At 34.3% G+C, this 72,089-nt stretch overlaps 4 protein-coding genes and 1 pseudogene across 4 annotated transcripts; 3 read left to right on the plus strand and 2 right to left on the minus strand.

Annotated features, from left to right (window-relative positions):
• Nucleotides 1-4,450: 4,450 nt before the first annotated feature.
• Nucleotides 4,451-5,389, plus strand: LOC123236058 (olfactory receptor 4K13-like). Its single transcript, XM_044662320.1, has one exon. The coding sequence runs from the start codon at nt 4,451-4,453 to the stop codon at nt 5,387-5,389; it is 939 nt and encodes a 312-aa protein (XP_044518255.1).
• An 11,301-nt stretch (nt 5,390-16,690) lies between these two features.
• Nucleotides 16,691-17,632, plus strand: LOC123236059 (olfactory receptor 4K13-like). The gene has a single exon (XM_044662321.1). It carries the CDS (start codon nt 16,691-16,693, stop codon nt 17,630-17,632), a length of 942 nt encoding a protein of 313 aa, XP_044518256.1.
• Nucleotides 17,633-29,985: 12,353 nt separating this feature from the next.
• On the minus strand, nt 29,986-30,915 carry LOC123236060 (olfactory receptor 4L1-like). Its single transcript, XM_044662322.1, has one exon. The coding sequence runs from the start codon at nt 30,913-30,915 to the stop codon at nt 29,986-29,988; it is 930 nt and encodes a 309-aa protein (XP_044518257.1).
• A 9,059-nt stretch (nt 30,916-39,974) lies between these two features.
• Nucleotides 39,975-40,574, plus strand: LOC123236061 (annotated as a pseudogene).
• Nucleotides 40,575-67,273: 26,699 nt separating this feature from the next.
• LOC123234133 (olfactory receptor 4K13-like) lies at nt 67,274-68,215 on the minus strand. Its single transcript, XM_044660076.1, has one exon. The coding sequence runs from the start codon at nt 68,210-68,212 to the stop codon at nt 67,274-67,276; it is 939 nt and encodes a 312-aa protein (XP_044516011.1). The 5' UTR covers nt 68,213-68,215.
• Nucleotides 68,216-72,089: the final 3,874 nt, after the last annotated feature.

Below are 72,089 nucleotides of genomic sequence, written 5' to 3' on the forward strand. Positions count from 1 at the left end.
TCTCTCTCTCTCTCTCTCTCTCTCTCTCTCTCTCTCTCTCTCTCTCTCTCTCTCTCTTTGTCTGTCTCTCCGTCCCTCTGAAACTTTTGGCAGCAGAGCAAAGACCCAGTGTTTAGACTTTAAAAGGATGTTGGGGAACACAAATCATGATAAAGAGATAGAAAAAAAGAAAGCCATTAGCTACATAGTCATTCAGATTAGTAAATTAATCAAGACTACTAGTAATGCGTCTTTTTCCCATGTGACTTGTAGTCTAGATGCATAAGATCAGTTCTTTAGTAAAATTAATATATCTGTAAACTAGTTTTTCTCATGAAGTTTAGGGTGGAGCTTAAGCATAGTTCTCTAATAATTCCCAAGGAGATTTGCTCTTCTGATGTTTAGTTCATGATTATATAAATGTTTCCCCCATTTTTCCCTTCTTAATAGTGTATATAAGATTACTTCCTAGGCCAGAGAAAAAGAGCCAAGAGGATCAAAATCTTGTGTTTACATCTCTTTGAAGAAGCTTTCCTTTGACAACTTTGTCTTGAATTGGTAGGTTGAATGATTAATGTTAATATACTGAAACTTCTGTATAGTAACCATGTAATTGTTTTTATAGAGATTTGGTAACTAAAATAAAAAGATATACTTTTTCCAAAAAAGGACTGAATATGATTTTACCTCCCCAAGTCTCAGTTGACTCACCTGTCTATTCCAATTCTACTTCAATGACCCTATGATTTTATGGAGAATAAATCATTCTTAGCTAGTACCTAAGTGACTCTTCTTGGATACAATAGAATCAGGAGAGAGATCTAAGGTATTTAGTATTCATTTTCCTGATCCAGGTAGAAAGTTTCTCTTCAATTCTGCAAATACTTACTAGACTCATTCTATATTCTTGATACTATCCCTGGCAGTGGCTATCCAAAGAACAAAAATTATAGAAACCAAACATTAAAAGAGTTAACAATTTAATAGGGCAGGGTAGTTGAATGGTTACTATTTTTATTGGGTTTTAGTTTGCCAAGAATTTGTAAAACTCTTGTAGTGTAATGCAATATTTATTTATTATTTTCCAAATTCTGAAATGTATTAATAACAATTATTATTCTCCCCATTTTTAGATTCAGAAAGTAGAAAACAGTTATATTGAATTATTGAATCATATTGAATTGGAAAACAGTTATATTGACCATAATCACTCAAATGTTAGGAGTACCAAAGGCAGTATTTGATTCTTTTTTCTTATTGTGGTCTCCCTACTCCAACATGCTGCTTCTCATGTGCACAAAAAAGGTGCACAAATAGAGAGCATGCAGTATGATAATGGGAATATGCAGGAGAGAAAAAATGTAAGGAGAGAGAAATCACTTTCAGTTGTGTGAATTAAGACAGTCTGTGCAAGTGGCAATGGCACTGATTCCAAAAGGCATCAATGACAAATGAGTAAGATCCAGCCTTAGATACTAATGTGAGCAAATACTCAGAAGCAAGAAAGGAAAAATGAAATCAATACAGAGATAATTGTCTCTTTTAGCTACAACATAGAATACATGAATGTTTTTTCTTGCCATGCTTCAAAACTTGCAACTTATTATACTTGTAATATGAAAAACTAGATGGCATCTGACCATCAAATGACCTGCCTAGTCCTATTATTTGGGAAGATTATTTTGACAAATGTGTGATGGCTGAATTGGAGGAGGAAATGAGCAAACTTACAAGTCTAATTAAATATCCCATTGTCATTTCTTTAAATTAACAAACGTTTTTAAAAAGAGGATGGTGTTGAGGATCTGAATTAAGGTTGGAGCTGATTGGAGAAATAATGAAAGTAAGGCTGAAAAGGTGAAGAACAGTGAAGGAGAATAAAAATTAATGCAAAATTTTTCATTCTGGGTAACGAGGGATATGGTGTGGGGGAAGAAAATAGAGGAATAGTCATATATATGGACTTTACTATGTTTCAGGCACTTTAGAAATAAGATCTTATTTGATTCTCACAACAATCCTAAAATGTAAGTGATGTTATTATGCTCAATGAATAGTTAAAGATCTTGAAACAACTAGAGGCAAAGTGATTTGCCCATGGTAACACAACTAATAAAGGTCCAAGACTAGCTTTGAACACACTTCTTCCAGACTCCATGCCCAACTCTCATTACACTGTATTATCTAGTTGCCTATTTATGACTAATAAAAGTAGAGATGTTTAGTGTAGTATATTTCAAGCATAGAAGATAATGTTAACAAAAATACAGTGGAAAACCTCTTCAGGATGAGATTAGGAAATAGAGAATTATTTTTCTATATGCTATGGACAATCACCTTGCCCTTTTCCTATAATCTAGAATTTAGACTTTGTATAGGAAGAACCTTTGTTGTTTTTCATCTTTACAATGTCACAGCCTAGTTTTGAAGGTAGTTACTAATGTATTTTTACTTGATTTGAAATTTCTCACCTTGAATAAAATGGGTGATAGAAATCAATCTTTGGCATGCCTTTGAACAAGTTGTATTTCAGATGAGCTGGTAGACTAATAGATAGGAACTAAACTACCACCAAGAGAAACCATAAAAGAAAAATTTCCTATCTATATGAGGGGGTCCAAATTATGAAAGCTTTTCTTTGTAATTAAATGCTCTATTATTAGTTTGAATCCAGACTTAACATGTAAAGTCCAGTCAATACAAAGAGAACACTATTCTCTTTGCTAGGAACACTTAATACTCTGATTCTCATTTAAGTGTTGTAGTTTTCCTTTATAATATTTCAAAACTTTTTCTGTCTGGTGTGTTACCTTAAAATATTGACTATCTCTCATTCTATCTAGTCATTTAGAAATTCCTGTTGGTTCCAACATTCTGACATGCTTCCTCTTCTCCAATCACACAACTACCTAATAATTCAGACGTGTATCATTTTTATCTTGATAAATATTTGTCTAAAGTAATTGAATTTTATGTGTATAAGCAAGATGGAATCACCTGCCAGCATCGAGAGGGAAAAAGGAAGAGAGTGAGGAAGATGTTTCATCATATAACTTAGGAAAACTTGTGTGGAAATATGTTATTACATGTAATTGGCTAAATATATATATATATAAATATAATTTTTAAAATTTAAAGTAATAAAATTTTATTATTTCATTAGTCTTCTACTATGTCATTGAAATTAATCATTCACTTATCAACTAGTAGACAATTCTGGGAGAGAGAGATTTTTCAGAGAGAAATGTGGACTTAAGCCCAGGGTAAATATAGTGGGTTAATATTTATATCTAATATACATCTTAATAAAGCAGATAACTCACATATTATACATAAAACATTTATTCCCTTTATAATAGAAAACTACTGAAGTGTGTTGAGCCAAGAAGTGACTTTGTCACTCTTCCTATTCTTAGAGAGCTCATTGTGCTTTATATTGGAAGCTTGATTGTAAGTGGGAATGATTAATTTCAATGACATTGTAGGGGACTACTAAAATAATCTAATTCAATTACTTTCAATTCAGTTCAACAAATGCTTATCAAGGTGAAATCTGCTAAGTCTGAATCGTTAGGTAGCCGTTTGAATGGAGAGGAGATAGGTGTAAGAGCTATTAGAAAGTTAGAACTAAGAAGAATTTGTAAATCATTGGATTGGATGAGAGGTAGTCAATGATTTGGGATAATATACCAGACAAAAAAGTTTTAGAATATTATAAAGGAAAACTTCAGTATTTAAATGAGACTACAAGGGATTATTTGGTGTTTCTAATGGAGAGAATAATATATTCTTTGCATTGATTAGGCTTCACATATCAAGTCTAAATTCAAACTAAGAACAGCTAAAGCATGTAAGTAGGACAAGATGCAGTGATGATTGGGAACTACTCATTAGGTCAGGATATTTTTCTTTTTTGTATACTCCTAAGGATAGTTTAATTCTGATCAGACAGAGTTTATTAAGTGCATAGTGAACTTTCTAGTGGTCTGATTTTTTAAATTCTCCAAATCACTCTGGTTATTCCTGTCCATAAAATGCTGGTTCCCATTGGTCAGTTCAACAAAATCTATCCAATGGTTTGTCATGGTTGTTGTTTTAATTGTATTAATTCTGATAGAACCCTATCCTCACCCAGCACTTATTCTCATTAGACTCAGAAACTTGCTATATGCCTGTCACACTAATGTCCTAGTGATGTTTTTAGTCATTCATTTAATGATTAGTTTTTTATGATTATTCTCTCTGTCCTTTCTATGATTATTGAGAGTGTTTCTGAGGAAATACATTGGTTGATTTGAAATTGCTTTCCCAAAAGTTTTTCAAAGAAGTTTTAGTCTTCACCATTAACTGTTTTTAATGAGTAATATTCTCTCCTTTGCCACCATCTGAAGAATACTCATCTGAAATTGTGGCTCCTTTCAGATTGTCTTCCCTACACAAAACATCTGGATAATTGAAGAATATCAACTGGATGGAGATGAATAACTCTATGGTAAATGAATTCATTTTGTTGGGACTCACCAATTCTTGGGAACTTGGGATTTTCTTTTTTGTGATCTTCTTTCTGGCCTATACATTAATCTTGACTGGGAACTTTCTCATTATACTCATGGTGATTATTGACTCCCATTTGCATTCAACCCCTATGTACTTCCTCCTGGCCAACCTCTCTCTTTTGGACATGTCTCTTTCCACTCTTACTGTCCCTAAAATGATCATAGACTTCTTCAGAGAAAGGAAAACAATCTCTCTGTGGGGCTGCATGACACAGATGTTTCTGGCTCATCTCTTTGGAGGTGGTGAGATGACTCTTCTCATAGTTATGGCTGTTGACAGATATGTTGCAATATGCAAGCCCCTCCACTATACAACTATCATGAACCATCGAATTCTGGTAAGAAGTGTGCTGCTCTCATGGACTGTTGGTTTTGTGCACACAATGAGTCAAATGGTCTTCATGGTAAATCTGCCCTTCTGTGGCCCTAATGTAATTGATGATGTTTTTTGTGACCTTCCCCTTGTCTTGAAACTAGCCTGCACTGACACCTATATCCTAGAATTGCTCGTGATTGCTGATAGTGGACTGTTTTCCCTGATCTCCTTCATTCTGTTGCTTGTCTCCTATACTGTAATATTAGTCACTGTTTGGCACCGCTCTGCTAGTGGACTCTCTAAGGCTCTGTCCACACTGACTGCGCATATCACAGTGGTAATTCTTTTCTTTGGACCAATCACCTTAATTTATGCTTGGCCAGTTAGTAGCTATACATTAGACAAATTTCTTTCAGTGTTTTATGCAATTATTACTCCCCTCCTTAATCCTATTATCTACAGCTTGAGAAATCGGGAAATGAAAGCAGCCATGATTAGACTGAGAAACAGGTATATCAGCTCCAAGCCAACTTTCTGAATGATATGATGATTATATTTCTTATTGTACTCAAGAGAATAACTCTCAGAATAACCAGCTAACATATTTATGCATATATGGACATAGACTTCATTAACAAAAATTAAAATTATTTGTCTAAATATTTCAATAATATCATAGAAAAGGTTTTTTGTATCTGTTTTGCCTACTTTTGTATACCTAAGAATCTTTTCTTAATTATGAAATGTAAAGATGGGATTGACTCTCCCTTTGCCTGCTTTTAAATTTAATCTACCAAAAAAGTTGATACCTCTTTTTAACAGTAAGTAGGGGAAAACCACAAGCCACTTGCTAAAGTGGGTAACAACTCAAAAGGACTGACAACCCCATGGGCAATGTTAAGCAAATTTAAAGACTGCAACTGGTCCCCATAAAGTGGAGGAAAAGACATAAAAAGGACTATAAATGATGATGAACTTCCTGTATAAGAGGTCTTCATCCCAAATTTTCACATTGAAGGAGCTTGGACTCGGACTGTGGCTCTTGGACTGCTTTTGGTAAGATTGCTCCTGGATCTTTTCCTTTTGATTTTCTTCTGATGAGTGAAAAGCTGACTTTCCTTTTCTGACTTCTGGAGAGCTTAGTTCCTGGAAAGGTCTCCCCTCCTGGAAGGAGGTCGAGTGGATTGAACCCTTGCTTAATTCAACAAGAATTCCTATGACTAAGGAGTTAGCAAGCCCAGAATGGGTTGAGCCAGAGACTAGAGCAACATTTAGGGTGATAAGCTAGACTGCTAGCTCTTCCCTCTCTTTCATTTATCCACTTTCATTCTCCAACTTTTTGTAAAGAAAAGCTGCTAAATGTCATTTTGACTTGGGCTGTATTAATTTTAAAATCAGCAACCACAGTATTATCTTTAAATTCTTATATGTTTAGTCCAACCATCAAATTTAATTCCTTACAGAAATCTTCATAATTCTAATTCAACCCAACTTTGGAATCATAAATTGTGTGACTACAGGAAAATATGTATAGAAAATCAGGGTTTGAACTTAATGATTTATAAAATTTCTCTCACTCTTTAGTCATCTTTGGTATCAGAGGAAACATACCTGCTTTTTATTTGATAATCCCTAGGGAGAAAGGCTTGAAAAGTAGAATGATTTTAACCTTTAGTGCAAAAATAGAGTTTACCAAATTCTCTATCAATGTCAAAAAAGATTTCAGGTTAATACCAAGGATGATTTTATGCCTTTCAAAGAGCAATTGGTTAATAACCATGCCACTAATTCATATTAAACAGTATAAGGCTGAGAATCCAGAGGGTATTTAAGCTTACTTACACAAAGGAAATAGATGGACCCCTATGAAAGTGATGCTTAAAAGAGGCTACATTGCACACAATTACAAAGTACCTATTTTCATGAAACACATACATATACATATGTGACTCTGAAAGATGCAGTAATACAAGGTAATTAAAAAATCTCTGGAGTAGGTTTTAGGCCATTTTATTTCTCCAGCTCATGATATCATTATTGTCAATTGAAAAGAGGAAAATTCAGACTAAAATATTCATTGAACATATGTGGAAAGCTAAATTTAAAAACCATCAATCAAAGAGTTTTATATTTTAAATATATTTACATACCTTTTGATTTTGTATTCCCAGATTTTTCTCTGTATCCTTCCCTCCATTCTTTTCCTAGAGATATATCACTTAAAACAAGGAATGCTTTTTAGAAGGAAGAAGAGGAAGAAAAGGGAGGAAAACACTGAAAAAAATATGATGCTATCTACAATACTCAATTCCTGTCCACTTCAACAAAACTGTCATGTGATGTGTCTTCTCATGTATTTTTCTTACAAGGTCAATCAATTTTATTTTTTAAATTTCAAAACCCTCAGTTTTTTTCCTTTGGTTGTTATTGTTACTTCCATTTTCATGGTTTTTGTCATTGTGGAATTATTTTCCTGGCTCTGTTTATTTCTCTTTGCACTCACTCCTAAAAATATTGGCAAGTTTCTATTTTTTCATTAAACTCATTTTTGTATATCAGTTATACCTATCCACCACAATTTGTTTAGTGAACCCCCAATAAGTTGGCATACTTTTTATGTTTCTTTTCTACAACATCACCAAAAGAAATACTGGTTGAAATATTTTGGAGTATGCATATATGGTCTATACATAAATATATATACCGCTAGCAAGGACATATGCCTAGCAAAGAATCTCTGGATTGGAGGGCAGGGACATATTGTTTCAATAATTCAGAAATATTTTCCATAATATTTGCACCAATACATATGTCTAACAACATATCAAGTTAAGTCAAAAAGTATTTATTAAGTAACAACTATTTAATAAGGTTTTGCTGTAATCACTACTAATGCAACGTAAGTTTAAAGCATAATGACTTGTTTGTTCAAAAATATTAGTGATGGGTTTTTTTCTGATGACTACAACTGGAAAATTATTGTTTTCTTGTTAACTGGGAAATTGATGAACAAGTTGTGGAATAAGGTTTTAATGGTCTATTATTGTATTATAAAGAATTATAAGCTTGATGAGTTCAGAAAACCCAGATATAACATCTGTGAATTCATGCAATGAAGTAAGCAAAACCAGAAAACACAGTAAACAGTAATAGCAATGTTATAACAAGGATCAACTGTGAAAGATAGGTTCTCTGATCAAAACAATGATCCAAGAAAATTTAAAAGGATTCAAAATAAAAACTGCTATCTCCTAAGAGAGAACTAATGAACTCTAAGTGCAGATTGAAGCATACTTTTTAAAACTTTTTTCTTATTTTTCTTGAATTTTTTGTTTGTATTTTCTTTTGCAATATGGCTAATATGGAATGTTATATATATTGTGTTATATATGACTATATATATATTGTATTAGATATGATTTCACATGTCAATGTCTGTGGGAGGGACTTGAGGAAGAAAAAAGAGTATCATCATTCATAAATATAATTCTGTTTTTTTCACTAGTTGGCCTCTGAGTTCTTGATCCAAATATATACTGTTATAAAGAATGAAGGGTCCTATAGGTCCTATAGTCCTCAGGGGCTATATGAATACTGGTGAAGTGGATGTATCTTTGTATTCTCCTTAGGTGCTGGTGATGGGGAAACACCAACCACAATCACCCTTGTGAGATGGTATAATTTCCTTTTTCAATAACAGTTGCCCAGAGAAGGACCCTGAAAGGTTAGGTGGATGGGTAACCCTTTCAAGTCCCACCTGGGGTTGGATCAATATTAATATTGGGCTCTGTTTAGCCTTCGATCACGTTATTCATCTGACTGCATTTGCTCCCTCCCCAAGGGTTGTGATATAAAGACCACTTAGGAAGGTACTTATTAAACACTTTATCTGGAAACTATAATAAGGGAAAGGATAATCAAGATAAGGATTGGGGATTGGAGACCCTGTCAATCTAATATCTATCATGTATAATCACTCAGGACTGGAGGCTATTGATTTAGTAAAGCTGGAGCTCTTGCTCTTCACAACCCCTCTGACTCAGCTTGGCCACTGCCAAACCACAGAAGTGTCTGCCCTTGATGCAGCTGTATTGGTAATTTTCTCTCAGCTTTCTTATTATCAGTGTTTTATGAAATGTTAGTCTTCATAGCCTTCAGGAAGTATTCAAATCCTACCACCCTCTTCTTCTTCAGACCTCCCTTCCTCCCTTCACCACCCAGGGACCCAGAGACCTAAAGATCTAGGGACCAAAGTCCAAAGTCAGAGAGAGAACCCCGTCTAGATGGCTATTAGGGGTATTTATACTCTCAGGCCGACTGACTTTTGCCCTTGGCTTACCACATCTGGGAACATTCCAATCTCTGCAAAGGCCTCCCCTGTCAATCAAGGTGAGACCAACATTTCTCAGGATTTGAATACAACAATACATAGGATCCTCTAGTCCCTTTCCCAACTCATTGATCTTGATTCAGTGAACAACAGGAAATCAATGCAATTGTGACAGACCCATGACTTTAGTCTTTAAAAGGAATTTGTGAGGGAAGACATCCTGTTCCTGATGTCAGAGAGAAATAGGTCAAGTAAAATTGGTCTTCACTTCTTCAGATCATGTTGCCTTTCAAGAGAAATATGAGCAGCAGGGAATCTCCACATGGTCTCTGGAGTTTTTTGGAGGCTGGAGGAATATTGGAATCCTGAGGATTTCCTAGAACTAGTGGAAGAGATTTTGGACTGAGCCTTCCTGGATCAAGCTCAAAAGGTACAGAATAGAGAAGATAGTGACCCATGAAAAAGAATCATATTCAGTATATTCCCTCCAAAGGCAGTGTGATCTGGAACCTGCAGGTTCAGAGAGGATGGCTTCGAGACTCTACAGAGCCTGAGCACTTTTTCCTTTCAGGGAACACCACTCCTTATTCCTCATCCACATGCACGCACCAGTACTAATTTCTTTGGTAATGGTAACATACAGGTTCCTGGGAATAGGACTTATTGGAAGGTATTTTGTTTGACTAAGAGACCAAATGTTACCCTCTTTTGAGGTCCCCATCTAGCAGTATACTATATCATTGGAAGACTGGAGAGATAAGGCTTATCAAAACATAATTACTGTCACTATTTATGATCCTGCTACAACTCCTTTGCATTTTCTGTTAGGTTAAATAAAGGCAGTCCTATATTCAGGATGTTGATTTTACAGTTTGTATTGGAAAGGAGGAGTCTTTCCCTTTTTGTTATATAGAAAGCTAAAGATGAAGCAAATTCTGACACTTTTTGATAATAAACTGGAAAAGGGAGAAGCTAAATAAAATTACCATGTTTCTAATGGAATTGCTAGAGAGATGTAAGCCAGATAGACTACTTTTACTCACAAAAATCTTGAGATTGAAACCTACCTATATAAAACTGGATCTTTAGTACTAGGTAACCAGTTATAGGAATAAAACTCTGGCAACTGTGTATATTATAAATTGAACAAGAAAAAACTTAAAGGTAAAACAAAAGATAGAAAAATGATATGATGTTCCAGTAGATCAAGTTCTGAATGAGAGTTATAATAGTGTGACTAGAGAGGAGGGAATAAAGGCTACAGTGTCCTTGAACAAAACCCATTTTTGAGAGAGTATATGGGAGAAGAATTAATCAAAAAATGATTCCAAGATCTGGAGCATGAGTGGCAAGGATAGTGGTGGTGTTCTTCACAGAAACAGGGAAGTGCTGAAAAGGGGTTCAATAGAGCTCTATGTGCATATGTTAAAGGACATCCATTTCATAATACATTAAACATTTTTAATGCTTTTCATCTTTATTAATGTCTGCTCCTGGATGTCCTTCCTCTTGCATGTGTTACATGGAAGAACCTTTTCTCTGGAGTAAGTGCAGATGAGTAATATTTTTGTTCCTTTGGTGAAATTCACCTGTACCTTTAAGGAAGCATTAACAAGTTTTTTCTCCTTTTGAAGCCCAGGGAAAACCAGTCTAGTTATTTAACAATTCCCATGGAGAATTGCTCTTCTGCTATCTATGCTTGTTATGATTTTAAATCATTTCACATATTTTTCTCCTTCTTGAGAAATATATATAAATGTATATATATATGTATATATATACACACTCTCTGGGTTCATGAGAAAATTTTCTGTTTATAATCTTAATATGTCTCATTAAGATACTGTTCCTTGATGCTCTTCATCTAGATGGCCTTCCTCTAAAGCTGGTAGGTATAATGACCAATATCAATATACTGTTATTCCAATATTATAGACATCTAATAGAAGGATGCCTACATAGATTTGTGAATAGAGATAGATGGGTGAGTGCAGTGATTATGAAGATAATGCCCTTCTCATATAATGCCTGAAAGACTAGTCTAAGTATGTATGAGAACCAAAAGACCCTAAGTTTTGTCCACCGTCTTAATATTTAAAATTGTAATTTTTGATTAAATAAGAATTTTTTTTGGGAGGCAGCTGGGTGGCTCAGTGTATTGAGAGCCAGGCCTAGAGATAGGAGATCCTAGGTGCAAATCTTGTCTTGGACACTTCCTAGCTTTGTGACCCTGGACAAGTCATTTAAAGTCCATTACCTAGCCCTTATCTCTTTTTTGCCTTGGAACCAATACAGAGTATTGATTCTAAAACAGAAGTTAAGGGTTTAAAAAATAAATAAATTACACTTTTATAAAGTGCTTCTGATATTCTTGGCAATGGGAATATAAAGACAAAAGTGATTGATTCTGTCCGTAATAAGGCTATGGTTTGCTTGGACCATAGGTATAACAATATACACTAGAAATAAAAGTAGTAATTGACATTTGCATTGAGTTTTTAAGTTTAAAAGAAACCTTACAGTGTTTCATTTGATCATCCCAACAATGAGTTTTCCATCCCAAACTCCTTTTAAAGATTGAAGTCTTGGGTCTTTCACATTTTAATTCCCTTTTAATCATTGAATCATCATCAATGAGTTTGCAAAGGGATCAGAGGATCAGAGGTGTATATCCAGAATCAAGTAATCAGAACCCAGCTAGTGAAAAAGAAATCTGTTTTAAAGGTAACCAAACTGAGACCTAGAGATGTTAAGTTATTTTTCCAGGATCATAAAGCTAATAACCAGAAAAAGGATGGAATCCAGGTCTTACCTGAATGCAAGTTGAACACTATACAATGAAACTGTTTATTTACACAAATAAATATAAAAGCTTTTAGAAGGTAAAATGACATGAAAGACCAAGTAAAGGACAGTAAAAAGTGAGGAAGAAGAAATAACTTTCAGTTGGATGGATCAGGGAAGGCTTTCTGAGTAAAACAGTGACTTTAGTAAAAATGAACAAAAAGAAAGATATTGACAGGCACTATCAACAACTGTATTACTAGCATCTGGGACATTCTCATGCAAATGTGAAGAGGAGAGAGAAGTAATAGTAAGCAAATTCAGTAAAAAGATAATTCTTCATTTTGAGTGCAACATCATGTATGTAAAAGGCCTTCCTTGTGGAAAACTTTTTTTTTCATTTATTCTGCTCAAAATTGAAGCAAATGAAAAGGTTGAACTGTTAAGGTCTATTACAAGCAGCATGAAAATTATTTTGGCAGCTATGTTAAAAATGGATGAGAGATAAGAGAGCCTGGAAATAATGAGAGCAATTGGGAAATTATTTTAAACATCTTGTTTATTTCATTTTAGTTCAGTTCCATTTAAAAAGCATATTAAGGAAAAAACTGAAGAGAATTTGAATACAGTAGAATAACTATAAGAGTAGAAAGAGAGGGACTAATTCATAGGATGCTGCGGAAGTTGAATGAAAATGACAGCAACTAGTTTGATTTGGGGAGCGATTGAGGAAGGAGAGAAAAGATAAAAAATATTAAAGTTTTCTATTTTGAATTATTGAGAAGTTGATACCAGCAATTAAAAAAAACCCTATATAGAAATTTAGAAGAGGAGCAAGTTTAGAGGGCAAGGTTATAAAGAGTTTATAGTTAATATGAGGGATGGTCTCTGTAAATGTATAGAGATCAAAGTACAGGATGAAATTAGGAACTGGAGTATATACATTTTGAATGTATTCTACATTTCAACCTTCTTATTTCCTTTTATCTCATTATTAGATTGTAGGCTCTTTGAAGACAGGGTTTTTTTTCTGTTTCTAATTCCTATATCCCAAGTGCCTATATCTAATTCCTATATCCCGTAGTACCTAGAATATTCCTATTGCTTAATGAGTATGTGTTGAATGGAGTGTTCACTCTGATGAACAAGGGGACACAAAATGACTAAAACTGATCATTGGGCATATTGTCTGTAGGTAAAGCATCCAGGTAAAAATGTTCAGATAGCTCTTAAAAATGTAGTTCAGGGAAGAGCTTGAATAATAGTAATTTAAAATTAGAATTTATCTGGATAACTTTGATAATAAAGTATAAAAAGTGAATGAGATCATCAAGGAAACAAATAATACAGAAAATAGAATCTTGATTGTTATCTTAGAGAGCTATCAATTTTTAAGAGGGAAATAAATGAATAAAGTCAGCAATGCAAATGACATTTGTCTGTTGGATCCCAGAGAAAGTAGTGTTATGGAATCCATGGCAATATCAAAACAAAGAGAAGTTATCAGTTGCGAATACTACAGAAAAATCAAGGAGGTTGAAGACTTAGGAAAAGTCATTCGATCTAGTATAGTGTAATCGCTGGCCTGATATGGATAGAAACTCAATTGCAAGGGGTAGTCAAGAAATATTTTAGATTTGAAAAGTTGAGGAATAAAGATAGACCACATTCCCCCCCAATAGAATTTTAGCTGTGATGGGGAGAATACCCTTGAGGGTATCTCTAGAGAGATCTGTACCTGTTGTAGACAATTGATCAATCAATCATAAAATATTTACTAAATATTTTCCACACACTGTTCTGGACCCTGAAGACTTGAAGAAAAAAAAAAGAAACTATCACTGCTCTCTGAGATTTTGTTATATAAAACAAATAAATAAAAGGGTAAGCATGAGATGATTATATACTTAAAGGAAGGAACCACAGCTGAGTGGATCAGGGAGGTTTCATGTAGAAGGTAGTGTTTGAGGTGACCTTTGAAGAAAACTAAAAATTCTATAATATAAGTATGAGATGGGTTTGCCTTTCAGAGATGTAGCTCATCAAGTACAAAGGCCCATAGATGGTAAATAGAGTACACTATGTGAAGAGCAGCAAGAAGATGAATGTTGTTAGACTGCAGAATAAGTTCAACAAAGCAATTAAGTGAAGTTACTAAGGATAAATAACAATTAGGGATGGAGAAGATACTAGAAATTAAATCTGATTTCCCCTAACAGAAATATCACATAACTAAGTAAATTTCTAAATATTATAAATGGAAATCTCAGTGTGAAAACCAAATAGCATATGAGAATATTGGACATTTTATGTAAGAGAAACAAGTCATTCTGGGAAGCAAAATCAAACTTCACACAACAAGCCTTCAATTCAAACTAATACAAACTAAGGCCAGTATTCAGGAATAAAGGCAGTGATAATTTTATTACTTCATTATGACAGTCTTCATTTCTATTTTACTTTCTAACTTAGATCTTTCAGATGAGTTTAGAAATGTTCTCTTCACTTAAATTTTTGTGTTCTTTATTCTATATTGATGACTCATTTCACAGAACTGATAGTTCCTTTTGGCCAGTGAAATGTTTTAGTGGCTGTCCTCTAATATCTTGTGTATTAATTTATATTCCCTTGAATATTATCCTATCCTTGAGTTCAGAACTCTTCCTTTATACTTTATATTATCCACAACACGCAGTACAGCAGTTGGACACAATGAGATACTAAATACTCAATTATAAATATTTAGCTAATCAATTTACTAACCAAGTGTCATTCTTGTCATCATAATTCTTTAAGTAGTTTCAGATAGTTTCTGAGGCTATGTCCTTCTGATGCTGAAGAGAATAATCAATTCTGTATATTTAGAGTGGGGTGGAAGTGAGAAGAGAGTCAGAAAATCAGAAGTGGTAAAAACAATTTAAAATGACTAATTTCAGCATTTTTCAGTTAGTTGCTTTTTTGTTTAGTGCTCCAATGGGTCAACCAGAAGTCAAAATGAAGGCAACAAATACCATTTTTATAGTCAGTCAAGATATGTTTATTAAGTTGGGTCAGGCATTGTGTTATAGTCAAGAAATGAAAATCAAAACACTGCCCTTACCATCAAGGAGCTCATATTTTAATGGTGGAGACAACATATAAATAACTATGTACTGTTAACTTGGAAAAAACACAGAACTATTAAAATAATCAGAAAAACTAAGTCTTTAATCAAGAGAGAGATAGGGTCCACTATTCGGACACCACCAGTATCTCTGAGAGGCTAACTGTACTAGATTATCTTCTGAATAGTGTCAGAGCTTGGGGGTCTTTCATACCCTCTGGAGAGCTTGATACAGCAAGCATGCATAGACAAAGTGCAAACAGGCTGCAAAGAGTTTTGCAGCCAGCAGCTGGGGTATCAAGGAATGGTCAACTATAACAAATACAAAGGAATGGAAGGGTCAAATACAAAGGGTCCAGAGCTGGGCTTCCTGAGAGAGGACTTTAATACAATAAGAAAAGCTTCTAAAACAAAGGCACTCATCATTTGACCTTGTTTACAAATCTTACACAAACTAGGGTCCCCAAACAGTTTAAGGTATATAATTCAGCCCCAAACAGATATGCCTGGTGCTGGGGTTTCTCAAAGGGCAGGGAAAAACTTGAGGTGTCCAGATTTCAAGTTGATAGCACCTACAAAATATATACAGAGTAGATGGAAGATAATAGTTTCAAGATTACTGGATCAGGAAGTGCCACATATTTCCTCTATGAATATTATTAATTCAATTCAACAGACAATTGTATGCTTCCTATGTTCCAGAAACCATGAGAGGGCCAGGAATACAAAGAAAATTTATGTATAGATCACTGTTTTAATACATGTAATGAATAACTAATATCAATTATAACTTATGACAGTAATTCAATTAATTAAATTATTAATAATCTTATCATTAAGCATAGCAAATATAGCAATAAAATTATTGATATTTGGGAGTCTTTAGAATTGAAAGTGTGTATACTAGGTACCAGATTGGAAAAAGATAGAAAAGTAGTTCCCCAAATTTTAAAATATTAATATCCTTTCTGAACATAACATTGCTCAGACTCCATGTGTTAAAGCCACAGAAAGATTAAGCTCACACTGTTTGGTATGTATAATTATTTGGGGACTCTGAATCATAATGCTAACCCTAACAAGGGACCTATAGAACATATGTTGAGAATTATTGATTTAAAATATCTTTCTTTCTAAGTATACAAAGAATTCCATCATTTTGGAAGATGATAGCTCAGCTTAAATATTTTAATTGAAAAAGCAAATACTAACTTTTAGGCATTAATTAAGATCATAAAATCATAGATCTAAATGTCATCTTAAATATATCTAGTCCAAAGGAAACATGGTTATAAATGAGGAAATGACTTAGGACTGGTAATTTCAATTATAATCATTAAATTATGTGTTATGACAATCTATTTCTAAAATAAAATGTATTTGTTATGTTTTTAGGCCAAACTATATTTTAAGACATAGCATCAAAATATTTCTTGAATTAATTATAGTCTGAGACATGTTCTAAAGAATTTTTCACCTTCAGGATTAAGCATATGCAATCTTAGTCTTTTTTCTACTTTATTTTCTACATTCTCTTCTCAAGAATACTCACCTAAAATTGGCATTCCTTTCTGATTGCTTTCCCTTCAGATATCTTCTGGACATTGAAATTATGTGAATAGATGGAGATTAATAATGACTCTATGGCATACAACTTTATTTTATTGGGACTCACCAGGTCTTGGGAACTTGAGAATTTATTTTTTGTGATCTTCTTCTTGGCCTATGCATCAATAATATCAGGAAACATTCTTATTGTAGTTATGGTGATCTTTGACTCACACCTGTATTACACCCCTATGTATTTTCTCCTTGCCAACCTTTCCTGTATTGACATGACTATTTCCACAGTGACTGTCCCCAAAATGATCACAGATTTCTTCAGAGAGAGGAAAACTATCTCCTTCTGGGGTTGTATGGCACAGATGTTCCTACTTCACCTGTTAGGGGGCAGTGAGATGACTCTGCTCATAGTAATGGCTATTGATAGATACATTGCAATATGTAAACCCCTCCACTACACATCCATTATGAATCATCGGATGCTTGTCAGATTTGTGTTACTCTCATGGGTGGTTGGTTTCATCCATACTATGAGCCAAATGGTTTTTATTGTCAATCTACCTTTCTGTGGCCCAAATATAATAGATAATGTTTTTTGTGATATTCCCCTTGTGATCAAGCTTGCCTGCACAGACACCTATATCCCAGATCTATTGGTTGTTGCTTTCAGTGGGCTGCTCTCATTGATCTGCTTCATTCTTTTGCTAGTTTCTTATACTGTCATCTTGGTCACTGTTGGACACCACTCCTCTGGAGGGCTCTCTAAGGCTCTGTCTACACTGTCTGCTCACATCACAGTTGTAACACTCTTCTTTGGGCCCATTATCTTCATCTATGCTTGGCCATTCAGTAACTTCTCAGTGGACAAATTTCTCTCCATTTTTTATTCTGTTATTACTCCCCTTCTTAATCCAATCATCTACACCTTGAGAAATAGAGAAATGAAAGCAGCCTTGGTTAGATTAAGGAGCAGACGCATAAACTTCAGGCAGAACTTTTAGACAAGATTTTAAATAAAGTTTATACTATACAAAATAAAGATCTCAGAATGATCTGTTGTTATTTTAGTCAACTTATTTTTTAAAAATCTTTACTTTTAGAAATAAAAATACATTCCCAACACTGTCTACCCTTTACACCCTGGAAAAATATTCATATGTTTTTATTTAAATAAAGGACAATTATTTTAGTTGCTATCATTTAATAAAATTTCAGTTGTAAATTTCAGGAACAATATAAATAGGAAACGGTTCAATTAGAGGTATGGCACCTATTTTATATATAGTAGTTTTATTGGTCCTTGGGGATATCAGTAATGTAATGCATAACCCTTACTGATAGTAGACAAATCTAAAATATTGTCAAATAAACTTCTTTCTACTGCCTAAAGAGTAAATTTAAAAATAAAGAATCATACTTGCAAAGCAATTTGAGGATTACACTTTTTTTAGAGAATTCTTCATTTAAATATAACTCTGGCATCATTATTTTTCATTAAGACAATTATATCCCTCCTCATTGGAAGGAGGTTAGGAAGACAGACAGTTAACTGAGGCTATAGGATAAGTACAGATTAGATTAAGGCAACATTTTTTATTAACTGCCTACTTATTTCAAGATCATGCAATCAGGCACAATGGGGGGGGGGGAACAGTCCCTACATTAGAGTTTACATTTTACTGAAGGAAGGGAAGGAAAAAAGGAAGGAAGAAAGGAAGGAAAGAAGGAAGGAAGAAAAGGTTTGAGTGAGGGAAGAGGAAAGGAAAGGAGGAAAATGACTACTATTTACACTCCTCTTTTTTTAAGTAGCAGAAACCCTAGTGCCCAATTAGAACTTGTAGGTCATGTGTCTATAATAGAGTCTTCTTTCATTTTTCTCCTTTTAATGAAACTTTTGTCTATATCGTTCTTAACTACCTTTGTCCACAGCAACCTGGAAGAGAGGGTAGGGAGTACCATGCATACCTTGTACCTGGTTTCTTTTCAAGGGTAATAAACTAAGATAATTTGTTTCTGACTCTAACCTTCATGAGGCTCAGAGTATACCTCAGAGGATAGTGAAACTTTATTCTAACACCCATTTAAAGTCAATGTAAAAGAGATTATGAAAAGGGGATGGATCCAGATCATGAAATTCAATGCCTTAGAAAATAAGCTCCCAACTTATTAGATCAACATAGAGGGAACTTGAGAAAGCAGGAAGGAGAAAATGTAGTTTCAGTGATTTATGAGATAAACAGCTCTCCTAGAATAGGAGAGACATAGTATTAATTTCCATAATGATAAAATTAATAGTAAAGAATAGGTTATGGGCAAATATTAAGAAGGTGTTGGCATTCTGAAACTGAAGAGGAATGGGAAGAAAAAATGTAAAGTAATTAACATCAATACAATACTTGGCTTCATATATAATTTCGTAACTGTTAAGCGCATTTTAAGAGATCTGGAAAGTATTCTCACAAAACTCCACACCATGTTAATGAAACAATGGACTGATTTTCCTAATGTAACTCTAGAAAGCTCAATACTTTCTCATCAAAAATTTAGAAAAGGATTGACAGGCATTCTTAGAATATATGTTTAATAAGTTAGAAACATGCAGAAATATTTTGGAAAGAACATTGAGGAATAATCAAGTCTTATAGCATTCGATTTGTCACATATAACAGAGTTAAATGACTTCATAGAGGTTATAAAATGGCTAAGATAAAAGAATAGAATCCAAACATCTTCTATGAGCAATATCCACTTTAATTCAGTGAACGAGAAGTCAAGAAAGAAGCATTTTCCCAATTGACAAATGGTCAAAGGATATGAATTATCAGATGAAGAAATTAAAATTATCTTTAGTCATATGAAAATTCCTCCAACTCACTATTAACTAAAGGAATTCAAATTAAAACAACTCTGAGGTATTACCTCACACCCATCAGACTAGCTAACATGACAAAAAGGGAAAATAATAAATATTAGAGAGGATGTAGAAAAATTGGAACACTAATACACTACTGGTAGACCTGCAAACTTATCCAACCATTCTAGAGAGCAACTTGGAACCTTAAACAAAGGGCCATAAAATCATGCATACCCTTAGATCCAGAAATATTACTACTAGATCTGTATACCAAAGAGATTAAAGATAGAATAAAATAACCTGCAGGTATAAATATATTTATAGCAGCTTTTTTTGTGGTGGCAAAAAAACTGGAAACTGAAGGGATGTCCATCAATTTTAGAAGGGCTAAACAAGTTGTGATGAATACTTGTAATGATATACTTTGAGCCATAAGAAATGACAAGCAAGATGATCACAAAAAAATTTGGAAAGATTTATATGAAATAATGTGAAGTGAGCAAAACCAGAAAACATTGTACACAGTAACAACAATAATGTATGAAGATCAATGGTGAATGGCTTAACTATTATCAACAAGCCAAGGATCCAGGAAAAATATAGATATCATGACAAAAAAAAGGATATCCACCACCATAGAAGGAACAAAATCCAAATGCAATTTGAAACATTTCATTCTTTATTTCCTTCATGGATTTTTCTTTAATGGAAGCAAATATGATAAAGATATAAATGTGAATTATATGATAATATATGTACAATTCATACTATATTATCTGCCTTCTTGACAGGACTGGAAGGGTTGGAGGGAGGGAAAGTACATGGATTGCAAAATATAAGAAAACAAATATTTAAAAATTGTATTGACATGTAATCTGGAAAGAAATAAAAAAATACTAAAATGAAAATGGAAAGAAACATCAAGATGTCTGAATCATGTAGATTGTGGACTTGTTGATAGCATGGACAATCTTTTACCATTTTTTGTAGCCTTGACATTTAGCATAGTTCTTGACACGTAGTACTTTAAAATGTTTGTTTGTTTTTTACTTACTGGTTGGGGGAAGGGAAGGATTTATGATGGATGGCAATTCAGGAGTAGCTATTGCCATAAGAAATAACAGAAGCACTATCCTTAAGGAGATCAGACGTATAGTAGTGATCAATGGCAGTTTTTAAAATAACACAAAAGTGTTAAATATATCACTGCAATTTATAAACATTTAGTAACTACCAAATACCTAGCAAAACATGACCTGTTGGCTAGATTTATACAAAAGAAATTTTATACTACAGGTATCATGTCCCCACATTAAAATATAGACCTCAAAAAATCCCAACAGATTCAATCAAAACATTATGCTGGAAACACATGAATTACCACTGACTACACCAACATAAATTTTGTCCAATAAAATTTAGGAAAATCATTTCAAGTTGATGTTGCCTCCCACACACTTGTGATAATACAAAATATAAGGAAGAAAAGGCTTTCAAAAATAGAGATTTAGTGATAGAGATCAATATTATCTGAGGAAAGGATGAAGTATACATTTCCCCCACTTTTCTTATCTGCTTTTAGAATCATATCAAAGATGTTTATTTACAATGAATCTATAGAAAATCAACTTATATCCTAATCCTTTTATTCATGTATAAAAAGCAGAATCTGTGATAGTCAATTGAACTTTAAACAGAAAATACCAATAGCATGATTGAAACTTGCCCCAGATAATTTCTAGCTAAATGTTATCAAAATAATTTATTAGAAAGGTATAATAAAAATAATAATGAGTTGAATCTAGGTAATCAACTTGAATGTTGAGTTATTTTTGCAAATAGCTTTGAATACATTATCTTAATTGTTAGGTATTATTACTCATTTAAAATTGAAAGAACTAAACTCAGAGTATTTTAATGTACCTATATTTATATTGTTAGCAAGACAGAGGCAGGATTTAAATCCAAGTGTCTACTGACAGAAAAGGGGAAAATAAAATGTAGCACCCCATGGGATAAATTGCCTACCTTTAAAAGTTAAGAATTGGAAGGAGACAGGGAAAATGAAAAAAATGTCCATTGTTACATTAACTGCTCTCTTAAAGGGTCAGAGAGAGGAGGACTAAAAGAGTGGGAGAGTGTGTAGCTCAAGGATTACATAATAAATGATACAATTAAAAGGATAAAAACCCAAGAATTTGGAAAATGGGGGAAGGATACACCCAATGCTCTCATAGGGTGCCCTTAAGATTTGGGAAAAGTGGAAAGAAAAGAAGAGAAACATAAAATTCATGTACCTAAAGGAGAATCACCCCCCATTAGAGAGCTGGAAAATGGGGAAGCATAGCCTTAAATATCTAGGAGGATATTATCTATTAACTAGTAGATCAGTAGGCAGTATGGTAGAATAAGAGTTCTGAATTTGGAATTGTAGATTCTGGGTTCAAATATTGATCCTGGTAATAACTCTGTGTCCTTGGGTAAATGATATAAGCTTAAATATTTAAGGTAGGCAATTTATCCCATTGGATGCTACTTTTTATTTATACTATATCACTACAATATGGGGAGTGGGGATAAAGAATTAGAACTTGAAGGTCCTTTCAGCTATAAGTTCTATGAAACCTATCTTTATAATTACATAATGATAATTATAATAATTAATTTAAATTGATTCAGCATTAATTGATTAATATAATGGCAAATTTAAAATTCTACAAATTAGGAACATTAGAGACTTTGTGAATGACCAAATGTCTTATTGTTTATTATTTTATATGGAAGGTGTTTAGGGCTTTGGGTTTTCAGAATATGAACTGAAGGTTGTGGCTGGATATAAAAGTTGTTTTCTGAGATCAAATAGAATATCAGGACCAATAGGGGAGAAAATGTTACGGTGAGGCTGGACATTCCTGGGTATTTGACTAATAGACTGGGAGTTAAGCCAAGATTAACTGTTTCAGGCACAAAGACTCCTAGAAAAAGGAATTCAGAAAGATTTTTTACTTGTTAAAGTTATTCTTTAAGTCCTCATTAAACTTGCTATAAAGACCCAGAAAAACAAGTCTTCAGCCAGAGAAAAGTATTTCGTTCACAAACCAATTTCTGATAATGCCCCAAGATTTGGTGCTTGCCTTATGCTTACTAATGAGGACAATGGATTGAAGAAAAATTTGATAACTGACCCAAAGATGAATGACTAAGTGCATATATGTATGTGTGAATGGTGTTGATTATATGTATTTTGTGACTTACCAAGCTTTTAAGATAATTGTCCCTTTATATTTAACAATTAATAGTGGGAATTTGAGGTCTTCAGGTTATTGTTCTAATCTTTTTCTTCTCAAGATCTTGAATATCTAGTAACATGGCTTGATTTGGCCTATAATTTTCATATGTTCTATAATTTTTCTTAATCAATCGATACTGTAATACTGAGCTTTCATTTTGATAATTTTTCTCTTGAAAATTGGAAAATTCTCTAAAGAGTTACTGAATTTGATCTTGGTAATTATATATGTATATATGTGGTGTAGTATACTGATATATAAACTATCACTATTTGACACTACTTAAAAAGTGTTCTATCTTCCTCACAGGCTTAAGTGACTGTAGTGTTATTCTACCTCATCTATTATTTGTGGAATATGAGGAAGATTTTTAGTCTAAGAATGCACCTAGTAGAGGAATATCATGAATTTCCAGTAAGATGGATATACTGGAGAATTCACAATTTATAGGAGGAAAATGGTGAAGAGGAATCTATGACAGAGGAAGTCTTAAATAAATTTAACAATATTATTTTTCTACTTTTCCACATTTCTTTCTCTCCTTTCCTTTCTTTCACTTATTTTCCCTCTCTCATGCTACATTAAGAAAAACTATCTCTCTCTTGTTAGATTGTAAATTTTTCCATTATATTATAAATTTCATGAGTTTGTGATGCATCCATCTTCATAACTGCCATGCTGAGTTTATAATCAAAATTTTATATGTGATTTTATTTCTTCCTCTCCTTTCCTGCGTGAGATTCATAGGAATCCTAAAGGGATGACACAGAAGAAGCTGCATTTCTAGGAGTTATTAGAAAAGAGAATTACAGAAGGATTGTAAGAGATAACCTGTAAAGTGTTTTGAAAATAACAAAGCAACACAGAAAAACCTGGAAAGGCAACTGAAGCAGAATGAAGAAAGCAGAACCAGAAGAACATTATGAACACAGTGATAGCAATATAGTACAATAAAACAACTGTGAATAACTTAGCTAGTCTCAGCAATACAATGATGCAAAACAATCCTTATAACTCATGATAAAAAATGCATCTGTTTCCAAAGAGAGAATTGATGAAATCTGAATTCTGACCAAAGCAATCTTCTTTTGCTTTTTTAATTCTTTTTTGTTTGAGTGTCCTTCCATGGAAGGATTGATGTAGGAAAATGTTTTACATGATTATAAATGTAAAATCTATATCAGATTGCTTGCTATTTCAGCATGGTTTGGATGAAAGGGGTCAGAAAAGAATTCAAGATTCAAAATTCTTTTTAAAAATTGGAAAACATTTTTACTTTAATTGGAGAAAAGTTAAATCAAATTTTAAAATGTAGCAATAACTTCAAAGCTCTATGTAAATGTTATCTATTATAACTATAGAGGAAAGGTAAATAATTGCTATGTATAAATTTGAAGGACAACCTTTTGGAAGAGGAGTTAGAGTTACTCTACTTACTTTTATGAATCAAAATTACCACCAATGAGTATAAGTTTCAGAGAGAAATATTTTGGATCAGGGTAATGAAAAATTTCCTAATAGCATTGTCCAAAAGTGATATGGCTACTTAGGTGTAAGCATGCAATTTCCAAGATAAATTAACTCAAGCTTCCATAGCATTTGCTAACTGCTCTGAAATATATCACACTCTTAATTTTTTATTCCTAAATTGCTGTCCAAATCAAGCTTGATGACTGCTTTGAGAAAGTTCACGGTTTTGTCATTATGTGGCTTTTTATCTTAGGGGATAGAGGTGGGAAGAGGAAGAGAGGTGCCATTCTTCTCTCCATTGAATAGCTTCAATTCCAGGCTGGATAATGACTTGCTAAGAATATTGTAGAGTATTTCTTTTCTGGTATGGTTTGAACTTCAGTGCCTTCTTTCAGATTTTTTTTGATCCTATGATATCATCACTTGAGTGATCGCTTTTAATTTTATTAACCTATTCCATGAGCCAATGATTTCTTTCTCTCTTCAAGGTTTTCTGTTCTTAGTAATCTTTGTCATCAAGAAGGACATCAATTCCAAGAACAAGTAAATCCTTTCCCCTGGAAGTCTTGATGCTTCAGATGTATTTGAGAGTAGCAGAGATGAGGGTCTCTGCTTTACTAAATATGTATCACCCTAGACAAACAGCATTTTGAAATTAATTTCCATAACTTAGAATATACTAAGAATAAAAGTAAGGATACTAGAATCTCCCAACTTGTTCTTATTGTCTCTTGTTTTAAAATGTATGAAATGGCCACTCAGTGAATTAGGAGCCAGGCTTAAAGATGGGAGGTCCCAGTTTCAAATCTGACCCCAGACATTTCCTAGCTATTCGTGACCCTGTGCAAGTCACTTAATCCTCATTGCCTAGCCCTTACCACTCTTCTAAGGTGGAAGGTCAGGATTTAAAAAAAATTTTTTTAATGTATGAAAGCAAGGTTTTCTTTCTTTCTTTCTTTAGCTTTTTTTTCCTTTTTCTTTTTTAATTTTATTTTTTAGAAAAAATTTCCATGGTTACATGATTCATGTTTTTACTTTCCCCTTCACCCCCCACCTTCGCCCCCCCCCCCATAGCCGATGCACATTTCTACTAGTTTTAACATGTGTCATTGATCAAGACCTATTTCCATATTGTTGATAGTTGCATTGGTGTGGTTGTTTTGAGTCTACATCCCCAATCATGTCTGCCTCAACCCATGTGTTCAAGCACTTGTTTTTCTTCTGTGTTTCTGCTGCTGTAGTTCTTCCTCTGAATGTGGGTAGCGTTCTTTTCCATAAATCCCTCAGAATTGTCCTGGGTCATTGCATTGCTGCTAGTACAGAAGTCCATTACATTCAATTGTATCACAGTGTATTGGTCTCTGTGTACAATGTTCTTCTGGCTCTGCTCCTTTCGCTCTGCATCAGTTCCTGGAGGTCTTTCCAGTTCACATGGAATTCCTCCAGTTTATTATTCCTTTGAGCACAATAGTATTCCATCACCAGCATATACTGCAATTTGTTCAGCCATTACCCAATTGAAGGGCAGACCCTTGTTTTCCAGTTTTTTGCCACCACAAAGAGAGGGGTTATAAATATTTTTGTACAAGTCTTTTTTATTTATGATCTCTTTGGGGTAGAAACACAGTAATGGTATGGCTGGATCAAAGGGCAGGCAGTTAAAAGCAAGATTTTCAAATCTGAAAATATTATATCATCATCTCTGTTGGGAGCCATTAAGACTCCTCTTTTATGATCCGCACCTTGTCTTTATTGAAAAAAATTATAACTTCTAGGAAAATTTTAAATTCTTAGTAAACCAGCACTTAATGAGTTAACAGCCTTTTTTCACTTAGCAGAGTAAAGCTGCAGCTGTGGGTATATCTCTCTAACTGCTCCAGGCCTCCAAAGGTCACAGAGTGGCAAGCTCAGGCAAAATAACTTTTAGATAAAGTGAGGCTCATTTTTTAAAACCCTTAACTTCTGTGTATTGGCTCTTAGGTGGAAGAATGGTAAATGACTTGCCCAGGGTCACACAGCTGGGAAGTGTCTGAGGCCAGATTTGAACCTAGGACCTCCCATCTCTACGCCTGACTCTCAATCCACTGAGCCACCCAGCTACCTCCTAGCAAGGCTCATTTTTAACCTTGAGACTTTTTCCTCATCTGGCATTACCTTCATAAGAAAATTCTTTGTAAAACTATAATTTTATTGTGCTTTGATGTGACATAATTTGTGTTTCTGCTCAAACACAAAGTTTTGGGGGGGGTTCTTTTGTGTGAAATGAGTCTTGAAATATATATAATAAACTCCATGCTTCTAGAGGTATAGCAGCAGCACGAGTTGACAGAGAGATCTTCCATGTCTGTTACTTCCTTATCAACTAAACTGTCTTCATCAGATTATCTGGAGATGATAAAGATCTCCAGACATCTCATTATGAATTTTGTTGCTGTTCAATCATTTTAGTAATGCCTAACTTTTAACTACCTTATTTAGAATTTTCTTAGCAAAAATACAAGAGTAGCTTGCCATTTCCTTCTCTAGCTCATTTTATAGATGGAGAACTCAGGCAAAGATGATTAAGTGACTTGCCCAGGGTCATATGACTAGTAAGTGTGTAAGGCTGAACTTGAACCCAGGAAGATGAGTCTTCTTGATTCTAGGCCTGGCACTCTCTCTACTGTACCACTCAGCTTCCCCTCATGAAAAGTAATACTAAAACTTGAGTCTCTTATCTTTCATTCCAGTGATCCAAGGAAAGGTAGCATGATAAACTGGATGAAGTACTGGATTTGAAATCAGGAAAATATGGATTCAAATCCTATAAAACAAACTATGTGACCAAGAAAGTCCTTTAGCTTTTTGTGTCTCATTTCCCTCATTTGCAAAATGAGGATGTTATATTTGAACTCTAAGGTCCCTTCTATCCATAAATCTAAGATCTTATGATCGTTCCATGTTAGCACTAGCTAGGATATGCCTTCCATTGAAGTTCTAGCTAGATGGGAATCAGTGTAGGATAGTCCATTTCTTTCCAAGGCTTAAGATCCCTCCTAAAGTCCTAAGGAAATAGATTCCAGACCACTCACATTCCTTTCATCAATATTAGTTAATACCTCTAATTCAGGTACATCTAAAGAGTTAATGCATGTTATAAGGATTGTTCTCTGCCAGTCAAAAACCTTTAAAGGGTTAGCTATATTGCAAGCACTTTTCTAAGAGTAGGGGGATATAAAGAAAGCCCTCCAAAACATACAAACCAAACTCATACAACAGATCCCAGATCTCAAAGAAAAACATTCTGATCAGAAAGACAACATATCTGGGTACACACAACATATATAAAGAACATAGAAAGGTAATATGAAAAGGAACGGAATAACAGGTAGGGAAATTAGGAAACCCTCTTGCAGAAATCGAGATTTGATCTGAGTCTTGAAACAAGGAAGAACACTAAGTGGAAGAAATGTAGCAAAACATTCCAAGCAAAGGGGAACAGCCAGTGTAAAGAAAGATGAGAGATGGGTTATTGTGTTGGAAGAACTTCACAGACACTGTAGCAGAATGCTAGAGTGAGTGGAGGGGCTAAGATGTAAAAAGATTGGAAAGGTAAGAAGGGAAAAAAGTTGTAAAACTTTTTCATTGATAGAGGAATTTATATTAAATTCTTATGGCAACAGGGAGACTGGAATTCCTTGACTAAGGGGGGGATGTGGTCTGAGCTTTGATTAGGAGTAAAAAATTACCTTCTCAGCTAAGTGAAACCAAGAATCTTATGGAATGGAGAGAGACTTGAGGCATGAAAACAAATTAGAAAGCTATTGAAGCAGCATACATGTGAGAGGTGAGTAGGATTTAAACTAGTGTTGTACCTGTATGAGTGGAGAGAAAGACACACATATGAGAAATGTTAATTTAGAAATGACAAAAGTTTGGAAGTGGGTTGGATATGTGAAGTTAGTGAGAGTGAGAAATAGACTCTGAAACTGAAGACCTGTCTTGGTGCTAGAGAAAGGAATTTGGGAAGGAGGAAAATATGGTGAGAAGGGGGAAGGAAAATAATGGGTCTACTTCAGAATTTTAGACATATTCAGTTTCAGATATTTTATCGGACATCGAGGATAATATGTCCACAAGACAATTATAGTTTTACAGAGACATTAGGCACAGATAGAAAGATTTGGGAGTCATCTGCATAGAGATAATAATTAAACCCATGGGAGCAAATGAGATAAAAAAGTGACATAGAATAAAGAGAAAAGAGAAGGGACCCAAGGGCAAAGCCTCAATTAGTTATTTCATTAGTGAGTCTAAACCTCTTTATTCTTCATGTGTTTATACAATATGTATATTCAATACACTAAGTATTGTAAGTAGTAAAGTTGAGACTGGGTACCATTGATGTTGGTTCCCCTAATATATCTTCCTCCTAACTCCTGATTGATGGTTCATATGTTCTCATAAGTATTTTTTTTATGTATGAGATTTTGTTGCATGTTCTTTGGAGAAGGCTCTAGTTCTGAAAAGACACACAAATCTTTAAATCACTGACTTTTCCTAAAGTAATACCTTGATATTATTGTTTATCTCAAACCAGAAATAACTCAGGGTGTAATGAGTCTTATATTTATCCTACAATTTCCCATTACAAGGTACATGTTCAATATCATGTCAAATATCATTTAGTCAAGTTAGTTTACTCCTAGTAATTGTGCTACTAGGGATAACGTCCATCATGCAATAAGCATTGAACATTACTAGTTAGTCTCAGCTTCTTCACCCCATACTCCCACCTCTTTCCCAAGACATATGAAATTAGTAAACATTAATGATTATGGCATCTCGAATCAAAACACACAGCAACTTTATTCTCTGCTATATGCCACCTCATAATTGAGAAAGTAGAATATGTAAACAGATGTAAATTCTTTAAAAAGAATTGTATGTGTTCAATGATTTTGTTCAATATTTTCTTCTCTGTTGAATTGTCTCATTCCTATTGTCATAGATAAGAATAATCAAATAAACCCAGAAAAATTCAGTGCCTATATCTTGATCATTAATTCTTTGAAAAAAATGCAATCATTTCTTTGCTACTGCATAATTCCTTCTTTTTTCTTCAGACTGTTGTAAGTTGTTATTTTGTATATAACAATTCTGATAGTAATTTAAAACAGATTAAATCAATTTTTCCTCAGTTTATTTGCATCATGTATAAAACAAATAATTTACTTTCTCAACTTGTCCATACACAATAAAATAAATTGGCCAAGTGTTCTGCATCCAAAGAAGAGTTTATCACTTATTTGGCAACAAGGAGATGAATTGTTTTATCCATAAAGACTCATCAGGGTCATAGAGAGATTGGGATCTGTATCAGTTGCCCAAATAAATTAATTAAATTTTAGTGAATTAAAATTTGGAATTTTAAAAAATCATCTATTGTATTTAATAGAATATTTAATAATAATATCCTTCATAGTTAAATGATAGCACACTTGATTTATATAGTGCTTTAAGGTTGGAAAAACACTCTACAAACATTATCTATTTTAGACTGACAATGATCTTGGGAAACAGGAGCTATTATTATTCCCATGTTACAGATGATGAAACTAAGGCAGAGGTTAAATGACTTACCCAATGTCACACAGTAAGAGAGTGTTTGAGGCCAGATTTGAATTCTCATCTTCCTGATTCCAAATCCAGCTCTCTATCCACTACTCTACCTACCTTCATATTGAGTCATATAAAAGGTTTATCTGAAGCTAACATGCTGCATTCTCAGTTTTTTCATGGCCACCTTCATCTCCTGATTCCTTAAGGTATAGATAATGGGGTTTAATAAGGGTGTAATAACAGTATAAAACACAGAAAGAATTTTAGTCCCTGAAAAGTTACTGAATGGCCAAGCATAAATGAAAATACATGGCCCAAAGAAAAGAGTCACCACAGTGATATGAGCAGACAATGTAGACAGAGCTTTGGAGAGCCCACCAGATGAGTGATTATGGACAGTGACCAGAATGACAGTGTAAGACACAAGCAACAGAATGAAACAAATAAGTGAGAGTAGTCCGCTGTCAGCAATAACAAAGAGTTCAAGGACGTAGGTGTCCTTACAGGCAAGTTTGATCACTAGGGGAAGGTCACAGAAAAGATTGTCCACAACATTGGGTCCACAAAAGGGCAAGTTTACAGTTAAAACAATTTGACTCATAGTGTGTGTAAAACCAATTATCCAAGAGAATAACACAAAACCATATAGTAGGCGACGGCTCATGATGGATGTGTAATGAAGAGGTTTGCATATGGCAACGTATCTGTCAAAGGCCATAGCAATGAGGAGAGTCATCTCAGCACCCCCAAATAAATGCATGAAGAACATTTGAGTCATACATCCCCATAAAGATATGGTTCTCTCTTTCCTTAACAAATCTGCAATCATCTTGGGTGTAGTGACAGTAGAGAGGCACATATCAAAAAAGGAGAGGTTGCCAAGGAGGAAGTACATTGGAGAGTTTAGATGGGAACTAAAAGTCACTGTGACCATAATGAGGAGGTTCCCCACTACAGTTGCACCATAGAGCATGAAAAAGATAAAAAAATAGAAAATCTGAAGTGTCCATGATCCAGAGAGACCCAACAAAACAAATTCAGAAACTATGGATTTATTCATGAGATCCATCAGTCCAAGTAGAAGGAATCTCAGATATCTTTTAAAGGAAAAGGAATCAGAAATCAATTTTAGTTAGTTAATATTAGAACAATTACTTTGTTAATAATGCCTGCTCAGTTTATAAAAGAAAGTATAAAACTAGTTTTTTAACATCATAAACACCTCGGAACATGAACTATTTTTAGGGTCCATAAAATGTTATTACTTTGTTGATCAAGTTGCTTACAAAGTCAATTTGATAATTTTTTAAATTAAATAAACATTTAAGGGCTCTAAGATTCTCTATTTACTAACCAACTCTCAATGGTTTGTTTTTGCAGACTTGTTATTTCATTGATTCTAGCTCCCTCCTTCTGTGAAATATTCTGTACCAATACAGGTCTCCACTTTCTTGGCAACAATAATCTAGTCACCCTTATCTTGATACTCTTTATAGTGTAGAAGTTATTCCTGACAATTATAATACAAGCTACAAATCAATGCTTCAGATGTGATCTGAACAAGTCAGAGTGCAATAGGAATATTAGCTCATTTCTGATCACCTGAGCCTGTCAATGTAGCCTAGAACAAGATATTATATTTTGACTTTTTTTTCACACTGTCGAATAATCATTCTGCTTGCTGAACATTAAAAGTTCCAGGTCTTTTTCAAATGAACAGATATGTGATGACACATCCCTCATTTTAAACTTGCAATGTTGATTTTTTTGAATGTAGGACTTTTATTGGTTTCTTTTCTTTTATTAAAGTATTAAAGTATTAAACTTGGAGTTGGCTTCATCTTCTACCCTTTCCCTTGCTTACCATTGCAATTTAGTTACAACTTATTAGCATTTATTTGACTGTTATCCCTATTAAATTTCATCACATAATATCCAGTCAAATGTTCACACTTAATATATTTTTAGATAAATTCTTTATCATATCCCCCTACTTGACCAAGGACATTAAATGAAATGTGCCAAAAGATGGTCATGTCCATTCCATTTCACAACTATCATAATTTGATGCTAAGGCTGTCTTTTCACTGTTGATTTTGAAGCTCATAATCTTTTCCTACTAGATTTATAATGTTATGATTCTATGTCCCTCAATCTCTAGGTTGGAAAGAACATCTAATGTCTTTTCTGCCAACCTGCATTTGACTAGAAATCTTTTCTACAATATTCTGAAGACATCACCCTCTCTTCATTTGAAAATCTCTAGTAAATGGAAATGCATTATATACAGAAACACCTCATGACCTTTTTAAAAAGCTTTACTGTTACAAAGAACCCACCCCTTTTTTATATTGTTTCCATATCTGCCTTTCTGTTCAGAATTTACAACCAAATGATAGAGTCAAATTCATTCAAATTTCAAAACTTATATGAACATGTGGTGCATTACATTTGGTTCTTGGTCCCACATTATAAGAAAGACAGTGAAGAACAAGAGCACATACTAAGAGGAAGGTCAGCTGGGTTTGAACTCTACCAGTAAATGAATTATTAAAGAAACTGGGGATATTTGAAGTGGCAATGTGAAAATTAAAGGGAAACAGGAAATTTGGAGAATGAGAGTAATCTTTAAATAAGTGATGAATACGAACTAACGTTCTGGAAGCTGGAAATGAGACTTACAAAGACATCATCTGAGTTAATATGTAAAAATGCTTTGAAAATCTTAAAGTTTGATGTGCATGTTAGTTATCATTAGTGGAGAGGGAAAATGATAACTATATACAAGTATATTATTTAAGGGATTGGATGGAAAATGATTAGAGTTGCTCTGCTTAGTTCCACATGACAGAAATGGAAAAAGATTTGGGCTCAATATAGAAAAAGAAACCATCTAACAACATTATCCCAAAAGAGAATGGTCTACCCAAGGGTAAATATAGGTGTTTACTTATTTAGAGGAAACATATCAGAAAAAAATCTCAAACAGTACCTTTTCTTATTGCCATTGGTTCTAAAAACAAGTCTATTTCATCAGTTTCTTCCCTTCCTCACTCCTCTCTCCTCACTCCCAATAAACTTGGAGTTAACTCCATTTTTCCCCTTTTGTTCACCATATTCATGTAGTCACAATCTGCTATCAAGTCTCCCCCATTCAATTGATTCTGATTTCTGACTTATTCTTCCATTTCCTCAGTTAGCACTGTATAATTAAAGTAGAGCAACAGTTTGCTTAATGGTTTCTGTTTGTATTCCATTGCTCTAAATATAGCAATAGAGGTCATCTTTCTCAAACATCACAAGGTGGACTTCACCCTCAACTTTTAGAATTTGGCATAATTCCCCACTGGTCATTAAATTAATCTTATTTTCTCTGTCCATCTCCAACTTGATGTCTCTTTTTTCCCCACATAGCCCATGTACTATAACTTGATTGATCTTGCTATTAAATCTTTTTTTCCTTTTGTTTGTTTGTTTTATCTTGGTGACTTTGATGTCCTTATCTCATAAATCTCTATTAATTGATATTCTTAATAATAGTCAATTTGTAGATAACTGAATATAAATCAGAATAGTTACTTGGTATCAAGTAATTTAAAAGAATAATTAGTTGATTTTAGCGGGATGTTAAAAGTAGTTATACACTCTCTAGTCAAAATGATTTTGCCTATAGGAACAGCACAATTAAAAAAAACATTTTCTTATTCAAATTACTTATAAAAAGCTGATAAGTACAAAATGAAATATAAGCTTTTGGCTATGCTGACAAGAAAGAGCATGTTACCAGCCAGTATTAATAATAATATATTGTATTTTCTTTGTTGGGATTTTAGTCCTCATGTGAACCCTGACATGTGGACATGCCTCTGAATTCATTAAAATTCAGCTGTTTATACTATTATCTCAATCAATTTATAAGAATATACTTTTTCCCACCTACCTATTCTAAAAGCACACCCAGAGATACAGTAGCATGTTGAACTTGAGAATTCTTGCTGTTCAATCACTGTTACTCTTTGTCACCATGTTGGTATATATAGAGAGATATCTAAGTGGATGGATCTCCACCCCCTGGCTTTCAGTCCTTCATTTAAAAAAAAATAAAAGCTATCTTGAAAGACTGTGTAAAATAGCCATGGGAATCCAAACTGCAATGGGATTTATTATAAACAAACTAGTTTCCCTAGTGTTATGAAAGGGAGATTCTTACTCTTCTTGCTCTTAAAAAGAGAATAACTGTAGGCAAAAATCAGGAACACAAACTCATAGAAGCAAGATCAGAATCATAGATTAGGATTCCAAAGGCCTTTAGAAATCATCCAGGCTAATTCCACCCTCTTACATCCCATTCCATATATGACAACTGAGGCCAGTTTGCAAATGATATATTCAAAGTCAGTAGAGTAATACCCAAGGGAAGGAATTCCATTAAAGTCTTTCATAATAATTTAGTGGGAGATGCTGAAGGTCCATACAAGAGTAGTGGTTGATGACAGAAGGGAGTACATATGATAGATGTAAAATGGAAAATATAAACTTGTACAAAATATTGAATACTTGGAGTGAATGTGAGGGAGAAATTGAGAATGACACTCAAGTTGTGAAATTAAATGACTGAAAAATAAGGAACTTAGGGGGAAAGGGAAAGGTTTTGGGAGGGGATCACAATATTTTATATAGAAATCTTTTTTGGGGGGAACATGCTGAGCTTGAGATTCTACAGAACACCTAAATTACTGAAGGGGAAGTTATTGATGCAGAAGTAGAGCTCTGGAGAAAGATTAAATCTAGATATAAGGTCTAGGAATGATCTTCAAAGAGGTGATTAATGAACCCATGGGAACTGCTGTGATTACTAAGCAATATTGTATATAGAGGACATAAAAGGACCAGGACAGTACTTTTGCAAATTTCCAAGGATAGTGAGAATGACTTGAATGAATAATCAGCAAAGGAGACTTAGAAGCTGTCAGATAAATAGGAGGAAAATGAAGAGAGTGGTGTCACAAAATACTGGAGCAAAGAGATTATTCAGAAGGAGAGAGTGATTGCCAGAGTGAAACATGGAACATTAGAAGAGAGGAGTCTAATTTGCATGATGAATTTGGAAGCCAGATTTTAGATGGTTTAGGAGCCAGTGATAATATAGGAAAAGGAGGTACTTAGTACCTAGTACAGAAGGCTTTCTCAAGTTGCTTACCCAAAAGTAAGGATAGGACAATAGCTAATAAAATTGAGTGAATTGACTAAGAGATTTTTGTTGTTTGTTTTTTCATTTATTTTTAAGAAGGGGTAACTTGGGGATATTTATAGCAGCAGGGAAGCTGTCAATAGAAGAGGAGGCAAAGGAGATTATAGTTATTTGGGGGTTAAAATGAAGGCAATGTCCTTGAGTAGCAGGAAGTGATAGCATCAATTATTCCACTCATATTTATTTACTTTAGCAAAGAGATGGACTGTCTTTTCAAGTGATACAAAACTGAAGATTGGCATAATGGGAGAAGGTATCTAGTAATACAAGAACAGAAAACAAAGAATGGAAACTGTTGCGAAATGCTCTCAATTTATTTTTAACAAAAAATTTACCTAAGTTATTGTCTGTATGTTCTTGAATCTATGTAGGTAATGTTAAGGTGAGGATTTAGTGTTTAGATTATAAATACAAACTGTATATAAAAGAGATCTTTCTGATTTAGACAAAAAATGTCTCTTTTTTTCCCTTTAAATCTTTTGCTTGGGAAGGAGAGTGAAGGAAGTGAGGGTTTATCTAAATTATTTAGATTACTAAATTATCCAGATAGTTGTGTAATCCTTCTCAATGTATTAATATGGAAAAAACAAAGAATTTGCTTTTTTCCACATGCAACATTTTTTGTTGTGTTATTTTCTAAAATAATCATTAAAGGAGACTATGATGTTTTCAACTGAGATAGAGAATGAATGAGTGAATGAAGCATTTTAAATTACTTACTGTGTGGAAGGCATTGTGCTAAATGATGGAAGAGCAAACGGAAAAGTCAATCAGTCCTTGTTTTAAGGAGATTGCATCATTCAGACTCCATTAATTCTTTCTCTAGAAATGGATAGCATTTTTTCTAATTGTCTTGGATCATTGTGTTGCTAAGAGTAGATAGGTTATTCACAATTGATCATAGTATAATATTTCTGTTATATCTTGTATAATGTTCTCCTGGTTCAGCTCATTTCAATTTTCATAATTTCACATGTCTTCCCAGGTTTTTCTGAAATCATCCTTCTCATAATTTCTTATAGCACAATAATTTTCTTTCATAATCAAATACTGCAATTTATTCAACCATTTTCCAATTTCCAAATCTTTAGTATCCCCAAAGAGCTGCCTATAAATGTTTATACATATAGGTCCTTTTTCTTATTCTTTGATCTCTTTGAGGTACAGGTCTTGAAATTGTATTTCTGGGTTAATAGTTTTATAGCCCTTTAGGGCTAGAACTATAGATTTTAAAATTAATATTCAATGCATCCAAAGTATGATATTTATAAGGATTTATTAATATAAATTAGAGACCTAGAGGAATGCTGGGAACCTTTCCTATTCACCCTAAAGAAGCTCTCTCCACCAGCACTGCTCACTATACTGTCCACATGCAAGTGAGAGAGCTAGAGACAGAGCCAACCCAAATTAAATATAGACCTTGAAATCCATGCACATATATGCAAGGCAAAAGGAATTGTGGGTATGGCAAAAGGGAGTTTGGGTAATGTAGTTTCAGGGGTTCAAGGTCTTCCAACTTTACATTCCCCCCCCATGATCCTTTGGGAGACCAGTCTCCCCAATGGATCATGAAAATATAATCAAATTAAAACTTATAATAATTTGGAGATAAAAGGGAAATAAAAGGGAGAAAGATCAAAACCAATGCTCGGTGCATTGACAAAAAGCCATTTAGAGGGCAGTCCGCTCTCTGGCATAAAAGTGTCCATTCAAAATAAATACATTCAAACCTCCAAAGTTCAAATTCGCCATGTCTCAAAGTTCACTCTGGATCTTCTGGTGCAGTGTGTGGTCTCTGCAGGCATTTTCATGGCACCCTCTGGATTCTGGGAGGTAGTTTTCTGTTCTAAATTAGGGTCAAATTCAAGTCCAAATTCACAGCAATAGCATAGTTCCCCCTGAGGAGAATAACTATACATTCCCCCTTAAAGAGGATAAAGGGATACACATAGGAATCACACAGGAATACATGGCCAAGTCATAAGGCATATGAATCAATTATCAAAATAAATCAAAAACATTTTTAAAAATTCACATAAAAGATAAAATATAACTTGTGGATTAAATACAAAATATCAAAGTCTTATGTCTAAAAAAATCTAAGTAAAGGAAAAATAAAAATATAATAGGTCCTTGAATCAGAGCCCAATTAAAGTGATTTAAGTAATTATGCACTTAACCAATCAGTAGCCAGGACTACAAAAAGTTTATCCCATTATAAAAGACAGAAAAAAGAGACTAGATTATAGGATGCAGAATGGTAGCCAGGATGAGGTGCCTGCATAGAATGTGGTTCAGAGGAAGTCCTGCATCTTAACATATGTTAAACACCACAACCTTGAACCCCAAACAAGTTCAAGTCCTCTTGTCTTAGTTCAAAATTACATCAATCCCACTGGGAATGGTTGGTCTCTTTGACCTTGTACTCGATTTGCACTATGCAGATTGACTTTGTGCCTCTTTAGGGCTGTGCAGTGGCTCTTTTTATATTTTCTTCTTCTCGAATCAGGCATAATCATTAAGCAAAGTCCCTTAATATCTATCTATCTATCTATCTATCTATCTATCTATCTATCTATCTACCTACCTACCTAACTACCTACCTATCTATTTATTTATTTATTTATTTTTAAAGCCCTTACCTTCCATCTTGGAGTCAATACTGTGTATTGGCTCCAAGGCAGAAGAGTGGTAAGGGTAGGCAATGGGGGTCAAGTGACTTGCCCAGGGTCACACAGCTGGGAAGTGTGTGAGGTCAGATTTGAACCTAGGACCTCCCATCTCTAGGCCTGGCTCTCAATCCACTGAGCTACCCAACAGCTCACCCCCATAATACTTAAACAATCAATGACATTCTACAGTTCAAAGATTTTTTCGGGTATGCATTAATATTAGAACAAATGTATTTTAAACTTATATTTCTGTAAAATAAAAAAAAGATTAATATTGTTTATATGTATTGCAAAGTACTAAAATACTATATTTCAAATACAAGGAAAAAACAATAAGAAAAATGTTTTAAAAATCAAAAGTATATAACTTAGAATCAGTGACACACTGTATCAGCCAAGCGGAGGTAGAAAACAAAAATTCCTCATCAAAAAATGAGATCCACTTCCTTTTTAAACTTGGCCATGATCCACTGCCTGAGTACAAAAGATTTTTACAAAATAACAGATATATAAAAACAAAACAGTAGTAGAGTAGATAATGCACATTCAAATAAAGTACCAAATTCCCAAAATTCACAATAGCCCAGTTATTGACAATAGGAAACAAACCCATTATTATATAGGATTTACATAAGTTTATATATAGCCAATTGCTGTGTGATGTTTTAAAGAAAATCTATGAACTGATGGATATTTGTCACAAGTTATACAGATGTAACAATTCTTTCAACCTTGGCAAAAACACAAACATCTGTATTGCTCAGGACAATCTTTTTTGGGGTCTAGAACATCATCAAGAATTTAGATCCTTCTGGAAGTAAATTAAAATAAGAGTTAAAATATCATCCATGCAGAATCTCTTTTTGGCTTCCTGCTTCATATATGAAGTTTTGGTAGGAACTTCTATTTGGTTCTCTACCTTTAAAACAACATACTTTATTATATATATATATATATATATAAACCTATCATCCATTCAGAAGGTATAAAATCATTTCTAAAAACCCCTTATAAAATTTCAATTTAAATTCTTAAGTCATTATATTCTCCAAGGTTGTATAAGTAACATGTGACCTCGATAATTAAGATGGCAAATCCAGGATACATAAGATTTATGGGCTTTTTACAACTTAAAAAAAAAATTTGTGTAAGATGTTAATGGCCTTTTACAATGATATGTTGTTCTGTAAAATCATAGGTGAATGGTACAGATAAAGAATCATATAACAGAATTAGATTAATATAGGTAAACTTAAAAAAATTTAAACCTTAAAGAACAACAAAAACAATAATATAAGCAAATAACAAGCAATGCAGTCAAAACCCTTTTTACCAATTCTGATAGACTGGTTTACTATTNCATCCATTCAGAAGGTACTAGGTGTCTAAAGTCATTTCTAAAAACCCCTTATAAAATTTCAATTTAAATTGTTAAGTTATTATATTCTCCAAGGTTGTATAAGTAACATGTGACCTCGATAGTTAAGATGGCAAATCCAGGATACATAAGATTTATGGGCTTTTTACAACTTAAAAAAAAAATTTGTGTAAGATGTTAATGGCCTTTTACAATGATATGTTGTTCTGTAAAATCATAGGTGAATGGTACAGATAAAGAATCATATAACAGAATTAGATTAATATAGGTAAACTTAAAAAAATTTAAACCTTAAAGAACAACAAAAACAATAATATAAGCAAATAACAAGCAATGCAGTCAAAACCCTTTTTACCAATTCTGATAGACTGGTTTACTATTAGGGAGGAGAGATAAAACTCAAATAGTTAGCAAGCAATGAACTCTCATATATCTTTAAGATTCATTCCCCTCCTCAGTATTTATCATCCATTTGCATTTTGTTCAACAGAGCTCTGAATTTCATTATAGTGAGGGAGAATTCTTCACTAAGCATTTGAGACTTTCAAAACTTTGTCAAAACATTTCAGTTTGGCTTCTAGTTTACAAAGAATGGCTTTCTGCATATTCTTCTTGAGGGGAAGGAAGCAGGATGGTAAATAACAAATGAAGATACAAACTGCTAGTAAGAAAATCTAGTACAGCCAATATGCACTGGTGAGCTCAAGGAGTTCAAACTGCAGAGACACAAGGATGCTTTGCAATAGCATTTTGTTCTCTTAAAAAAAAAGGCTGAATGGGATTTGTTTATAGTAAAAAGCAAAACTTTGCTGGAGAGGGGGGAAATGGGGGATGGGAAAGCGGGAGAGGAGAAGCTGGAGAAGCTGTAGCGAGCATGAAGCGCTGGAGGACCTGAAGAAGAGGCAGAAAAACCTGTGAAAACTAAGACTGTTTCTTCCAGTAATGGAGGGAAAAATTCGAGTCAGCACAGAGAAGCGATCAGCTGAAGAAGAAGGTGAAGACTTCTCATCCAAGCCTGTACCCGCAAAGATAGCCAAGTTTGGATTTGCCATAGGCAGTCAGACTGCAAAGAAAACGCCTGTCATATCCATCAAACTTGGAGCAAGTAAGCCTAAAGAAACTGTTCCAACTCTTGCCCCTAAAATCCTTTCAGTAGCAGCAGTTTTCAATGAAGATGATGATAGTGAACCAAAGGAAATGCCTCCAGAAGCAAAAATGAGAATGAAGAATATTGGAAGGGATACACCAACATCGGCCGGACCAAATTCCTTCAATAAAGGAAAGTATGGATTCTCTGATAACCAGAAACTGTGGGAACGAAATATAAAATCTCACCTTGGAAATGTCCATGACCAAGATGATGACTAAATGATGTGTTTTGAGATTGGGGTTATGGGGTGGGTATAATGTTAAAAGGAACAGTTTCTTTTTTTTTTCTTTTTTTTTCCTTTTTTTAAGAATGGTATAAGACTATCTTTGGAGCCACTTTTAAAAAATTGAGTGGTATACTAATAAATGAGAGTTTGAAATTAGAGGTAATTAATGTTTTATATACAGATTTCGAGACATTTGCTAATTTTGTAGTTTCATGTGATTAGTTTCAAAAGGTTACAGGTAATAAAGAAGTCAGAAATGGTACCTTTTTAAGAATTGCTTATTTTTTTAGTCACAACTATTAGCACATTAAGGAGGAAGCAAAAGTTTACTGTCTCTTCAATTGTTCAAATTGAAAATTACTGCTTAACTCCAACTTTACCTAAACTGTCTGGCTTCCAAGAACAGCCTTATAGAGAAGGTGTGTTGTAGTGGGAGGGAAGTGTTACTGGAACATTGATTTTAAATAATTTAAACAGAAGAGAAACATGACAGCTTTTTTCCCCCCCATGGACATTTTTTTGGTTGTTTTAAGTAATGAACTAGGCATTGCTAACAGCAATTACAGAAGCTTAGCTCTTAAGAAAAACCCATAATTACTCTTTTGAAATTTTATGTAAAGTTTTTAATATGATGTGGCCTGATTCACCTTAACAGGGCTTGTCTTAACTTCATTGATTTTCAAAGGTACAAGCATTCAGTGTGGAAGTAAATCAGTATTTTAGATGTGCTTCCCTGAGTTATTGGTATTAACAAGCTCCTGTAAGCATTTCCACCAGAACTTGAGGTAAATATTAAGGAAGCTGTTTCTTTAAAAAAAAAATAATAAGCCACCACCAAAAAATGTGATTAAAAATATGTACATTGTTTAAATGCATTTGGCTTTTTTAATTTTAAAAGAAATGACACACCAAAAATTCATTAACATTGTATAAAGTTGGTAAACATGCACTTTCTGGATTTTTCAGAACGTTTAAATTACTGATTTGGTGAAAACCAATTTGAGTTTAAGTAACATTAATATTCTCATTACTAGGCTAGTATATAATACACTCGTTTATAAGCCTATTTCTTTATAGACCACTAGCCCATTTCAGGAACTGAAAATAAAAGAGAAGTTCATCTTCAAAATTATTTTATGAAAGATCTGACCACTTATACTTTGAATCTGTAAGTTCTGAGAAGTTTCTTTTGTATTTTTGTATCGTATATATAATCTTAAATTTCTTTGAAATATAATGCTGTTGGAACACCTGTTCTAGTTCTTTAAAAGCTTTGTCATAAACAAATGTATAATGTTTTCTTGAAAATTCCTTCAATGTTGAATTTGAAGGCAGCTTTAGACTATTCTATTGGTGGTAACTGCCAGTTAAGCTCTTAGAATAGGTAATAGTTTCACAGGAGCTGCCTTTTACTGTATATTCCTAATACTTTTGTCCAGTTGCATTTATATTTAGAATAAGCCCCACCTAAAACAATGAAAATGTATATAGAACTATTAGTTCTTCCTTATTTGACTTAACCATATCAAATTCATAAATTTACCTTTAGACATTTTAATATAGGCAAGCTTTCCATTTTTATCCATTTTATTGTTATGTTTAAAGTAAGAATTCTTCCTCCTCTGAATGTTTTCTTGACCCAAATGAAATGATAGCCGAAGGTCAAGACAGGAGAGAGAAATGACTGAGATGAATGTCTTTACTAAAATACTAATAAATTTGTGAAACTCAGTGAAAAAAAAAAACTTTGCTGGAGAACAATAGGGTATTTGCATATGAGAGAACTGGTCAATAGATAGAGACAAAATCCCCAAAATTTCTACTTCAAATCTACAGATTTAGTTTCTCTGCCCTCAAAAGAAAAACTGCAAAGAAGTTCCTTCTCTGTGGAAAAAAAAAATTCCTGAGTTGCAAGTCTCTCTCAGCTAGGAGTCCAGGACCAGCTTAAGACTTCAGCTCAAAAAATGGCTAGCACAGGCTGAAAAACCTACATGGGGTGGGGGAAGGGATTGGGTGGAAAGATTTTTATACATCACCATCTTGAAAAAAAAAGCAGCTTGGAAGAGCAGGGTCTCATGGCAGATCTAATCACTGCAAGTGGAGGCTTCAGGCTGAGCAGAGTGCTGAAGAACACTGGCCCCAGGTTTAGGAAGCAGGCAGTGGCACCCACACTAGGAGACAGGCCTCAGGGCTGGTGGAAAGCAGGCTGGTGGGCATGGCCAAAGAAAAAACTTACTAACAACTGAAAAAAAACCTTTTAAAATATTTGAGAATTCTATCCCTTTGTGGTAAGCCATAAATGTGGGTTTTAAAATTAATATGCTTCCAAAGTATGATATTTATGAGGATTTATTAATATTAGAGACCTAGAGGAATGCTGGGAACCTTTCCCACTCACCCCAAAGAGGCTGGCCCCACCAGCACTTCTCACCACACTGTCCTGTCCATGAGTAAGGGAGAGAGCTAGAAGCAGAGCCAACCCAAATTAAATGCAGACCAGGAAACCCATACACATATACTTAAGCAAAAGGAATTGTGGGTATGGTGAAAGGGAGTTTGAGTAATGTAGTTTCAGGGGTTCAAGATCTTCCAACTTTACAGTTCCTAATTGCTCTCAAGTATAGTATCAGCAAGGACTGGAGGGGAGGGAAGCAATACTAGGGAGGGAGAGGGCTTGGGGGGGGAGCACCGCGTGGCTTTAAAGAACAATAAGAGGGGAATAAGAAGGGAGTGGGGAGAAAGGGAAGTACAACAAGGGAGGGGATTATAGGAACTGATTTAAAACAAAACACTGGGATAGAAGGAAACAGTGAAAGAAAAAAAGAACAGGACTAGGAGAGAGAATCAAAATGTCTGGGAATGCAGAGTTGATAATTATAATTCTGAATGTGAATGGGATGAACTCACCCATAAAAGGGAAGCAAATAGCAGAGTGGATTAGAAACCAAAACCCAACCATATGTTGTTTACAAGAAACACATATTAGACAGACAGACAGACATAGAATGAAAATGAGAGGATGGAGCAAAATATTTTGGGCTTCAAATGAGAAAAAGAAGGCAGGGGTAGCTATCATGATCTCTGACAGAGCCAAAGTAAAAATAGATAAGGTTAAAAGAGATAGGGAAGGTAACTATATCCTAATAAAAGGTAGTATAAACAATGAAGAAATATCAGTACTCAATATGTATGCACCAAACGGAATAGCTTCCAAATTTCTAAAGGAGAATTTAGTGGAGCTCAAGAATGAAATAGATAGCAAAACCATACTAGTGGGGGACCTGAACCTTCCCCTATCAGATCTAGATAAATCAAACCAAAAAATAAATAAGAAAGAGATAAGAGAGGTGAATGAAACCCTTGAAAAATTTGAGTTAATAGGTATTTGCAGAAATATAAATAGAGACAAAAAGGAATACACCTTCTTTTCAGCAGCACATGGAAAATTCACAAAGATAGACCATGTAATAGGGCACAGAAACATGGCAAACAAATGCAAAAAAGCAGAAATAATAAATGTAATCTTCTCAGATCATAATGCAATAAAAATAGTTATTAGTAAGAATACATGGAGAGGCAAACCAAAAACTAATTGGAAATTAAATAATATGATTCTCGAAAATAATTTAGTGAAAGAACAAATCACAGAAAGGATTAATAATTTCGTTGAAGACAATGAGAATGATGAGACAACTTACCCAAACTTATGGGATGCAGCCAAAGCAGTTCTAAGAGGAAAATTTATATCACTGAGTGCATATATTAACAAATTAGGGAGGGCAGAGGTTAATGAATTGGGCATGCAACTTAAAAAACTAGAAAATGAACAAATTAAAAATCTTCAGATGAAAACTAAATTAGAAATACTAAAAATCAAAGGAGAAATTAATAAAATTGAAAGTAAAATAACTATTGAATTAATAAATAAGACCAGAAGCTGGTATTTTGAAAAAACAGATAAAATAAACAAAGTATTGGTCATTCTAATTAAAAAAAGGAAAGAAGAAAACCAAATTACTAGTATCAAAGATGAAAAAGGAGACCTCACCTCTAATGAAGAGGAAGCTAAGGCAATCATTAAAAACTATTTTGCCCAATTATATAGCAATAAATTTAACAATTTAGGTGATATGGATGAATATTTGCAAAAATATAAATTGCCTAGACTAACAGCAGAAGAAATAGAATATCAGAAAAAGAAATTGAACAGGCCATTAAAGAACTCCCTAAGAAAAAATCACCAGGGCCTGATGGATTCACAAGTGAATTCTATCAAACGTTCAAAGAACAATTAATCCCAATACTTTACAAATCATTTGATATAATAAGCAAAGAAGGAATCTTATCAAACTCCTTTTATGATGCAAATATGGTACTGATTCCAAAGCCAGGCAGATCAAAAACAGAGAAAGAAAACTACAGACCAATCTCTTAATGAACATAGATGCAAAAATCTTAAATAGAATACTAGCAAAAAGACTCTAGCGAGTGATAAAGAGGGTTGTTCATCATGATCAGGTGGGATTTATACCAGGAATGCAAGGATGGTTCAACATTAGGAAAACCATCCACATAATTGACCATATCAACAAACAAACCAACAAAAACCACATGATAATCTCAATAGATGCAGAAAAAGCCTTTGACAAAATACAACACCCATTCCTACTGAAAACACTACAACGTATAGGAATAGAAGGTTCTTTCCTAAAAAATAATAAACAGTATATATCTTAAACCATCAACAAGCATCATATGCAATGGGGATAAATTAGAAGCCTTTCCAAAAAGATCAAGTGTGAAACAAGGATGCCCATTATCACCTCTTTTATTTAACATTGTACTAGAAACACCAGCAGTAGCAATTAGAAAAGAAAAAGAAATTGAAGGTATTAAAGTAGGCAATGAGGAGACTAAGCTATCACTCTTTGCAGATGATATGATGGTCTACTTAAAAAATCCTAGAGAATCAACTAAAAAGCGAGTAGAAATAATCAACAACTTTAGCAAAGTTGCAGGATACAAAATAAATGCACATAAATCATCAGCATTTCTATATATTTCCAACACATTAGAGCAGCAAGAGGTAGAAAGAGAAACACCATTTAAAATCACCCTAGATGATATAAAATACTTAGGAATCTATTTACCAAAACAAATACAGGAATTATATGAACATAACTACAAAACACTTTTCAAAAAAATAAAACTAGATCTAAACAATTGGAAAAACATTGAGTGCTCATGGGTAGGACGAGCTAACATAATAAAAATGACCATTCTACCGAAATTAATTTATCTATTTAGTGCCATACCTATCAAACTACCAAAAACATTTTTTACTACATTAGAAAAAACTATAACGAAGTTTATTTGGAAGAACAAAAGATCAAGAATATCAAGGGAAATAATGAAAAAAAAATGTAAAGGAAGGTGGCTTAGCAGTACCAGATATTATAAAGCAGCTGTTATCAAAACAATATGATACTGGCTAAGAGATAGAAGGGAGGATCAGTGGAATAGACTGGGGGTAAGTGATGTCAGCAAGACAGTGTATGATAAATCCAAAGAGTCCAACTTTTGGGACAAAAATTCACTATTTGACAAAAACTGCAGGGAAAATTGGAAAACAATATGGGAGAGATTAGGTTTAGATCAACATCTCACACCATACACCAAGATAAATTCAGAATGGGTGAAAGACTTGAATATAAAGAAGGAAACTATAAGTAAATTAGGTGAACACAGAATAGTATACGTGTCAGATCTCTGGGAAAGGAAAGATTTTAAAACCAAACAAGAGTTAGAGAAAATTACAAAATGTAAAATAAATAAGTTTGATTATATTAAATTTAAAAGTTTTTGTACAAGGGAAAACAATGCAACCAAAATCTGAAGGGAAACAACAAACTGGGAAAAAATCTTTATAACAAAAAATTCTGACAGAGGTCTAATTACTCAAATATACAAGGAGCTAAATCAATTGTATAAAAAAATCAAGCCATTCTCCAATTAATAAATGGGCAATGGACATGAATAGGCAATTTTCAGATAAAGAAATCAAAAGTATCAATAAGCACATGAGAAAGTGTTCTAAATCTCTAATAATTAGAGAAATGCAAATCAAAACAACTCTGAGGTACCACCTCAAGCCTAGCAGATTGGCTAAAATGATAGCAGGGGAAAGTAATGAATGTTGGAGGGGATGTGGCAAAATTGGGACTTAATGCATTGCTGGTGGAGTTGTGAACTGATCCAACCATTCTGGAGGGCAATTTGGAACTATGCCCAAAGAGCAATAAAAGAATGCCTGCCCTTTGATCCAGCTATACCATTGCTGGGTTTGTACCCCAAAGAGATCATAGATAAACAGACTTGCACAAAAATATTTATAGCAGCGCTCTTTGTGGTGGCAAAAAAAACTGGAAAGCAAGGGTATGCCCTTCAATTGGGAAATGGCTGAACAAATTGTGGTATATGCTGGTGATGGAATACTATTGTGCTCAAAGGAATAATAAACTGGAGGAATTCCATGTGAACTGGAAAGACCTCCAGGAACTGATGCAGAGTGAAAGGAGCAGAGCCAGAAGAACATTGTACACAGAGACTGATATATTATGGTAAAATCGAATGTAATGGACATCTGTACTAGCAACAATGCATTGACCCAAGACAATTCTGAGGGATTTATGGAAAGGAACACTATCCACATTCAGAGGAAGAACTGCAGGAGTAGAAACAGAAGAAAAACAACTGCATGGACACTTGGGTTGATCAGAACATGATTGGGGATGTAGACCTGAAAAGACCACACCCATGTAACTATCAGTAATGTATAAATAAGTCTTGACTGACTACACCAGTGGAAATGCTAATTAGCTACTGCGGGGGCATGGGGTGAGTCAGGGGATGGAGAGGAGGGTGAAGGGGGTGAAGGATAAAGTAAAAACATGACTTATGTAACCAGGGAAATTTTTTCTAAAAATAGAAAATTATTTAAAAAAAAGTATAGTATCAGCCCACAACTGCACCAAAATTGCATTAGTGTCCTAATTTTTCCACATCACCAACAATATTGTTTTAATTTCATTTCTCTAAATGCAAATCAAAACAACTCTGAGGCACCACCTTACACTATCAGATTAGCCGACATGAAAATAAAGGAAAATAATGAATGTTGGAGGGGATGTGTCAAAATTGGGACACTGATACACTGCTTGTAGAGTTGTGAATTTATCCAAGCATTCTGGAAGGCAATTTGGATTCACGCCCAAAGGGCTTTAAAAGAATGCCTGCCCTTTGATCCAGCAATGCCTCTACTAGGCTTGTACCCCAAAGAGATAATAAGGAAAAATACTTGTACAAAAATATTCATACCCACACTCTTTGTGGTGGCAAAAAAATTGGAAAATAGGGTGTGTCCCTCAATTGGGGAATGGCTGAACTAATTGTGGTATCTGATTGTGATGGAATACTATTGTGCTATAAGGAATGATAAACTGCTTGATTTCCATAGGAGCTAGAAAGACCTTCACTAATTGATGTGGTGTGAAATGAGCAGAACTAGGAGAATATTATACACAGAGACTAAAACATTGTGGGGGGATTATATGTAATCAACTTTGCTACTAGGAGCAATGCAACAAACCAGGACACTCCTGAAGGACTTATGTGAAAGAATGCTATCTTCACTGAGAGAAAGAACTGTGGGAATAGAAATGCAGAAGGAAAATATTTGATTTTTTTCACTTGTTTATATGGGTATTGGATATGAAGTTTTAGTTTTTAAAAGATTATTACAAAAATGATTAATACGAAAATAGATATTGAGTGATAATACTGTATAACCCAGTGAAATGGCTTGTCAGCTCTGAGAGGAGGGAAGAAGAAAGGGAAGGGAAAGTACATAAATCATGTAGCCATGGAAAAATACTTAAATAAAAAAAGATTTCATTTCTCTAGTTGATAGAGATTTAGGGCATTTTATATGACTATAGATAAATTTTGTTTTTTTCTTCTGAAAAATTGCTTATTGCTATCTATTCACCATTTGTGAACTGGGAAAGAACTCATATTATGAATTTAAATCAGTTCTTTACATATTTGAGAAATAAAGCCATTAAACAAAGAAACTAGCTATAACATTCTTCTCTTAGTTCCTTGCTTTTCTTCTAATCTTGACTGCAACAGCATGCCTACATCATACAATGATAGTCAACAGCATGCCTGCATCATACATCATTTAAAGGATACCCCATAGTACCGCATGTTTGCATCATGTAAAAGACATGCCACACAGTGTAAATAACATGTAGATGTCATGCAAGAGCATAGCAAATATATTATATCACATAGCACAGATATATCATGCCATGTCACATAACTATATGTACATGTCATAGATTACATGCTGGAGTCATGCAATGATGCATAAATGTCATTACATAGCATAGAAATGGAATGACAAGGTTCCATCAAACAATGGCATGCCGGTGTCACCCTACATCATGAAATGACTTAGTTACATCATATAATAGCATACTTGTGACACTGAATTGTATATGTCACATAACAAAGCTATACTGTACATGTACAAATCATATGATGTCAGGACAATATTATACAGTGACATGATTGTATCAAAAAATGGTGTACCTACATAATACAATGGTGCCCCTGCATCATGGACTGCCACACAATGATTTGATATACCATACAACAAGACATCTCTGGCATGCAATGACACTCCAATGATATACAATTCCAGACCTGCATTATACAACATGCAATGACATATTAGGTCAAACAAAGCAGGGTGGCATCTCACGACACCATGCTAATATCACACAATGACACACAGGAGACACATAGCCCACCTGTATGACACAATAAAGATTAGAAGTAAAGCAGAAAATTGGGTGAAATTTTAATGACAATTTCTCAAATAAAGGCATCATATCTCCTTTAACATAGAAACTGCTGGGTCCTCTGTAATCCTGAGTGTTGCTCCATGATATTTTACTTGTCTCTTTCTGAATGTTTGTAGTATTTTCTCTTTGTCTTGGTAGCTCTGGAATTTGAGTACAATATTGCTGGGAGTTTTTATTTTGAGATATCTTACAGGAGATAATTGGTGAATTATTTTTATTTTATATTTTTATATCTTGTTTGAGAATATCAGGGCAATTTTTGTTGATAATCCTTCATAATAGGATATCTAGGCTCTTTTGAACAATGGTTCTCAGGTAGTCCAATAATTCTTAGGTTCTTATCTCTCCTGGTTCTCTTTTCCAGGTCAGTTTTTCCAATTAGACATTTCACATTTTGTTCTATCTTTTTTATTCTTTTGATTTTGTATTATTATTTCTTGATATCTCGTGGAGTCATTAGCTTTCACTTGTCCAATTATAATTTTTAGACATTTACTTTCTTCTTTGAATTTTGCACTTCTTTTCCATTTGACCAATTCTTTTCATTAAAGAGTTATTTTCTTTGGTGAATTTTTGTTCTTTCTTTTCTATTTGACCAATTCTATTGTATAGAATGTGGAGGCAGGGGCAGAACATGAAAGCCTGGCTGCCTGGCTAGTGGAGGGGGTGCCTGGATGCTGCCTATACTGGATTGAACTCTCCCCTTTTACTCCAAGGAGACAGATCTTTCTTGCTGACCTTCTACATCATCTTGAATAGAGAATCCCATCTTTTATAGATTCTGCTTCTCCATCATTCATTATGAGTTATTTGTTTATAGTTTTTTGGAGGTGAATTTCAGAGGGCTCCATGGATTCCTTCCTTAATCCACCATGTTGGCTGCCCAAAAACCTCTTTAATGGCCTGCCAAACCAATATCCTTAGAGTAATGAAAACAGAAGCTTGTTTGAAGGAAGTAAAGGCTGACAGGAAATGGAAAAAGACGAAAGAGGAAGTTTAGAAACTTTTCCACAGTTGCATATATAATTTGAGGTAAAAGTTTTATTAGTTTTAGAAAGAATAAGGAAAACCAAAGATAAGGAAGTAGGAAGAGTAAAATTTTGGAGGGAAGACAACATGAGGTAGGTTACATTCCATGGTTTCAATTTACTCCCCAAAACTGGAGGAAATGCAAAAATTCAGTGACAGAGGCAAGGGTAAAGGATGAACAGAGAAATTATGAGCCAAAAACCTGAAATCAAATTTTGACTGTTCTAAATACCTATGAGAACTTAAGCTATTCACTTAACTCAGTTTCCTCACCTGAAAATGAAAGGATTGTTCTACATGACTGAGAAGATCCCTTCTCTCTCTAAATTTGGGTTCCCCAAAGAACTTCTAGTCATCATACAGTGGTGATTAGGCTATCCTGTCTACTTTAGGAAAGTTACTTATAAAAATGCACATACTACAACTGAAAGAAACCCAGTTACATGCTTCTAAATTTAGTTGTTAAATTCCTAACATTCTGTCTATTAAAAATAGTTACAGGGAGTTAAACCATAAATCACTCAGGATATAAAGGACTATATGCACTACTTGTGGGTCCCCTTATTCACTGACATCTGGAAGCTTAGCCATCTTTCCTGAGTGTCTACTTTTCATAGACAAATGGAATTTTAGAGCTAGAAGGTGTCTTTGAGATCAGTTTGTCTGATCTAATGAAGAAACTGAGAAGTGAATTGACTTATACAAATTTATAGAGTACAGGAGAGTTACTAACTTTCATCTCAAAAATTTTCAGCTACTTTCTGTATATATGTATATATACACATATACATGTATATTGCATACGTTTTTGGAAATGGGAAAATAAGGCACTTTTAGAAGTCATCTTCAATCAATCACATGAGAAAGTTATAAAACATATGGTCCTTTTTAGGTCACAGGTGGCTTAAAGGACAGATTTCATCTCGTAAGTATTAAATCTAGTTCCACTTTGTTAAAAGTATATAATAACCAAGAAATATAACCAGACCTTTGCTCTCCAATTTGATAGGTTTGTTGACTCTCTTACTCCTGATGAACTCAAATGATTTCTTGATATTCATTGTTCCAGACCTTCTACTTGCTCTCCTCTCAATTTGTCTAAGGATTGTAGATTCTTTGTTCTATCATAGTCAAAGTCTTTGAGAAAACTTCACTTTATGTTATATATAACCTGATATGTTATTGAAAAATCTCCATATCAACTTTCTAATATTTTAAAATGTTATTTTATTAAAAAAGATATTTTAAAAGGGGATCCTTTTTTGAAGTTCAATTTATTTCTACATTAAAATGAATTTCATTGATAAACATCATATTGGGGAGGTGGGAGGACCTCTTCCTTCTCTCTTTGTAATAAAGAAAAATAATTAAATTAAAGTATTTGATGTAGTGTTGTAAAAGAGATGGGGCACCAGGGATGTTAAAATATAATCTAAATGGTTGTGGGTACACACATTGGGTTAAAGGAGAGACAGGACCAGGATAGGGATACCAGAGTACACAGCTAAGCTACTGCTAACTGACAAGAATGGCTGTTGACCAACTGTCACCCAGCACACCACTAGGCCAGAATCTTTGAAACCAGCAGGCAAGGTAAAAGGTTTTAACAGTTTTAATTATGTTCAACTAAATAAAGGTGGGATAAGTGATTCTACACTAAAACCTAAAGGGCAAAACCACAGGGCAAGGGGAGGACTTGTCTAAAATATTTCTAATTGACCTAGGCCTGGCTGGGCACAAAGGAGAAGTTCTGGAGTCACTGGGAAGGCTGCTTCAAACCTGGTTCCAGCCAGGTTTGGCCAGCACAGCTAATGGGTCTGAGGGTGATTTTGGGGTTCTGACGGTAATCCATGGATGATCACAGGATGCCAAAAGCCAAGGTGATCCAAGGTACCCAAGTAGAGAGAGTGTGCTTGAGATGCTGTCCACCAGATCCCAAACTCCTCCTCCCCTTGGTGCAGCTCTGTAGGTCTTGTCCACTTGCTAGAAACCACCACCACTCAGGATCCCAGGCAATCAGGATGCAGGTCTGAGATCTCCCAGGGCTAGCAACAGTTTGTGCCAACCACTAATGGAGTCTCTCTCAGGGCACAAGCAACTTCCTGCTCCTTCATTCCATCTTGGAATGTCCTTCCTTCATGCTAGGTCCATATAAACTATTGCTACATAAACTGCTAAATAAATCTTTCTCACAACAGTGTCCACAGCTGAAAATAATGTCTACAAAAATTATGCCTTAGTACAGTGATGGTGAACCTTTTAGAGATGGAGTGTCAGGTCCTGCACCTACCCACACCATACCTGGTAATGTGCCAACTCCACCCCCAGAGACTGAGTGCCATGCCATACCCCCCTCACCTCACCTTCCTAGCACCTGCTTTCCTTAGACAGGAGAGGAAGAAGGCATTCCTATTGGGCTGCTTGGAGGAGGTGTGGGTGAAGTGAAAAAAAATGTCCTCAGTACAAGTGAAGAGGGGAGTGGCCCAAGCACTCTGCTCCCCTCCAGCTCTGCTACCTGTGAGACACCCACTTTACTCACTGTGAACTCCCATTGGCTGCTGGGCAAAGGGTCAGGGGATGTGAAAAAATGTCATCAGGTATGGTAGAGAGGGACAGGGAAGCAGCTCCACCCAAGACTCTCGGCCTTTCTATTACTGAACTCTGGTAGTCAGGGTGGGTATGGGAGGCAGCACACATGCCCACAGAGAGCACTCTGTATGCCATCTTTAGTACCCATGTCATAGGTTCGTCATCACTCTCTTAGTAGTTTTTCTTCTCTCTGCCATGAAGAGGGAAGCTTCTTCATTCTCTTGGGGAGAGAAATAACCAGAACTGGTCTTTGCAGTCATCGAATTCATTTTCCTTTGAGTGATCTTTTAACTTACTTTACTTCTATCAGTATGTGTGTGTGTCTGTGTGTGTGTGTGTGTGTGTGTGTGTTGCTCTAATCATTTATTTCTTGAGAAATAGGTCTTCATGTTACATACTTGTAATTCCCTACATATTTTTGATATCAAAGTTCTACCACTGATATTTGAATCAAATGTTTTTTCATTTGACAATTTTTCTTCACACTTCATTGATTTCATTTGTATGAAAGATCTGAAATTTGTATAATGAAGACTATTTTGTCTTTGATGACCTCCTCTATCTTTTGATTAAGTATTTTCTCCAAACTAGCAATATTGTAAAAAGACATCTCCATTCTGATTTCTTTTTATTGATGTTATCTTTCATATACAGGTACCAGGTCTATTTTAAGCTGATTGTATGGTGATGTAAGATATTGCACTAAATCTTATTTCTTTAATTTTAGTAAGAATTCTATTCCCAAAGACATCAGTTATTGAAATATCATTTTGTTCTTGGGTTCATCAAAAGTCAAGTTATAATTTTTTCTTGTTCTGTTTAAAGCATTGTCATATTTTAAATTAAGTTGTATCATTAATCTCATTTTATCAACAAATTCCATTAACATATATGAATATTTAAGAAGTAATAACTGTTTTATTGTTTATATAACTAAATATGCTAAAATTTTCTTAATGTTGAATGATCTTTATATGAATCACACTTGGTTATAATGAATCATTTCCTGGATATGTTTCGGTAATCTCCTTTTAGGTATTTGATTTAAAAATTTTTTTTGTTTTAATATTCATTAGAGAAATTGGTCTATAGTTCTCTCTTATGCTAGTTACTTATTTTTTCCTGGGTAATGATCTATATATGTTTTATTGATGTGTATTGCTATTATATTACAAACACTTATAGATTATTACCAATCCATGAGAGATCTCTTATAATAATGTAAAAACAATTAGGTAAAATTAACAATATGGTGACATCATCTGAAAGTATGAGTGAAAAAAAAAAAGGAAAAGGAGAGGCTTGCCCTGGAAGTTGCCTTGTAAAAATAGCATTTTATAAATGAGATGCCAGAAAAAAAAGTGAAAGTTGTGTTCAGAAGACCACAAAATGAATTGCAGGGATGGTATTCCTTGTAGGAAAGATGTCCACATCTACCTCCTGGCAGTAAGGTGATAAAGTGGTTAGAGTACTAGGCCCAGAGTAGGAAAGAATAGTTCAAATCCTGTTAAAAAAATCTTACTAGCTATTTTATTCTAAGTAAATCACTTAACATCTCAGCCTCAATTTCCTCATTTATGAAGTAAGGATTATAATAGCACCAATCCTACAGGGTTGTTGTAAGGACCAGATGAATAAACTATGTAAAGTGCTTTATAAACCTTAAAGTCCAATGTAAATACTAGCTATTATTATTATGAGCATACTTTGAAGCAAAACCTATTCCCTTGTGTTAATTATATTTCACTGGGGATGTTGTTATGATATAGATGAATGGCAGTAAAATCATCCACTGAATAAAAATTCTAGATCTACGTTACACTAAATAAGTTATCTGCATATTTGATATTATGTGGACCATTCATGTGTATTATGGCCTGACTTTCATCTTTTTGGGGGGGGGATACTTTTTCCATTGCATGAATAAAATCTATAGTGTTTGTGGTATTTATGGTCTCATTAGGTTACCTTCTTACTTATAAAGTATTTGTTTCATAATTCTGAGGCATGGAAATGGTAATACTTTGCTCACCTTATTTCCTCAATTGCAAGATGAGTACAACAATGCCTGAACTATCTACATCACAATTCTGTGGGGAAGATCAAATATTCACTTTACAAGTGAATTAAAACTATAAAGTTCTATAATAGATACATAATCTTAGAGCTAGAACTGACCTTAGACTTCATTTAGTCCAAATTTAGAAATGACTCTAAAATGATTTGATAAGCTGATGATTCTCAAGTCAAGTAATTTGCCAAAGGACACATAGCCAGTAAATACTATGTCCATTACCTTATGCTCCCTTCAATAGGAAGAAAGAATAGATTCAGAACTCTTGATAATTTTTAATTACCTTACCATTGTCGGAATTGGAATGACTGATTTTAAGCAATAATTAATGAGGAGAATTAAATGGAAAAGACCAGATTTTTGTCATATTGAGATGACAGCTATAGAAAATAGTAAGTCAAGCCCACACATATGAGCACTCATAAGCATTAGTTTTTTTTTTAATTTTATCTAGTACATTGCTGTCATTTCCCAGTATTTCTCTCTTCTCCATCACTACCTGCATATAGAATATGCTTTTAGAACAAATAAATCATATTTAAATATTGATAAAGTCTGACAATATATTTCTCACCTGTGGGGCTCTGCCACTCTTATGAAAGAGGAGAGAAGTGTGATGTATCAGCAGACCTCTGGAGCTAAGACTAATCAGATCTGAGTTGTGATGCCTTTTGTTATAAATATTAGTTTTAAATTATGAAAGAACTCATGTGAATCATTGGCATCCATTATAAACATTTCTGTAGATTTATGGAAGGAGATTAAGAAAGATATGTCTGTAATGAAACAGTGAGAAAAATTTTGAGTATACTTTCTACTGTTTAAGAGGACAAATTGATATCAAGTTAAAATATTATCCTCATTTCTTTTGACAATCACTTGCTATGTAAATAAGGCTTGAAGTGGATCAGCTATGTGCTCAGGCCTAGAAACAGGAGGTCCTGGGTTCTAATGTGGCTTCAGACACTTTCTAGCTGTGTGACCCTAGACAAGTCACTTAGTTTTCATTGCTTAGCCCTTACTGCTCTTCTGATTTGGAAACAATACACAGTATTAATTCTAAGAGGGCAGGTAAGAATTTTTTTTAATTTTTTAAAGAATTTAAGTTTCTTTGTTTAATTAATTAATTTAGAACATTTTTCCACGGTTACATGAATCATGTTCTTTCCCTCCCTTCCTCCCACCCCCGTCCTGCAGCCAAAGAGTAATTCCATTGAGTTTTACATGTGTCAAAGGTAAGAGTTTTAAAAATAAGCTTAGAAGGATCCTGACGAATTTAATTATTTTTTCTCTCTTTTCCTTAGCCAGGACCTTATTTTGACCAATCTCAGAAAGTATGCTATATAGCCTTGAAGTTTGAGATTCATCTCTCAATGGCTTATATGTGGTAGAACCTTGGTAAATGTTTATTGAATTATATTGAAATGAACTCTGAAAGGCATTTGACACAGGGTATTCTATAACCCTTCACAATATTCAAACAATTAATAACCTGCATTAGAAAATATTAGTCTACCCAGTCCTTTCTTTTGAAGACTTTAATTCTGTAAACTTGAAGGGTCAAATGATTCCATAATTGTCAGGGGAAATTTTCTTTCCAGCTCTTATGTCCAGAGCAAGAATACACTAAAATTGTTGTAGGAGCTAAAGAATTTAACTGGCAGCATGGAAACCTGGATTGTAGTCAATCAATGTGTGTTTTTAGGTTTCAGTCATCCAACCTTTCTGGATCTCATTTTCTTTACCTGCTAAGTTAGGGTGATGGATTCAACAATCACTAAAGGACACTAAAACTGTAATGTTCCAAATCTATTCTCACTTTATGCTTCCATATCACCTAATTTACTTTGTCTCACTCTGTTGCCTGCAGAATCAATGCTTCTCTGTCTACCAAATAAAGATTTAATGCCTAAGTACAGTATTTTCCCCCTAAAGAAGGGTTCTTGTTTTTATTCTATTTTAAAGGAGCATTTAGGGAAACCTATGAATCTCAAAACCACAGCAAGAAGGATAAAATATTTTATTCCACTCTAGAGGCAATCCTAGTTGCTGTTAACTTAAAGGCCCACACTTGTCTCCAATTTAGGGTATTTTCATTACTGATGATGTCCAAATCTGAAAACATATACCATTCTTATGCTCCTAACTTCCTCACCAATTCATTTGAACTGATGAGTGAGTATTGAGATTTTTGCCTCTTAGAGTGTCCTTTAATAATATGTATATGGCTCCACTTGCCCTGGAAAAGCAGGGTAAATATTTAATTTTGAGTCAGAATAGCATGCTGCCATCTTGTTCAATACTGAACTGGACTACCATAGCCTGATAAATGTAATACTGCTTGCTAGCTACATTAATTTCACTCTGGTTCTTCACTTTGCTCAGCATGATGTGGCATTAAAAAAATTTATAAAATTCTTCAAAGAAGGGTATCAGGAGGAGATGGAACAAAGAAATTGTATTTTTTCTTAAAGAGGAGAGGGGGACATATCTCTCTACATGACATCAAGGAACCAGAGCTAAGCAAATGGACAGATTCCCTTGATGCTCTGATCTTGAGACTGGAAATTGAGAAATTTATTAAGCAGTCAATATTAGATTTATATCAGGTGGTAGTGCAGAAAGCTGATTGCTGGTAGACAACAAAGAGATTACCATCAAATGTTTAGTAGATCATATCACTAATTTATAGCACCTGGGATTATATTCTTTCAAGATTGGAGAGTACATATTTGACAAGCATACCAGAAAAGAAAGCTACAGAATTTCACATTGAGAGACCCTAAGAGTTGGGTGGGACTTTGAGCAAAGATCAGGGGTCATCAGTACAGTATACAACATCACTGCAGCTTTTCTTTATTAGTACTAAGAATAAATTATTTGGCATTAAAAAAACACCAAAAACCATTCATTACCTTAAATTGGACATTACCAACTTTTCCAAGAATATGCTTTTCTTGCTTTTTATAATTTTATGAATTACTACATGTGAAGTGAATAACTGTTAAATCCCTGTCATTAAGTATACTTTCTTTCTAACAGCAGTTATTCAAAACTATATCCTCTTTTGCTCTCCAGTTCATCTTGATTCCTACCTAAAAGAAGATCAAATTCATTTATTAGTAAGTGAATTATCATAATGAGAAGCAGTGTTTCTCTGTAGACAAAAATCTGTCATTGGCATAGCACAAGAGCCTTTTATTATTACTAATAATAATGTGTTAATAGTACCATTAGTAGTAATAGATAATATTTATGTAGAGTTTTAAGACTTGCAAAACATTTCACGTAACATCTCATTCAATCCCCACAAAAGCATGTGAGGTAGGAACTATTGTTATAACCATTTTACATTAATGAAACTAAGGTTAGGAATTTAGATTTCCTTGCTTTTATTGGCAAATGATGTCATTCATGAGAAACAGCGTAGCAAAATGGATATTGTGATCTTGCAATTATAAAGCCCTGAGTTAGAGTTTTATCATGGACTTACTTTGTCAACCCTGGACAAGTTTCATAACCTCTCAGTCGCTCAAGACATTCAAGAGGATAAGTTTCAGAGAAGGAAATGGTTTGAATTGTTAGAGAAAGTTACTCACTTGGAGAGTCCCCTAGAAGATCAATGCTGAATGGTGACCAGAATTATAGTATAAGAGACAGAAAATTATGAGATTGATTAAACTCATCCACTATCATCAGTGACAAGGGAAGATTACAGAAAAGATTGGGCAAGTTTACAGTAAAAATATTTTGGCTCATAGTGTGTATAAAATCAATCATCCAAGAGAATAATACAAAACCAAGGTAGCAGGCAATGATTCATGAGGGATGTTTAATGAAGAGGTTTGCACATAGCAATATATCCATCAAAGGTCATAGCAATGAAGTGAGTTGCCTCACTGCCCCCCAAATAAATGGAGAATATCTGAGTCGCATCCCCACAAAGAAATGGTTCTTTCTTCACTAACTAAATGTCACTGTGACTACAATGAGGAAGTTCCCCACTAGTGGCACCATAGAGCATGAAAAACACCAGAAAATAGAAAATCTGAAGTTTCTGTGATCCAGAATTCAAAAACTATGGATTTATTCATGAGGTCCATGATATTCCTGGTGTTCCTGATATTCTTTAAAGGAAAAGAAATCACAAATGAATCACAGTTAGGATCTATTATTTTATTATTCCCATTTGGTTCTATAATAAGGCATGATATAGGTGTGAGAAAAATAGTATTTAAACATTAGTACCTACAAACATTTCCATTACACTTTCAGTTTTTTCAGGGTTCATACCATCGTTTTATGAGTCAACAAGCTTTATAATTAAATTCAGTTCAAGAAATACTTATGAAGTATCTGCCATGCCCCCAAACACTCTAAGTGATGAATAGAATACAAAATGACCATTAGAAAGGTTATAAACAGACATCTGAAACTATCATGATCCAGGAAAACCTTGTAAAATAAATTCAGACACTAGCAATTGATTTATTAGTTCAGTGGAGAGGCTTTTGTTAGATGCAACAGAATAATTTTTTTTTTAAGTATGGTCAAGAACCAGAGCAAAGGATACCAACCAAAAATTGAATGATAAAAGAAGATACATTTGCCAAATGAGGAGGGAAAGCAATCAGTAATGAACAGATTTGTGTGCCAAGTTGTAATCCCATTACTTTCAAGAGTATGGATAAAAGGGCCACAGAATAGAAATAGACAAATGAATTGTGATTTGCATCACTGGAAGGGACATTCACACTGATGGGATAAACAAATTCAATTGCATGGAAAAAATGAAACAATCTCTATGTAATCGTTTCTTATCAAATTCTCCTCACTAGTAAATATGTTAGAAAGTTAAAAGGATTATAATCAGTTTATAATAGGAAGAACTTTCAGAGATCAAGTCTAGCAATCTATTTTAAACATAAGGAAATAGGGTAGGGAGTCATTATTTTTCTCTGTTGGCCATTGGTCCTTAGTTTTTCCCATTTTTTGCTTGCCAAAAAATATGAGGACACAGTTAAGTATCTCTTGTTGTTGTTCAGTAGTTTTGGTTATGTTCAACTTTTTAATTTAAATTTTATTTTACATGTCAATACAATTTTTTTTGTCTTTGATGCTCTTTTTTTTACATTTATTAATATTCATTTTTAACATGGTTACATGATTCATGCTCCTCCTTTCCCCCCCGCACCCCCCCTACCCATGCGCATTTCCACTAGTTTTGTCATGTGTCCTTGATCAAGACCAATTTCCAAATTGTTGGTAGTTGCATTGGTGTGGTAGTTTCGAGTCCACACCCTCAATCATGTCCACCCCAATGTCAATACAATTTTAATATTCATTTTCTGACATTTGCAATCTATACTATCACCCTCTTTTTCACACCTTCCCTCTCCCCAAGAAGGTAGACAATATGATATAGATTGTGTGTGTGTGTGTGTATAAATATATATATATATATATAAATATAATCATATAATACATGTTTTCATGTTTATCATGTTGTGAAACAAGATTCATATTGCTTACATTAGAGAAAAAATCATGGAGGAAATAAAGGGAAGAATGGTATGTCACAATTTGTATTCAGGCTCCATCTGCTCCTTCTATGGTGATGGAAATTCTTTTCCATTATGAGTTAGTTGGAGTTGTCCTGGATCCTTGTATTGCTGGTAATCTTTAAGTCATTCACAGTAGATCATCATACATTATTGTTGTTACTGTGTATAATGTTCTTCTGATACTGTTCACTTAACTTTACATAACTTCATATAAATCCAGTTTTTTATGATAATTTTTGTCATTTCTTTTGACACAATAATATTCCATTACATTCATATGCCAAACTTTCATCCACTCTCAAATTAATGGAGATCCCTTCCTTTTCCAGTTCTTTGGCACCACAAAAGGGTTGCTATAAATATTTTTGTAGAGGTAGGTTCTTTTCCCTATTTTTAATCTTTTTAGGATAGAGACTTAATAGTGATAATTCTGGGTCAAAGGGTATGCACAATTTTATGACTCTTTGCACATGGTTCCAAATTGCTCTCCAAAATAGTTATGTCAGTCCACAACTCCACCAACAATGTATCATTGTCCAATTTTTCCACATTGCTTTCAATATTTATCTTTTTTTTTTCATGTTAGCCAGTCTGGTGAATGTGAAGTGGTACTTCATAGTTGTTTTCATTTATATTTCTCTAGTTAATAGTGATTTGGAGCTTTTTTCATATTATTAAAGATAGTTTTAATTTCTTCATCTGAAAATTGCCTGTTCATATCCTATAGCCATTTGTTAATTGGGTAATGCTTTGGATTCTTAAAATTTTACTCAGTTTTCTTATTTGAGAAGTAATATTTAGCTCTTTTTTCCTTGGAACTATTTTCTTGCCAAAACTAGAGTACTTCTTTCAGGAAATAAGTCTGTCATATCAAATAGTTATACTTGACCCTGATTGTATACATATGATGTACTTTATAACTATGAATCATTTAAAATAATTATTTAATAACCCCTATTTTCCTCTAATTGGTTTCTGAAATCAACAAATTCCATTCTCAACAGACACCTACACTTCTCTCAGACACATGTATGCATCTATGTATTTATGTCTTTCTCTATGCATGTATGTATTTAAGCTTTTCAACTTATAGTATTGGAGAGTTTCCTGGAGTTATGAGGAGTTTAAAATTTTGCTGAGAGTCATACAACCAGTATGATTTAGAGGCAGTACTTCAATACAATTCTTCCTGACTGAGATGGTGCCTCTCTATTTGGCAAGCTACCTTTCAGATTATAGTAAGTTTAATGGAAATAGTTTAAAATTTATGAGTTTTTTTTTGTTTTTTTGAAAGAATTATTTTCTTTTTATTTCTATTCTTTAACATTTAATAATATTTATTTTTTAGAAAAGTTAACATGGTTACATGATTCATGCTCTTACTTTCTCCGACACTTCCCCTGACCTTCCCCCCCATAGATGTTTTGAAGATCTCTTCTAGTTTTGTAATTTCCCCCCTCTCGTACTTTGCTGATCTCTTTTTTTGTCATTATGATTGAATTTCTCTCATCATACTTCATCAAAAAGTTGCCATTTGATTTCTCTCCCTCATTGTCTCACAAAGCTCTTGTTTCAACGAGAAGTTGCATACAGATAAATTCTTCAATCTACAATAGCAGTGCCTCTATCTTTCCAAAGACTGGTTAATTTGTATCTTCTAATAAATCCAGAAACTTAAAAAAAATAGGCTTAGCACCTCACATCCTCCTGAACCCATCCTTATTTTTAAATAACTGAATCCAGCACTCATTTCTATCTCCTCCATTATTTCCAATAACACTATTATTTCCCTTTTCTGGACCCCTTAAAAAACAACCTTGACATTAACTTTGTTTCTTTCCTTTTCTTTATTTGCTAAATCTAGTCATCTGTCATTCCCTGACATTTTTCCCCATTTTCAATGTCTTTTGTATTTTACTGTCTCTGAATTCCCTCAGACACCATCCCAGTTCCAAACCTCATTACCTTATAGCCAAATTATTAAAGCAGCATTCTAGTGCTCAATTTTTCCTTTTCCAATTCACCTTCCTGAATGTAGCAAAGTCAGTTTTCTCAAATGCTGCCATTTTAATTTTATTACTTAATGATAGGTTTGGTGATAACTCCCTAATCATTATTAATATGTCTCATATCACTCTAACTTTCCAAACTTACAACTGGTAAATCTCCAGAATACATTTTCTAAGCTAACTATACTTTTCTTGCCCTTTACAGAAATATTCTGATTTCTTGACTTTTGTGAATTATTTCGTGCTATTTTGGCTATGAGCAAAATCTTCTCAGAAGATTTATTTGAATATAGTTTCATCCACCTACATGTCCTAATGAGCAAAGCAGCATTTTTACCACCAGTATCTTCGGTTCTTATCCATTTACTATTCATTCTTACAATGCTAGCATATGTAAAATTGCTCTACTAACCATTTCAGTAAGAGGTTACTTGAAATGATTGTGTGAATGGGGATGTTCTCAAGTCTTAAGAATTCAAATTTCCTTGGTAGTTAATAAAACATGAAGTCAATATCTTTGGCATCCTGGGTTAGAGAAATATAAACAATGTCTGACCTTAGAGAGGACAATGACTCTCTATAGAGAAGGGCCAAAGACGGTGACATGAAATACATATAGATAATAATAGTTGGAATATGTCTTTAAGGAAGGTAAACATTTGTCCAATTTATTAATTTTCTCCTCTCATAATTTTTCCTCCTGTGTTGTTCCCTTCCATTCTCTACTCTCCAAAATAGGTCACAACCAGCCTTCTGAAGAGCAAGCACCAGTAATCAGAAACTTAAGAAACTTAATAAAGAAATGAATCTGAGAGTAGAATTAATTGTGTGAATTTGAATGTTTGAGACAGATAATACAGGAGACAGATCCTTGCACACAAAATCAGGAAAAAAAATTATATTCAAATTCAAACAGATTTGAGTATATGGCCTCAAATACTTACTGGTTGTGTGACCTTGGGGAAGTCACTTAACTTCAGTCTGCCTCAGATTCATCATCTTTAAAAAGAGCATGATAATAATAACTTGTACTTACCAAGGTTGCTGTAAAGATAAATTGAGGTGTCCTGAGAGATAAAATGGACCACATAAATCAAAGTGTCACCAGAACTTTAACTATGTATACTCTTGGATACTGTTGCAAATAGCTCAGAACCCTAAACACGAGTCCTGGTAATAGCATTTTCCCATAAATCACCAGCCTGATTCTAGCTCAGCCCCTGAAGCAGTGTTGGTGAACCTTTCCAAGATTGTGTGCCCAAACTGCAACTTCAAGCTGCCTATGAGCCCCTGACATTACCCCAAACAGCAGAGGGAGGAAGTGCTCTCATTTGGCTGCTAGGCAGGGGCAGGGGGGGCAAGATGTAAAAAATGTCCTCTGGCACTATGGAGAGGGGTAACAGAGCAGCCCCCTCCATGTGCCACACCTTCACCAACACAGCCCTACAGCCATCATTGAGGGGATAAATTAAGTGGAGAAGGAACCAACGTTCCTACTCATATCTGACAACAATTGCTGACTCTCTATAACCAATAAGCAATTAAGACTAAGATCTCCAAAAATGGGAATACCCCAACCTAGATCGCGGTTCCTGTTTCTAGTCAAGTTCTTGTAGCCGTCATCCAGTGAAGCAACTCCTATGACAAAAGAGCCAGTCTTTTGCATCAACTGCCATTCACCTGGCAGGCAAATCAACTTAGTTGTAGCATCAAGGCATCCATAGAGGGAGCCAGGAAGGAGGAAAACCATACCACCATCATTATCACCTACTACCAATCTTCCCATAGATTTTAATGACAACAGCAGACCCTAAACTCAAGTCTTTTCAAAAGCAATGCTTTTAGCCCAGCATCCTCAGCCATCATCCCGTGAATCAACTTGCATTGAGATACAGTCTTAGAGTTGCTCCTGCAGGTACTACTACTGAGTTAGTGAAGATCCCAAAAAGAAAGTTCATACCACCAAATCCTCCCTGCCATTAAATGGTGATATGATTTTATCAGGGGAAATATCATTTGAAAAGAAGCCATATACTTTGCCACTGCATCCTAGTGTCCATGGGATATTTCCACTTGACTCATAGCTGAAACCATCACTCTCTATTGTGTCTTCCATTGGAGCACCTGGAGAGCAAGGACTCTCTTTACTTTTCTTATTGTATCCCTAGAATTTAGCATAGTGTTTTGCACAAAGTGCTTGAAAAAATGTTTTATTCATTCATATTTGTAAAACATTTTGTAAACTTTAAAACATTATATAAGTACCAGCTATTATGTTTGTTTCAGCCCTATTGCTTAGCTCCATCTGTGCAAATATTTCTGTTTGCAAATTTAAGATTGATAAAACTTCCAGGGCCATATACTTATTTAGACCAAAACACAACTGCATTTTTTCTAGCAAATACCCACTTCTCTACAAATTATCTCTAGTACTTTTGAGGTAATCACTATTCCTGCATTCTTCAGTGTTTGTAATCTCAACATTATCCTCAAATTCTCAGTCTCCCTCACCCCCACATAGCCAATTAGTTGCCAAATCTTATTTCTGCCTCTACAACATTTTCCATCTGACCTTTTTCCTCTGTTACTTATAAAGTCACCATAAAAGTTCAGGCCTTTATCCATTCTCATCTGTACTATTGCAATGGATTCCTAATTGTTATCCATGCCTCAAATTTCTCTCCACTTCAATTAATTCTCCACATTCCAAGCTGATTTTTCCTTAAGGAAGCACCTAATCATATCACTTCCCTACTCAATAAAATATCCCCATTGTCTCTGGATAACACAAATTCCTCTGTTTCACTTTTACAGTCCTTCAGAACTTCTCCCTAACCTATCTTTCTAGCCTAATTATATTTTTCTTTTCTTCTCACACTCAATTGTACAGCCAAACTTGTCTTATCTATTCTTCATACATGACACCCTAGCTCCCATCTTTGTACCTTTTCAACAACTATTTTTCATGCATGGAATCAATTGATTTTTCACCTCTGTGTCATGGAGTATCTCATTTAATTCAAGATTAAGCTCAAGTACTCCCTTCTACATGATGTCTTTCAAGATTCTCTCTATTTGCTAAGGCTCTCCCTCTGTGTCCCTCTTGAATTTACTTTATATTTATACTGTACAGATTTATAAATATACAAATTGTCTCTTCAATAGAAAGTAGATTCTCTGAAAGAAGGCTTCTTTTTTTGTCTTCATATCCCCAGCACCTTGCAGATGTCTGGAGTAGTACATTCTTAATACATGACCCATTAGTTCATTGATTGATAGTGGATCTGAATTCTGTATCTATTGATGATTTGTTTTTAATTGTTCCCATGTCCAGATTTACAAATTTAGTCTTATCCTTCATCTAGCATCATGGTATAGTGGATAGAGAATTGCACTCAGAATTAGAAATACCTAGATTTAAGTACTCCTTTCAACTCATATTGGCCCTAGGATGTTGCCAAAATCATTTATCTTCTTAGTGCTAGCAAAAGCTCTCTAAGATTAGGAAATGCAACCTGTAGCAACATGTATCATCAATAGAAGAAGTTTCCCCATCTATTAATTTCTGGTCCAATAAAATCATAATTTATTTGCAAATGGACTTCAGAGGCCATCTATGCCAACTTTTTCATTTTAGAGCAATGGGCTTGAAGTCAGGAGGACTTGAGTTCAATTCAGTCTTAAATACTTTCTGTATGACCCTGAGCAGGTCACATAGCCTCTCCGTATTCCCAGCTGTAAAATGGGGGGATAATAATAACACAAACTTCATGGGATTGTTCGGAGGATCAAATAAGATAATATGTGTAGCGTGCTTAGTACAGTGTCTAATATATAGGAGACTCTAAATATGCATTTCCTTCCTTTCCCTTCTCATATATGAAGTCTTTCGGGGTGTGCATGTAGGGAGGTAAGGGACTTCCCCAAGAGTTTGAATGCTAGCTTATTAATTCCAGAGCTAGTATTCTTCCCATTATACCTATTCACCAGATGTCAGATTGGATAATAAGACACAAAAAGCTTATCTCATTTTATGTTTTGGTTTCCTTTAAGCACAGTGGTTGAAAGAGCCTTCAGTTCCCAGTTGAAAGAGCCTTCAGTTCCCAGGTCCAAGAATTTCTGTTGGTTTTTTTTTTTCAGATAGAGAGGAATTAAAATATTTGTTCTTAAAAATAAATGACTCCAAATTTGAGGAATAACATAGATTATCAGATTTAACTCTGAAAAAATGTCACTGAAAATATATACCCATTTAAAAAATCATTTTATAGATGATTAAATAGGCCAGATAGATGAAGTAACTTATATGTGAACAAAATCAGTGCTATTGAGTAAGCTCAGACATAATATTACAACATAAAGACAATCAGATCATAACTGGATATGTTTTAGAGGTGTCAAAGTCTCACAAAGAACTTCCCATTGTGTATAAACTTTTGGAGGACAGTAATAAGTCAATTGCTTTTTACAGAGGCTAGTTTAGGATGATGTACGTAAGTAACATTAGACAATGATGCTTTTGAAGCTAATGATTACAGTGACTATGTGCCAACTAAGAGGTCCATATGCAATTCACATGCTGATGTTTCAGTTTTCTTATAGCTCTCTTCATATCTTTATTTCTGAATGTATAGATGATTGGATTCAAAAGTGGGGTAAAAATGGTATAAAACACAGAAAGAGTCTTATCTGTTGAGATGCTGCTAAAGGGCCACACATAAATGAAGATACATGGTCCAAAGAAAAGAACTACCACTGTAATGTGTGCAGACAGAGTGGACAAAGCCTTGGAGGACCCACTAGAAGAGTGAAGTCTAATAGTAACTAATATGATGCTATAAGAGATGAGTAAAAGGATGAAACAGATGAGTGAGAGTAGTCCACTGTCTGCAATGACCAACAGCTCTAAGACATAAGTATCAAGGCAAGCAAGCTTGATCACCCGAGGAAGATCACAAAAAAAACTGTCCACAACATTGGGACCACAGAAGGGCAAGGTCACTGTAAAAACCATCTGGCTCATGGTATGCACAAAACCAGTGGTCCAGGAGAGCAGCACAAGCCCAAAGCAGGCACGATGATTCATGATGGTTGAGTAATGGAGGGGTTTGCATATGGCTATATATCTATCAATTGCCATAGCAACAAGTAGCATCATTTCACTGCCACCAAAAAGGTGGAGGAAAAACATCTGGGCCATGCAACCCTGGTAGGAGATGGCTTTGTGCTTACTGGCTAAGTTATGGATCATTTTGGGAGTGGCAAATGAGGCTAGGGACATATCAATGAAGGAGAGGTTTGCCAGCAAGAAGTACATGGGTGAATGAAGATGAGAGTTGAAGATCACAGTAAGGATAATAAATAGGTTGCCAAATACAGTGACTGTATAGATAATTGAAAAAAATACAAAAAAGAAAATCTGTAACTCACGAGACTCAGTGAGTCCCAGCAAAATGAATTCTGCCACGATTGAGAAATTTCTCTGTTCCATTGATTCAACTCTTAGCTTCTGATCTGACATTACCTGAAAGAAAAACAGGAAGCAATCACTTCTCTATAAATAGAAATTAGTATTCAGATTTTAAATGAGAGTGTCTAAATATTTAATTATGTATTTTGAACAAGACAGAATTCAAAACTATTGATGTTGGAATACTCCAAGATTTTGTGTTATTTACATTTAGATATCTAAGTGCTTGAACTTAAACATAGTAAAGCTGAAAGCAACCTTACTTAGTCTTATATCTTCTGTCAGATGAGGTATAACTATTTCTATTATATAAATTTTTACCTGTCTTACATCAATAACTTGAAGATAAACATAGATCAATAAAGTAATGATTCATGCCCTGATTTTCAAAATGTGCTGATTTCTGAAATATAGATACTCACAGTGAAAATTTAGATATTGGTTCTCACAAGCCCATCTGATTGGCTGCAGCACACCCCTACTGCACTCTTCATTTGTAGAGGGAGCAACTAACTATACTAAAGGATTTACAACTCTTTTGAAGGATTCAAGTATCACAGAGTTTTTTTTAACCAGACCTATGATTTGATCAGTGTAGGAAACTCAGTGAGGAGCTTCCTTTATTAATGTGGGCCCTTGTCTGCAACTTAAGAGTCTTAGATTAATGCCTGCAGCATGTGAAGTCACTTAACCAGTTTCCTTAACAGTCAGTGGCAGAAAAGGAACTTTAACTCAGTTATCTTATATTCCAACTTTTTTTAAATCACAGATCATAAATTGTAGAATTGTGAAGTTTGAGGGATATTAGAAATCATCTTAGAGATGAGGCATCTCAAATCCCCAAAGAAATCTGACTCTATGTTTCTTTGTCTATATAAATACAATGGCAGAAAAGTGGCTTTCTTCAAATAGGAGCACTTTTTCTATTTCAGATTCAGAGCTAATCAATGGAACACAATTATTTCCAAATCATGTTAAATTCATTTCCACTTGAAAAAATATATATCTTAAAGACAGCTACATTATGAAGGAGCCACTGACTTCACTTAATAGTATTTTTATCAGGTTTCTGGTAGAAAAATAAAAAAGATGAAGAACTGATCCTGAAAGGGAGCTAGGAATCCAAATTTTTCTAGCATATGTATGCATCACAATCATGTTATGAAGAAACAAATCAGTCAGTAATATCAATATTCTTATTTTCTTGTCTTATAAGATGTGTAGCAAAATAAGTTCTGAAGAAGCCTTGAGAAATCCATTGTGAATTCATCTCCCTGACTTTACTAAGGAACATTTTTAATAAATGTCAGGAAATGAGTTTTGAATCAATAAACCTAAGGACTAAGTTAGGACCAAGTGGTGCAGTGAATAGAAAGCTGTGCCTAAAGAAAGGAAGAGGTGAGTCCACATCCAGCCTCTGACGTTTGTTAGCTGTGTGGCCTTGGGCTGACTAAACACTGACCTTGGGCAAAAACCACTTACTGAAAATCAACTTCCCCAGCAACAAACAAAGAACATAAAAGAATTCTCCTCTGAATTTACAAGGAGTACCCATCATATTAAAGCTGAAATAATCAACCTATCCTCTCATGAAAGACTACAAATAGCAAGCAGTCATAGAATTCTAAGAGCTGATAAAGATGTCAGATGTCATCTAAATACAACTCTCTTATTTCAGTCAAAAACAAAAATGAGACTAAAAGGCTAAGGGTCCTGTTAAGGTCTTAAATACAGTAAATAGCAAAGGGGTTAAATGTAGATCTAGAAAGCAATGTGGTCCAGTGGAATAAAAGCTAGCTTTAAAGTTAGAGCACCTGGGTTCCTTTGTGTTCTATCATTTACTGCATATGTGTACTCAGGTATGTCACAGCACCTTTACTAACCTCAGTTTTGTCATCTGCAAAGTGAGAAGATTTGGATTAGAGGATCCTGAATGTCTCTTCCAGTTCTAAAGCTATAATGCAAACACAGGTGTATATCCATGTCACCATGCTACCTTTCATATGATCTTTTTTCCCAGAGCTCTATTGAGTTTACTGAATTTGAAAAGGCCCCTAGGAGGAAGAATTTAGTAAGTATGAGGTGGAGAGAAGAAGAATATGACTTCACTTTGAATGCATCTCTCTCCTGGTATATGAACTATTTTGACTGCTTCTTTTGAATAGAGTACATGAGGAAATCCTTACTAAATTATAAATGTGAAAAAGACTTGTTTCTTAGACTCTCCACTTTCCTATATGAGGCATTATGTTTTAAAATACAAACTAGGCATTTATCTGAAACCAAAGGGAACCAGAGACTACAAAGCAAAGGTCCAGATAGACCTTCAGTTCTTGAAACATTTTTAGTATATGCATACATACATGTGCATAAACACACATACACAAACTATTGGTACAACTGTATTATAATTAAATCCATGTCTTATACCACAAAAATCTATTGGGAAATAATGGCTAAGTATATTAAGACATCAAAACATGTTGACGAAAGTACAATTCAATCAGTGAGATATTTTACACATTGGGGATGATTTTATCTAAATTAGAATAACACAAAAATCAGTTTTCTTGACAACAAATGGGTAATTCTATCATCTAGGTCAGTGATTCCCAAAGTGGGTGCTATTGCCCCCTGGTGGGTGCTGCAGCAATCCAGGACGGTGGTGATGGCCACAGGTGCATTTATCTTTCCTATTAATTGCTATTAAAATTTTAAAAAATTAATTTCCAGGAGGCTAAGTAATATTTTTTCTGGAAAGGGGGTGGCAGGCCAAAAAAGTTTGGGAACCACTGATAACTAGTTCATTCTTCTACCTCATACTGTCTGTGTTTGTTTCTGAGTGCATATATTTGTCTGGCCCTACAATTTCACTGGTATGGGGACCTTTTACTACTGCAGATCAGCAACTAGTACTCTTAAAGAATTGTCCATCACATGGAGAGTTTATATAACTTGCATAGAGCCTCAATAACAAAGATTTTTTCAGAGACATGATTTGAACTTAGACCTTCTTGACTCTAAGAATGGTTTACTACTTACTACATCAAGGATTCTCAAACTTTTTGCTTGTCATGGGTACTTTTGGCAGTTTATTGAAGTCCGCGGACCCCTTCTCAGAATAAGGTTGTATTGCCCATAATCAGAATTAAAGGAAACTAAAGATATATTTCCCCCATCCAAGTTCACAATGGTCTGCTGACAGTTTAAGAACCTGTGCAATTTGCCATGAAACTTTGTATCAAATCAAATAGAAGTTAAAAGAGAGAAAGTTTACTATCTCTTACAATTCCAAGAAGCTATATGATTTCAGTCCTTTTTCAAGGAAACACAAGAACAAAGTTAAGCATTTGGGTTTTTTTATTTTACCTATATAAACAGTATTTTGTACTTGGAATCAATATATACACAATGTTAAAAATAATGACACTTCAAAGTCAGAAGAGTAATTCATTTAATGAAATTTAAGGCTCTAAGTCAGCAACCAGATGACTTAAAAGCAGGGAAAGCAGTAATTTTTCAAAAATCAATTGCAGGTATTTGTATGCATATGTGTGTCATATACTATATTAAACAATTTAATTCAATTGATTAATTCAGAAAAAAAACTATAAACAGTTTAGACTAGCCTCTAGTTTGACTGATTTATTTTCACAAATTAATCACTTAAAACACCACCATTAGAATTATCTGGTTGTTTTGACCTCATAAAAATATAAACTTAGGGGGGCAGCTGGGTAGCTCAGTGGAGTGAGAGTCAGGCCTAGAGACAGGAGGTCCTAGGTTCAAACCCGGCCTCTGCCACTTCCCAGCTGTGTGACCCTGGGCAAGTCACTTGACCCCCATTGCCCACCCTTACCAATCTTCCACCAAGGAGCCAATACACCGAAGTACAAGG

This window comes from Gracilinanus agilis, chromosome 2 (assembly GCF_016433145.1).
Source record: "Gracilinanus agilis isolate LMUSP501 chromosome 2, AgileGrace, whole genome shotgun sequence".
Lineage (NCBI taxonomy): Eukaryota > Metazoa > Chordata > Mammalia > Didelphimorphia > Didelphidae > Gracilinanus > Gracilinanus agilis.

Excerpts from the sequence above, each read along its gene's own strand:
- LOC123234133 (XM_044660076.1), bottom strand. The coding sequence starts at position 68,212 with ATGGAACAGAGAAATTTCTCAATCGTGGCAGAATTCATTTTGCTGGGA.
- LOC123236060 (XM_044662322.1), bottom strand. The coding sequence starts at position 30,915 with ATGGATCTCATGAATAAATCCATAGTTTCTGAATTTGTTTTGTTGGGT.
- LOC123236058 (XM_044662320.1), top strand. The coding sequence starts at position 4,451 with ATGGAGATGAATAACTCTATGGTAAATGAATTCATTTTGTTGGGACTC.
- LOC123236059 (XM_044662321.1), top strand. The coding sequence starts at position 16,691 with ATGGAGATTAATAATGACTCTATGGCATACAACTTTATTTTATTGGGA.